General features: G+C 33.0%; 1 protein-coding gene and 1 long non-coding RNA gene across 4 annotated transcripts; both read right to left on the bottom strand.

The window, feature by feature from the left end:
- Window positions 1-18,677: 18,677 nt before the first annotated feature.
- On the bottom strand, window positions 18,678-30,453 carry LOC123535395 (uncharacterized). Of its 3 annotated transcripts, none has more exons than XR_006683210.2 (4): window positions 29,682-30,453; window positions 29,280-29,363; window positions 26,730-26,925; window positions 18,678-19,159 (listed from the first exon to the last, which is right to left on the bottom strand). It is a non-coding gene; the product is annotated as an uncharacterized LOC123535395 (long non-coding RNA). The 3 variants fall into 3 exon arrangements; XR_006683208.2 differs by having other exon boundaries at window positions 29,337-29,363; XR_006683209.2 differs by lacking the exon at window positions 29,280-29,363 and having other exon boundaries at window positions 29,682-30,452.
- A 1,370-nt stretch (window positions 30,454-31,823) lies between these two features.
- LOC123533495 (uncharacterized) lies at window positions 31,824-33,238 on the bottom strand. The gene is made up of 2 exons (XM_045315141.2): window positions 32,983-33,238; window positions 31,824-32,314 (listed from the first exon to the last, which is right to left on the bottom strand). Exons 1-2 carry the CDS (start codon window positions 33,236-33,238, stop codon window positions 31,824-31,826), a joined length of 747 nt encoding a protein of 248 aa, XP_045171076.2.
- Window positions 33,239-61,787: the final 28,549 nt, after the last annotated feature.

Below are 61,787 nucleotides of genomic sequence, written 5' to 3'. Positions count from 1 at the left end.
AGACTTGTACAAAACTTGTATTGGCATGATATCTCAATTCCTTTCGAAAACTGGCCATGTGTTCTAGAGTTATTGCCCCTTAAAGGGCCAGAATTTGCTATTTTTGTGTGTCAACAATTTCTTGTCTGCACGATAGCAGCTTCATTTATGATTTGAATTTAACCAAACTTGCACACAACTTGTATCACCATAAGATCTTGTTTCTTTCTTGAACTGGCCAGATCCCATTATGGGTTCCAGAGTTATGGCCCCTGAAGAGCCAGAATGAGCTATTTTGACCTTGTCTGCACAATAGCAGTTTTATTTATGATTTGATTTTTACCAAACTTGCACACAACTTGTATCACCATAAGATCTTAGTTCCTGATTTGAACTGGCTAGATTCCAATACGGGTTCCAGAGTTACGGTGCCTGAAAGGGCCAGAATTCGCTATTTTGACCTTGTCTGCACAATAGCGGCTTCATTTATGATTTGAATTTAACCAAACTTGCACAAAACTTGTATCACCATAAGATCTTGGTTCCTTTGTTGAACCAACCATATCCCTTAATGGGTTCCAGAGTTATGGCCCCTGAAAGGGTCAAAATTAGCTTTTTTTACCTTGTCTGCACAATAGCAGCTTCATTTATGATTTGATTTTAACCAAACTTGCACACAACTTGTATCACCACAAGATCTTGGTTTCTTTGTTAAACTGGCCAGATTCCTCTATAGGTTCCAGAGTTATGGCCCCTGATAGGACCAGAATTAGCTATTTTGACCTTGTCTGCACAATAGCAGCTTCATTTAATCAAACTTGCATAAAACTTATGTCACCATAAGGTCTTGGTTCCTTTCTTGAACCAGATTTCATTATGGGTTCCAGAGTTATGGCCCCTGAAAGGGCCAAAAATTAGCTATTTTGACCTTGTCTGCACAATAGCAGCTTCATTTATGATTTGATTTTAACCTAACTTGCACACATCTTGTATCACCATAAGATCTTGATACCTTTTTATTCACCCAAAGGGACAGTCATATTATGTTATCGCCTCGGTGTCCGTCTGTCTGTATGTCTATTGGTTAGCAATTTCCCTTCCGCTCTGTAACTCTTGAACCCCTTGAAGGATTTCAAAGAAACCTGACACAAATGTTCACCTCATTGAAACAATGTGCAGAGCGCATGTTTCCGATGGCTCACTTCAAGGTCAAGGTCACACTTAGGGGTCGAAGGTCATATGACTTTGTTTTGTGTGTATTTTGCTCTGCATTTGCGTCGGTTGCAGTACTCTTGTTTTTATTTGGCAGATCTTTTTGTTCACTTACAAATTTTTTTTTTAATTACCTCCCTTTTATGTTACTATAAGTAGCTTATTTAAGAAACTTTTTTATTATTGGCCGTAGGGAAAAACCGAGACCACTTTTCTGTGGTACAACATGGATGGTACCTCCAATTTTTAGGTGTATTTTGACATATCTATACCTGGTAAGATTTTTTTAAAATTTTTGTTAAATTCTTCCCTTTGTTGTTCCTGTCCTTTGGACTTAGATTTTTTTCTGAGGACTAAGATTTATTTTTAATTTCTTCCCTTTGTTGTTCCTGTCTTTTGGGCTTCATCAGTCAAAATTTTGCTCCTAACCTCCTCTGATGTAATCCTTCAGGCATGAAACTACTGGCCTAATTTGAAAATAATTTTATTTGAAGTAACTTTAAGAAAATTTCAACTATATTTTCTCATAATTCTTTTGATTGATCTTGATTATGATTTATGACCTTCTTGTCCTTAAGTGCAATGATAACAGGTGAGCGATATAGGGCCATCTTGGCCCTCTTGTTCTTTGTTACTATTGCTTATATCTTACTGTAACTTCACATTAACATTGTTCAGCATGTAAACAAAGTACAAAGTATGTGCAGGGGCGGGGCCCATTATACCAAAGGTCAGGGTCACCAAGGTGTTATACTTTGGTTATTTTTAAGGTTAAAGTTTTTTGGCAACCTTTGTTTTTCTGTAATATCTTTGTTACTGTTGCTTATATCTTACTGTAAGTTCACATAAACATGTCCAGCGTACAAACAAAGTATGTTCAGAGGCTTGGCTTATTATACCCAAGGTCAAGGTCACCAAGGAGTTATACTTGGAAATATTTTCATGTTAAATTTTTTCGAAAGCTTTGTTTATACTTTATGTGCATGTAGTTTCTTGAACTGTTTTTTCTGATTTAATTTAATTCCATCAAAATAAAGAATGTCAGTACCGCTTCAATACTTGATCTTTAAACCACCGGAGTAGGGTCTTTTTATATCTCAGTGTATCTTACGGACATCTCTGAAACTATTTGGTAAATCTGATGAAACTTGACATGGATGTTCCTTGGATGGTCCTCTGCCAAAGTTAGGTTTAAAGAATTTGTTCTATGCAAAATTCTAATTGCCATGGCAGCAAAAAAAGAGAAAAATATTTGAAATTTTCTTCTTTGACAGAATGTTCCATGCATGACCCTCTGTCAATATTGTGTAAAGTATTGTGATATGCCGAAAAACAAAGAGAACATGGTTACTTTTCCCTGCATGTTGTATATAGTAGGAGCTTTTAAGATCTTCTTGTCAGAAGCTACTTGTCAGAATTTCAGATAGTATCACTCAAGCATTCATTTGGTGACTCGCTACGATTTGTTCAGATAGTATCACTCAAGCATTCATTTGTTGACCCGCTACCATTTGTTCAGATAGTATCACTCAAGCATTCATTTGTTGACCATTTACCATTTTTTCAGATAGTATCACTCAAGCATTCATTTGTTGACCATCTGTTGACCATCTACCATTTTTTCAGATAGTATCACTCATGCATTCATTTGTTGACCATCTACCATTTGTTCAGATAGTATCACTCAAGCATTCATTTGTTGACCATCTACCATTTGTTCAGATAGTATCACTCAAGCATTCATTTGTTGACCCACTACCATTTTTTCAGATAGTATCACTCAAGCATTCATTTGTTGACCATCTACCATTTGTTCAGATAGTATCACTCAAGCATTCATTTGGTGACCATCTACCATTTGTTCAGATAGTATCACTCAAGCATTCATTTGGTGACCATCTACCATTTGTTCAGATAGTATCACTCAAGCATTCATTTGGTGACCATCTACCATTTGTTCAGATAGTATCACTCAAGCATTCATTTGTTGACCATCTACCATTTGTTCAGATAGTATCACTCAAGCATTCATTTGGTGACCATCTACCATTTGTTCAGATAGTATCACTCAAGCATTCATTTGGTGACCATCTACCATTTGTTCAGATAGTATCACTCAAGCATTCATTTGTTGACCATCTACCATTTGTTCAGATAGTATCACTCAAGCATTCATTTGGTGACCATCTACCATGTTTGTTCATGTTAGTCTGATTCATAAAAAAATGATGCCAAAGGGTTTGATCACTTTTCTGTTTATGTATATAGTGGGAAAATCTTCTTGTCCGATGCTGCTGGTCAGAATTTTAGATTTCACACAGTGTTGCTTGGGTGACCCTCTACCAGGATTATTCTGGTATTCTGGTTCAACAAAAAGCATTGATGCCAAAGGGTGTGATCACTTTTCCATGTGGGAAAACCTTCTTGTTAATGTGTTATCACTCAAAATGTCACAATTTTGACCCAACTTTTCGGGGTTAGTAGGTCAAAGGTCAAAGTGATCACTGGACTGAAAATGGGACAAGCTGTCATTGGGGATAGTGTGAGGGGGGGGGGGAGCAAAAGTATTTTACAAACAGCTCTTGTTATGGTAAGATAGATTATTTGATTATGTTTTTAATTGTTTAAATGCTATTATAAATTAAGACTTGCCTACATGGATAGCACAATTGGGAGAACGCAGATCTATGGATACTGTGGTTTTATGTTGGAGCGCAGGTCAGTGGAGTTCTAGTCCTTGTAGGGGTGTATGTTCTCTATAGAGATTTGATAGAAGACATTATGTTTGATATCATTCCTTCTCCACCTTGAAGTTGGCATTTAATTGCGTAGAATAGGTTATTATGTCTCCCACCACACAGTGGTGTGGGAGACATATTGATTTACTCCAGTCTGTGTGTCTGTCTGTCTGTCACAAAGCTTGTCTGAACTCTAAGTTGAAAATTTCTCATCCGATCTTCACCAAACTTCAACAAAATGTGTCTGCCAATAATTGCTGTGCCAAGTTCGATAACTAGCCAAATCGGCCTAGGCACTTTGGAATTATGGCCCTTGAATTACCAAAATCACTCCAGTTTCTTGCGCAGTTTTGCCCCCAAACCGGCACCTATACTACTAGTAGTATAGGCGTCCTTTTGGTGTCAAGAAAGCGCATGCACATGTGGATTAAGTAAACAGTATATTTAGACTGACTTACTATTTAGATAATTAGGCAGTTGTAGGAGACATGCGCTTTTCTCAAAAGCAGCTCTAGTTTCTGATACAGAATTCAAGAACATTGTTTAGATTATCTGCTCACCATACTTTAAAACTGTAGTAAAATCCCACTTAACCAAAGAACAAACTTTTTTTTAAACATTTTTATGTTTACTTAGAGGTGGTGTATAAAGTAGGTTGGTCTCACATTTAGTGTATTATCTTGATTACTTCTATCTTTTTTGTTTTCTTTATAATATAATTATGCACTTATTAGAGGAATTGTAGAGGTGTATAAAATTGTTAGATTATTTTCTGTTGTGCGTTTTATTCGACCTGGCAGGGCGAGGTTAATCTCTGACTTGTGCAAATAATGGTAATCTCAAACAAGAGGGCCATGATGGCCCTGTATCGCTCACCTGAGTACCATTGCTCAAAATGATATGATCGTTTCAAACAAATCTCATTAGAAGCTGCTAAGGTGTATTCATTTAGATATAAAATAAAGGGAGGTAATTTGTCATAAATTCAGTCAATATGTATCTTCACTGATTGTCCAAGTCCATCTGTTGACATAAATAAAAATTTCAGATCATTATCTTCATTAGTTATTGAGATATACCCATTTTAATTTGAAATAAAGGGAGGTAATTTGACATAAAATCAGTCCACAGTTATCTACCCTGATTGTCTCAGTCCAACTAATGACAGTAATGAAATTTCAAATGAGTCCTATAAGTACTTACTGATATAAATCCATTTTGATTACAATCAGGGGAGATAATCAGATATATAATAACTCTGGAACCTACGATTGGATCTGACAGATTCATCATGGAATCCAAGATTTATTGTTGTTGAAGACATTTTGGAAGTTTGTATCAAATCAAACCATAAATGAAATCTCTATATGGCTGCAACAGCCAAAATAGCAAATTTTGGACCTTTAAGGGGCCATAACTCTGGATCCCATAAGGAATCTGGCCAGTTCAAGAAAGGAACCAAGATCTTGTAGTGATACAAGTTGTGTGCAAGTTTGGTTAAAATCAAATCATAAATGAAGTTGCTATTGTGCAGACAAGGTCAAAATAGGTAATTCTGGCCCTTTCAGGGGCCATAACTCTGGACTCCATAAAGGAATCTGGCCAGTTCAAAAAAGGAACCAAGATCGTATGGTGATACAAGTTGTGTGCAATTTTGGTTAAAATAAAATCATAAATGAAGCTGCTATTGTGCAGACAAGGTCAAAATAGCTTATTCTGGCCCTTTCAGGGGCCATAACTCTGGAACCCATATTGGGATCTGGCCAGTTCAAGAAAGGAACCGAGATCTTATGGTGATTCAAGTTGTGTGCAAGTTTGGTTAAAATAAAATCATAAATGAAACCACTATGGTGCAGACAAGAAATTGTTGACGGACGGACGCACAGACGACGGACGAAGGGTGATCACAAAAGCTCACCTTGTCACTATGTGACAGGTGAGCTAAAAACGAGCAAAATACTTATTAGGTAGAGCAATATAACTGTTCAATTCCGTAATCTTTCTGTAACCAATGACTAAAATTCAACACCTCATTGGTAACAATGTGAGGTAAATGGCCACTGAATAAGAAATCAGGTTGCCCAACATATTACATTATACAGGGATGAGAATTTTCCACGGATTCACAGATTTCCAAGGTTTTTATGAAGCCCCAGACCATTTTTGAGATCAGTATAAATCTGAGGAGAAAATTTGTTGTGGGGAGTGGGGGGTGGAGGAGGGGTATTTTGCGGCAGTCGAGCACCTACTAAAAGGAAAACGACTCATTATGTTAAGAGTTGTTTCCCATGGAGCAGGTGCTTGACTGGTTTGTGTTTTAGTACCTTTGAACCCACTGATTGGTTGAAAATAACTACAATGTTGTAAACCAGTCAAATATCTTACAGAAGGGAAAATTTTAAACAAATCGAAAATATGAAGACCAAAAAGAACAAATAAACAATCCACCAAAATGTCGTACAAAATATTGACTGTGACGAAGTTCAGATTAAGGATGTGGAAAGTAGTGTAAAAAACAAATTTGTATGGGGTTAGATGGATAGAGAAATTGAGATTGTTGTGAACAATGATCGGAAAAAATTCAAAGTGTTGGACTTCGTTAGTAAAACATTGAAATACCTGGCAAAGCTCTGTGTACATTGTGTTACAGCTTAATTGCATATGGTGGAAGAGGTGTAGATGCCAGACGAAGCATTTTAATGTGTTAAAAAGGCCTTAACCCCTATAGTTTTATGGGGGCTTTGTCTCCTGGTCTCCACCGGGGTTTCACCCCCGGACCCTGATAGGGGGCCTACATGGTCCCCAAACCCCTGGCGTAAATTGTCAGAGATTTTTGATGAAAGCCATTCTCATCCCTGTACATATCCTGCACAATAATGCAGTGGACCATCTCAAAATCCGCCCTACCAGGTTGATTAAAACACAAAAAATCTACCTGAAACAGAGATGTTTTCAGACATTTATGTGTTTTACACCCCATGATCTTTACCTGTGATTTTATTTACACCAAAAAGTCAATTTTAATTGATCTCAGTTTGATTTATACATCATATGTTGTAAAATGTTGTTTGTTATTTGTGTGTTAAAATAAAAAATTATAAAGAATATTTATCTTTGCTTTGTTTCTTGCTTTATTTTGATTAATATAAAAGAACACTTCTGCCAGGATTTCAAGAAATATTTGTTTAACTCACCTGAACACAATGTGCTTTGGGTGAGCTATTGTGATCGCCTGGCATCCGGCCATCCACACTTTCAAACAATATCACCTTCTGAACCACCAGGCTGATTTTGATGAAACTTCACAGGGATGTTTCTTGGATGATCCTCTTTAAAAATTGTTCAAAGAATTGAATTCCACACAGATGTCGGATTGCCATGGAAGAGAAAACCTTTAAAATTGTCTTGTCCAAAACCGCAAGGCATAGAGCTTCTATATTTGGCATATGACATAATCTAATGGTCCTCTATAAAGATCCCTAGGGTGAAAAGAGGCCCCACCCCGGGGGTCCTAAGTTTTACGTGGAATTATATAGGAAAAAAACTTTAACACTCTTCTTGTCTGAAACCACAAGATCTAGGCCTTTGGTATATGTTATGTAACATTGCCTTGTGGTCCTGTACCAAGATTGTCCAAATTATTACTCTGGGAAGAAAAGAGGCCCCACCCCGTAGGTCCCAAGTTTTACATAGACTTGTATAGGAAAAAACTTTAAAACTCTTCTTGTGGTTTTAAACCACAAGACCTAGGCCTTTGATATTTGGTATGTAGCATTGCCTAGTGGAACTCTACCAAGATTATTCAAATTTTACCCCTGGGATAAAAAGAGGCCCCTACCCGGTGGTCCAAAGTTTTACATAATATAGGAAAAAAGTTAAAAATCTTCTTGCTTGAAACCACAAGACCTAGGTCTTTTATATTTGGTAAGTAGCATTGCCTAGTGGTCCTCTTACGAGAATGCTCAAAATATGCCCCTGGGATGAAAAGAGGCCTGCCTCGGGGGTGGGGTGGTGGGGGGTCTTTTGTTATATGAGTTATATAGGCAAAATACTTCAAAAATCTGATCATAATTCCTAGATTGTTTAACTATAATTACCCGATGACCCCAAGTAATTAGGAGTCACTTGACTTTGACTTTGACCTACTTTTTAGCTCACCTGAGCCAAAGCCCAAAGGCTCAGGGTGAGCTATTGTGATCACTCACCGTCCGGGAGTCCGTTGTCCGTCCGTAAACTTTTACTTTAAATGACATCTCCTTATAAACCGCTAGGCCAATTACATCCAAACTTCACAGGAATGTACCCTGGGTGAAGCTCTACAAAAATTGGTCAAAGAATTGAATTCTATGCAGAACTCTGGTTGCCTTGGCAACCGAAAGGAAAAACTTCAAAAATCTTCTTCTCAAAAATCAAAAGCCATAGAGCTTAGATATTTGGTGTAAAGCATTGCCTAGTGGACATCTACCTTGACCCCGCCTGAGGGGTCATGATTTTACATAGGAAAATCTTAAAAAATCTTCTTCTCAAAAACCAGAAGCCCTAGAGCTTAGATATTTTACATGTAGCATTGCATAGTGGACCTCTATTAAAGTTGTTCAAATCATGACCCCGGGGTCAAAATTGACCCCGCCCCAGGGGTCACTTGATTTTACATAGGAAAATCTTCAAAATTTTCCTAAAAATAAACCAGAAGTGCTAAAGCTTAGATATTTAACATGTAGCATTGCCTAGTAGACCTCTGCAAAATTCATTCAAATCATGACCCCCGAGATCAAAATTGACCCCACCCTGAGGTCACTTGATTGTACATAGGAAAATCTTCAAAAATTTTCTAAAAATAAACCAGAAGGCCTAGGTCTAAGATATTTGACATGTAGCATTGCCTAGTAGACTTCTACAAAAGTTGTTCAAATCATGACCCCTGGGGTCAAATTGACCCCGCCCAATGGGGTTACTTGATTGTACATAGAAAAATCTTCAGAATTTTCTAAAAATAAACCAGAAGGCCTAGAGCTTAGATATTTGACATGTAGCATTGCCTAGTGGACCTCTACAAAATTTGTTCAAATCCTGACCCCCAGGGTCAAACTGACCCCGCCCCAGGGGTTACTTGATTGTACATAGGGAAATCTTACTAAATTTGCTAAAAATAAACCAGAAGGCCTAGAGTTTAGATATTTGATACGTAACATTGCCTAGTAGACTTCTACAAATTTGTTCAAATCATGACCCCCGGGGTAAAATTGACCCTGCACCAGCGATAACTTAGTTGTACATCGGAAAATCTTCAAAAATTTTCTAAAAATAAACCAGAAGGTCTAGAGCTTAGGTATTTAACATGTAGCATTGCCTAGAGGACCTCTACAAAATTTGTTCAAATTATTACCCCCGGCGTGAAATTGGCCCCTCCCCAGGTGTTACTTGATTGTACATAGGAAAATCTTCCAAAAAATGTCTAGAAATAAACTAGAAGGCCTAGAGCTTAGATATTTGGTGTGTAGCATTGCCTAGTGGATCTCTACCAAGTTTGTTCAAATCAAGACCCCGGGGTCAAGCTTAAATGCAAATCTTCATAGCAACCATTTAACCAGGTGAGCGATGTAGGGCCATCATGGCCCTCTTGTTTGTTTTTAGGTCTCCTGAGCCAAAGGCTTATGGTGAGCTTTTATGACCGCTCAATGTCTGTCATCCGTTGTCAGTCGTCTGTTTTCTGGCAGTCAACATTTTTAGCTCACCTGTGCACAAAGTACTTGGGGTGAGGTATTTTGATCATGCTGTGTTCGTTGTCCGTTCGTCAAGTCGTCCATCAAGTCGTCCGTCGTCGACAATCATGTTTAAATGACATCTCCAAAACCATTGAATGGATTTTGATGAAACTTGGCCTGGATGTTCTTTGAGTGGTCCTCTTCCAAAATTGTTCAAACGGCTCCGTTTGCTTGGTTGCACATAGGGGCTGCTAGAGCTAAAAATAGAAAAATCTTCAAACAACATCTCCTCCTAAACCAATGGTCCAATTTTGAAATAATTTTACACAAATGGTCCTTCTGTCACCCTCTACCAAGATGGCCGCCAGGGGGCGTGGTCACTTTTTCCTATATGTATAAAGTGAAAGTTAAAAAATTCTTCTTGTGTGAAACTGCTGGCCCATTTTTAAAATAATTTCACACAAATTGTCCTTGTTTGACCCTCTTTCAAGATTGTTCAAATTATTTCAATTCGTCAAAAAAATATGGCCGCTAGAGGGCATGGCCACTTTCCACTATATGTATATAGTGGAAACTTTAAAATTCTTCTTGTGTGAAACTGCTAGCCCAATTTTAAAATAATTTTACACAAATGGTCATTATGTGACCCTCTACCAAAATTGTTCAAATTTTTCCGATTCGTCAAAAAACATGACTGCCAGGGGGCGTGGTCACTTTTCCTTATATGTATATAGTTGAAATTTAAAAAAATCTTTTTGCGTAAAACTGCTTGCCTGAGTTTAAAATAATTTTGCACAAATGGTCCTTGTGACCCTCTACCAATATTGTTCAAATTATTCTGATTCGTTAAAAAACATGGCCACCAGAGGGCATGGTCACTTTTAATCAACAAATTCTTTAAACAACATCTCCTCCAAAACCACTGAATGGATTTTGATGAAACTTTACACAAACAATCTCTGGGTACCCCTTTTTCAAAGTTGTTCAAATGGTTCTGGTTCATTAAACATATGGGTTTTTAGGTTAAAAATAGGTTTTCAGCTACCACACTTTAAAAATCTTCTTCTCTTGAGCTTTGATATTTGGCATGTGATATAAAGGTTTAGCTCTCTACCATAACTGACCAGGTCAAAAATGGCCACGCCCCTGTATGTGACATGTACTTACTATAGGATTTTATATTAGAAACTTTGATAATCTTCTTCTCTGAATCAATAATAGAATTGTACCGTCTTACTTCTGCCCTGTGTTAAAGAATGTGTGTGACGGCTAACATAGAAGAAACCTATCGATACTTGTACCATATTTATCATTATTTTATGTTATACAAACACACTTTAAACCTTATACGTACACAGGTGAGCACTTTAGGGTCAATGACCCTCTTGTCTAAAAAATCTTCTTGAAAACCACTGGACAGATTTACACCAAACCTCACAGGAATGACCCTTTGATGATCCTCATTTAAAACTGAATTCCACACAGAACCATGGCAACATTTAGGAAAATGTTTAAAAATTTTCTTGTCCAAAATCACACGGCTTAGAGTCTTGATATTTGGCATGTGCATCATCTAATGGTCTTCTATGAAAATTGTTCAAATTATGCCCCTGGGGTGAAAAGAGGCCCCACCCTGGGGTCCCCAAGTTTTACAAAAAACTTATGTAGGAAAAACTTTAAAAATCTTCTTGTCCTAGGCATTTGATATTTGGTATGTTGCATTGCCTAGTGGTTCTCTACCAAAATTATTCAAATTATTCCCCTGGAGTGAGAAGAGGCCCTGCCCTGGAGGTCCCTAGTTTACATAAACATATAGGAAATTTTTAAAAAAATCTTCTTGTCTGAAAGTTCAAGGCCTATGACTTTGATATGTTGTATGTAGCATTGCCTAGTGGATTTCTAACAAGACTGTTCAAATTATGCCCCTGGGGTGAAAAGAGGCCCCATCCTGGGGGTCACTTGTTATATGAGTTATGTAGGAAAAAATACTTCAAAAATTATCAGATCATATATCCTAGACTGTTTAATTATGGTTATCCAAGTGATAAGGGTCACCGAACTATGATCTTGACCTACTGAGTGACCTAATTTCTTGCTTTTTAAGATACAGCTTTGAAATTTAAAAGTGACTTTCAGTGACCATAAATATGACCCACTAACCTACAGACCTACTTCCTTAATATTTTAGCATCAATTTGGCTTTTGAAACATGTAGCTCATATTACTCAGGTGAGCGATCCAGGGTCATCATGACCCTCTTGTTTAAAATCAGCCTTAAAATTTGGATGACATATACAGTTTTTCACACCGATCCTAAAACTGACTTTTAGTGAACATGAATGAGACCTACTGACCTACTTTCTTAATATTTTAGCATCAGTTTGACATTTGAATCATGTAGCTCATATTACTCAGGTGAGCGATCACGGGTCATCATAGCCCTCTTGCTAATAGATTTATGTAACTGTCTATCTAATGCTGTCTTAAATTTCCGTTAATTAAACGAGTGTGTGAATTAAAAAAACAACAACTCAGAATGTTGCTTTTCTTCAATTTTTCCATCTTTTTGAAAATAAAAGTGAGAAATACTGTCTAGGGCTGTAGAACTTTATATAATACATATAAAGATATAAGTAAGTTGGAAAACAAATTAATGAGTGAAAATAAACCGATTTTTTATCGCTTTTTAACGTTGCGCCAAAACAGATGTGCATTGCAATGTTTGCGGCGTCACAGCTAAAAGGTTTACAACCAAGAAAACAGTTATACATTCATGGCGGGGATAACCTCTATTTTAAAATGATATCAAAATCCTACGCGGTATTAAAAATTACAAAGTGCTATTCCCCTTTAACTGGCTTCCTATGATTTCTGGTTTTAAATATTGCTGATGTAGTTCCAACATAAAAATGTTTACCGCATCGATGACATTGAATTATGTCAATTCCATTTTATATGACCAGAAAACGGTATGTTTTGTCGAATTTATTAAGTATATTTGTGCCATATAGGCTTACGTGAATAAAACTAAAAAATTTCTTCCGCACAACCTTTCCGCCAATGAATCCTGATCATGTGGTGGTGTCCCAATATCATGACGTCATTCTGGGCATTTGGCAGTTCTACAATATCGGCGTGCAAATGATGGTTTTAATTAGCTGAAAAAGAATCGCATTACTATGTTACTATGTAATAGGAAACAAAACAGCTGTTATCATTCTTTGACACTTCCAAAATCGGCGACGAACAGATTCTAAAAGTTATTTAGAACTGACAAGTGCCCAGAATGACGTCTTGATATCTGGAAACACCAATTAAGTTATACCTTACCTCCAGCAATTTGCTGTTACCCATTTGCAGCTGATAGGCCGACTGAAGCAATCTGTAGAGCAGAGATTTTCAAATAGATTTTGTAAAAAATAAGAACCACTAAACTTTTGCACCATACTTTTGTACATAACTCTTTTAAAAGTTATATTTTACACAGCTTGTCTGAAGTCAGAGAACTAAGAGCCTAACTTTTAAGGGCATGACTAAGCAAGCTGCAAGACAAAATTCCACTCCCTACGTCCGTTATTTTGTAAGATTTAGGAGAAAAGCATCACGGTTTATAGCACATTAATTAAATTTGTCAATAGACAAGTAAGTGTCCCCTATGTTTGCCAAACATACTGTATACCACAAATATGGGAATTTCATGTAAGTAAATAGATAACATCAGAAGAAGTTCTAAAATGTCTATTGAAATTTCTATGATTATGCCCCCCACCTCCCCTTCGAAGAAGGAGGGGTATATTGTTGCTGATGTCGGCCGGTCGGTGCATGTCGGTTGGTATGTAGACCATTAGGTTTCCGGATAATAACTCAAGAACGCTTGGGCCTAGGATCATGAAAGTTGATAGGCAGGTTGGTCATGACCAGCAGATGACCCAATTGCTTTTGAGGTCAGTAGGTCAAATGTCAAGGTCAAAGTGAACCAGAACAGTTAAACGGTTTCCGGATGATAACTAAAGAATGCTTGGGTCTAGGATCATGAAAGTTGATAAGGAGGTTGTTCATGATCATCAGTAAGCCAAAGGTCAAGGTCACAGCGACCTGGAATAGTTAAACCGTTCCGGGCGATAACTTGAGAACGCTTGGGGCTAGGATAATGAAACTTGATAGGGAGGTTGATCATAACCAGCAGATGACCCCTAATGATGTTGAAGTCAGTAGGTCAAAGGTCAAAGTCAACGTGACCCGGAACAGTCAAACCGTTTCAGGACGGTAACTTGAGAAGGCTTTGGCCTCGGATCACGAAACTTAATAGGGAGGTTGATCAAGTTAGTAGGTCAAAGGTCAAGGTCACATTGACGCAGAACAGTAGAACTAGAGAATGCTTTTTTTAAGATCACATTTGGTACAGATGTCACTAATGGCTAATAAATGTGAGTGTGTGTGTTCGGGTTTAACGTCTATTTCAACAGTTTTTCGGTTATATAAACGCCCGTGTCTGCTTGTAGCAGTGAGCACAATGCCCAACTTTACAGTTCTGCCTCACTGGAATATCACGCCGTAGACATGATACTCCACCCAGTCACATTATACTGAAACCGGGCTGACCAGTCCTAGCACTAAGATCTTAATGCTGAGCGCCAATCGAGGAAGCTACCAGTACCATTTTTTATGTCTTTGGTATGACGCAGCCGGGGATTGAACCCACGACCTCCCGCACTCGAAGCGGACGCTCTACCACTAGGCTACCGAAGCTGTTGGCTAGTAAATGACCGATTATAATTGATTTGAGGTCAGTACGTCAAATGTCTAGTGCACAGTGACCAAATAATTTCTGTTCCCTGTGAAGTTACTGAATGCATCAAGCGGTGCATTTGGTATTAGCATGCATATGGCACTTAGAGACTGAGTGAAATTTAACGTGTTCAGATGTTTTGGTATTGTATTTCCTAAGGTATAGGTGATTTAATTGGTGAAATCAATACTTATAAATTATTGCTTTAAAGTGCAGTGATTCAATAGTCCTTCTAGAGTTATCTGAATGTAATGACAAATGACCACCGGCCGCAACATTATAACTAGTATATGCGGAAGTTAAGTTTTTTTTTCTGGACACGTGATATATCACACAATTAGTATTTTTATTAGTATTAATTGTCAATATTATTCTAATCATAAGGTTTTTATTGAAATGGCTATTTATATGAATTGAGGTGGGTCTATTTAAAGTTAAAAAGGACCAACCAATTATTATAATATTCTTCTGAAAAAATATTCATAATATCCGGAATAATTAATCTTTAATTTGTGGGGTACCGAATTCTTGATTTCCGAATAGAAATTTTTCTATTTAAGCTTAAGTATTTTTTTCCTTCTTTGTTTATATAGGCAAATTTATCGATTTTCCGATAGATCGATGTTACTAAAAGTTGGTAATGATCGAAAATCAATGGGAAAAAGCCCTGTACAGGTTATTTTTGTATTAAATTTCAAACAAAAAATCAAGCTGAACAACATTTTCATAACACAAGCATGAGGATACAAGAGGGTCATGATGACCCTGGATCGCTCACCCGAGTAATATGAGCTGCATGTTTCAAATGTCAAACTGATGATTTTTAGAATTTTTTTTGGAAGATTTTCCAATGTACAATCAAGTAACCCCTGGGGCGGGGCCAATTTTACCCCGGGGGTCATGATTTGAACAAATTTTATAGAAGTCTACTAGGTAATGTTTCATATCAAATAACTAAGATCTAGGCCTTCTGGTTTATTTTTAGCAAATTTATTAAGATTTCCCTATGTACAATCAAGTAACCCCTGGGACTGGGTCAATTTGACCCTGGGGGTCAAGATTTGAACAAATTTTGTAGAGATCCACTAGGCAATGCTACATGTCAGATATCTAAGCTCTAGACCTTCTGGTTTATTTTTAGAAAAATTTGAAGATTTTTCTATGTACAATCAAGTAACCCCATGGGGCGGGGTCAATCCGACCCGGGGGTCATGATTTGAACAAATTTTGTAGAAGTCTACTAGGCAATGCTACATGTCAAATATCTAAAATCTAGGCCTTCTGATTTATTTTAAGAAATTTTTTGAAGATTTTCCTATATAAAATCAAGTGACCACTGGGGCAGGGGTCAATTTTGACCCCGGGGGTCATGATTTGAACATATTTTGTAGAGGTTTACTAGGCAATGCTATATGTCAAATAACTAAGCTCTAGGTCTTCTGATTTATTTTTTATTTTGTTTTTTTGAAGATTTTCCTCTAGAAATCTATGTAAAATCAAGTGACCCCTGGGGCGGGGTCAGTTTTGACCCTGGGGTAATGATTTGAACAAAATTGGTAGAGGTCCACTAGGCAATGCTTCACACCAAATATCTAAGCTCTAGGGCTTCTGGTTTTTGAGAAGAAGATTTTTAAAATTTTTCCTTTTGGTTGCCATGGCAACCAGAGTTCTATATGGAATTCAATTCTTTGAAAAAATTTTGTAAGGCTTCACCCAAGGAACATTGCTGTGGAGTTTGGATGAAATTGGCCTAGCGTTTTATGAGGAGATGTCGTTTAAAGTAAAAGTTTACGGACAGACAACCGACGACGGACGCCGGACGGTGAACGATCAGAATAGCTCACCCTGAGCCTTTGGCTCTGGTGAGCTGAAAATTCCAGAACCAAATTATAGGACAGAAATAATAATAAGGTACCGATATGGCCAGAAACGAATACAAATTAATGCGAGAAAAACAGAGCCAAAAAGGTCTACAAAAACATCGGAAATTTAAATGTGTCTCCCATTCTGCACAAAGGGTTTTGGGGTCGTATATTTATCCCTTTCTATAGACAAGAGCTCCAAATGTCAAAATGGTAATTTTGGTATATGGTCATTATCATCTTCCGCAGAAGTCTAAATAATGTTACGTTAAAATTCCATCCGATATGCCATCCACAAAAACATTTTCATTTCTTGCTGTAAAAAGTCGTTTTTGCACAGTGAGCTATTTCATTAAAAACATATAGTCCAACAAGAATGTGTTCACTAGACGATTGTAGAAAATCACATATGAAACTCGTTTATGACGGGCGAACAAAGGAAAATAAATGATGCTACTTAGACAGTTTAACAAACCTCGGCATTCAACCACTAGCGGGTCTATAAGTCCTGCAATGTTTTGTTATTTTCGTAGCCGAATTAATCTTTGATACCTAGGCATTGCAGCTAAAAATACAAATTTCAAGTAGGTACTATCTATTTTAGATATAATTACTGGTCAGGGGCCACCAACCGGACACTTTTAGAGGTTTTTCGCCATTTTCTCTTTCATTTCCTTCATTACAACTGTGAAATTTCACATGAACATAGTATGGTGCACCCTCAAGAAGAAGACTTAATTTGTTTACCCCTAACGAATGATTAATGCCCTTTCCAGGGCCGAATGTAGGGTCAACTAAACTACTTACTTTCACTGCTTGGCAGTACCATATATCTGGACATTTTTTTTACAACTTATGGGAACCTCTGTACTGATGACATTTTGCTATGTGATGTGAAAACGAGTCAAAGTATTCATTATTGGCCTGAAATATATAAGATTTATTCAGATTTTTTTGTGTGGAAAACTGCTATATGATAGTAAGAAATGCAGTGCGGATTTCCAAATCCCCCATGATAGTTTAATGCTTCAGTATGAATGACGAAATCAAAAAATGAAGTTTCCTCCTCAATAAGTTATTTTTGTCAGATATAATTCCACATCACTGTTAAAAAATCAAATGTGTGTTTGACTTATAAAAGATTGCTAAAATTACAGCAAAATTTAGCAGCTACGAAACTGTCCGGTTTGGTGGTCGTCCGGATTTGGTGGTCCTCAACCAGTATATGTAGCTAACTGCATCAAAGTACACAATACGAAAAAGTATTTTAGATATCATTTTCTGAAAATAAAAAGTTATTTGAGCTGAGAAAAAAGATCCTGGGTAAATATCTGGAAAAATGGAGACATCTCCGCTGAAGCACTTTTGTAAACTTGGGTGGCTATGTGCATGCAAGCACTATTCACGTGACACTCATTTAATTGGGGATGAAAGCAGATCAATGATTAGACAGGCTCCTGATTCCTTTGCAGGTTTGTTCGACGTTGTGCTGGGCTACAATACATAAAATCAAAAAGTTCAAAAAGTGTAACAATTTACAATAAATAAAATACATTCAAACAATTTAAAGCATAACAAAAGTTCCCTCTAGGGCACTTCTGTATAAATATATAATGATCATCTTGTAAAAATTTGGTTGCATTGTCTTTTTTAGATATTGGTCATCAGTGTGTGAACCCAAGGATTGGACGCAAGGACAAGACCGTTCTACCTTATTGAAGTATATTCGCTTTTTTAAAAACAAATTCTGTTGAACATGCTAAAGTTGTGATTTGATGCGCTAACAGTCTACGTCCTCGCACACAACAAACTTAGTGGTCATTGATCAAGTAATTCATGGCTATTATGTAGTAGTATCTGTTCTAAATCTCGTGAATGTTATACCCGGGAATTCGATGAATTTGTTGCGCACAATGAGAGGGTCGCACTGGGGTTTGTTTTCACAGATTGACTATGCATTTGAAGGTAACACCGTGTGTTAACACCTTTGTGAGACATAAGATGTTTGGCATGTTTCAACAACGCCACCTTTCCATCATTTGTTTGGTAATATGTAATTCGTGGTGCGCGTTCAGAGAGAGTCGCCTCAATTAGAAAAAAAGAATAACTTTAACGTCAGAGGTTATTTCTAAGGCCATGGAGTTTGATTGGTCAGCTTGTAATGACAACCGTTTTCGAGGTCAGTTGCTCAGTCAAGTGTGACTTACCAATTCTAAGTGTTTCTTCCCAATCATTTCCACAATATGCTGGTCAATTGGTATGCCAATCTTCTTGAAATGACATTGTGTATACGTTTTACAAACCGTAGCGAGTATAAAACCGTTGTGTTTTCAATACCTATAAACGTCTCCCGGGCACAACCCTTCACCGAAATATGAAAGATAAAGACCAATTTTGTTTATACTAATTTAATTTAACACGACAGTGAAGAAAGTTTGAAGCGTATTGCGTCACTTTATAGTCTGCTTCCTGGAAAAAATAAGAATGTGCTGGCCCCTAATCATTGTGTTTTGATGAGGTACGTAAATAAGAAGAGTTCATTACAACTCTTTCAAGGCCACATATTCAAGTTTTGAAATTGTCTTAAGATTTTTTTTTTTACCAGAAGCTTATGTTTCTCATCTTCAATGTTTGAAATAGTACTATTATAGTTCTTATGAAATTCTGTTACTTCTCCAGATTTTGTTTTCTCAAGGTCCAAACTGGACTCTGCTTGAATTTCAATTCCTTTGCATTCATCCACTTCATTATCTATGGGTGCTATGATATCACTGAAATCATCATCAAGGTTAGCATCGTCTGAAATCTCTGTTGTGGAATCTATTTTATCAGGCTCAAAGTTCAATTAAAGAATCCTGTTCTGTTGGTGATAATCTGAAATTGTTTAAGTATACTTGATGTAATAGTCTCAAAATTACCCAAAAGTATATGGTTTCCTTTTAAGTAAATAGTAATATGTAACATAGTAAACAACACTTTTCAAATATAAGCTTTTAAATTTAATGTGTGTTTAATTAAGTGTAAAAGAAATAATTAAAAAAACCCCTCTAAAATGACTATTTTTGCCAGTTTGAAAGTGAAATGATTGTTAAACAAAAATAATCACGCTGATTATAATTGCACATCTTTTGTCGTATATATTACTATAATTGTATGTTTGGAATCAGTTTTCAGCACAGAAGATAAATCTATAAACTGTTTATCATATAATCATTTAAAAATAATAAAGATTGTAACACAGTCCCATTTTATCTGTTAATTTACTGCCTTGAGTTCATACAGCTGGTAATGCTTTTATCGCATTGACAGATATTTGTGAACGAGAACCCTACATCTGAGGAATCTACACCCAGATGTACACTTATTACAAGCAATAACTTCCATGCAAGCTTGAGGACCACGGGTAATAAGTACTTGCTTAAGTGTTTCATTTGCCACTTGCCACCTTCCATCCCATGTTTCTAGGTGCAAGTAGGCCTGGAATGGAAAAAGTTGATTGATTCCATACCAGAGCTTATATTATCTAGACCACGTATTTTGCAAACAAAATATTCACAGTTTTTCATTACGCCATAATAAGACAGTCGACCATGTCCAAGAACTTTTATCAATTCTGCAATGGCTTTAAGTCTTTAAATCTTTAAATGCAGATTTTGTAGATATTCCACAGAAATATGATGTTGTGTCACAGCCAGTGAGTACATGAATGGCAAGTAAATTTCTACTCCTTCTTCAAAGTTATTAATGATCTTTCTAACACAGCGTTGACATGGTTGTGATTGTATTTTCGTTTATTCGCTGTTCCAGCAATCATCCATACTGTTGCATTTATTTCCTGCAGGTGCCATAGTAAAAGCAAAAACTCGTCAGGCTATCTGGCAGAAACAACAACATTGTTATAATTTGAAAGTTTACTGCAGTGAACAGAATAAAGAATGACTATTGTGTCAACGTCATCCTGTTTAGCCTCTAATACATCAGAATTAAGTACAACGGCAGTACTTTCAACGGTTTCTTCTCTTGCTGAAACCAACCAACGCCTTTTCTGTAGGGGCTTGCATGACCAGCTCTTCTGATAAATATCTAGCCAAGCCAATTTTATTTACAGGAAGTTCTAAAAAGTTACACCAGGTTTTTGGTAATGTTACATCTCTACATTCAATTACTCCTCCCATTGGTTAATATGTCCTTGTTCGTTGTTTCCTGGAGTTTGATTTTATTAAGTGATACCTATACTAGTCAAAAACTACATAGATCCTTTCATATTTTTCCTTTGTTCAAAACTGCATCAACATAATCATAAATCAGCATACTGCCCAAATCTTGTTTCTCCTTCTCCTTTCAGACCTTTTACTAATACTTCCCCATCAACAATATATGCAGCCTTTCCTTGTATGATCCCGCTGTCCTTGACAAGTTTATCTGACAGTGTGATTAAATATTTTCTTGCCCGTTTAGAGAGTTCCATTTGTTTCAGAAGTGGAAACTGAAACTAGCAACAATTAACGTTTTAGCATTTTCTCAATATTAACATCCCTGCATGTCTTATATGTAGTCACTAAACAATGCAGGGTATTTCGATATGCTTTGAATATTTTGCCATTTTCAATTGTTTACTTGGATGCTTTATCAGTGATGTATATTGAAGCAGATGTCGATGGATTGCTCTTTTCTATGCATCACATAGCTGAACCTTCGATACATTGTTACTGAATTTCTCTTTGTCAGTGGCAATGGCTCTAGTTACTACATTCAGCACACTCTCACCTTGCAAATGTGGATCAGCCACATGAAATCTTTGTAACATACTTAGAATTGATTCTTAAGCTTGTTTGTTCACAGCTTGCCTGCTTTTTAATGTTTCCTTGTGCACAAGTATGTGTGTTCCTTTGTTTGTTCGTTTTGTCCTCGTGTGTTGACTTTGTGTGTGCGCGCGTGTATGTGTGTGTGTGTGTTTGTGGTGTGCACGTCTGCGTGCTGTAGGTTTCGTTTTGGGGAGGTTGCGATTTTGGTACGTGGCATTCCCTGTTTGACATTTGTCTTTGTTTTTTTCGTCATTGACTTTGTACATACACTTAGTCAGTCAGAAGGCTTATGTGAGCCCTCATGTTGTATGATAAAGGCAATGTAGTCAAGCTGTAGGTGTTCTAATTACAATGTATACCAATTATTCCTCTAACGTTCTACCAAGTTGAATTCAACCATTCTTGGCTTTGATCGGGATCCACCTGATTGAATTTGGTGTTTGACCGCTTGTAACTTTTGCAAGACTTCTTGAGGAAGCTGTTGTGCATCGGTCAGACAGACAGTTCCCAAACGTGCATAATTTGTATCATCATATCTATGAAATAAAAGCAGCATGTACCAAAATATGTAGAGATATAGATCCCAAAAACCATCCCTTACAGCTCGCATGAACAGCAGATGCACTTAAACCATTCACAGGTATGTCCACCAAAACTACATCCTAGGATTTTGATCATTCTTAACAAAAACTGTCAAAGCGGCATCTAAAGTTGTCGTTTTGCAATTCATTCAACTTCTCTCAAAATACTGCATTTTCATTAATACCCCATGTAATTTAATGTCAATCTAACCAATGTAATTTGATAATTGTGGAAGAAATAATGTCCAGAGAGCCTTTACTGTTATCTTGTGAGCCCCCATTCCTCTGTTGTGCTTAACAGGCAATACCTGATCTGCGGTATAGGGCCCAGAAGATTGGATAAAATCCATATTTCATGTAAACCACACCCTTTCATATGGTCACCTATTATGATACATTATATATTCAAACCACCCATTCTAGGTTTAACCTTGTCCCTGTATGCAGGCACTGCTCAAGTCGAATCCGTAAGTTTGATGTAAACAGCCTGGTGTACAGTCATAACCGTATATGACTGTCCCAGTCTTTCTGTTGTATGTCATACTATTTTGAACAACAGTGTTATATATGTCGATATCATGGGATGGTGCTTGTCGTATCGACATGTAGCCAGCTTTAGTGATATTTGAGATAGTTCCACCGATAGACTTGTTGAAAGCTGATCAGATCCAAAGAATATCTGCATTACTCCGAAACAGACGAAATGCCGTATCAAAAGTTCTATCTTTTTTCGCTGATTCTATTTCAGATTCTTTTGATAAAAACAGTTTTAATTCAACACCAATAGGAAACAGTGGAGTAGCAAGATTCCTGTGTATACATAAGAGCTTTAACAATAACGTGATAAGACTGACATTGTTTGTGTAATAGAGACGCCCCTCCCCCAGCATTGTTTATACTAATTCAGTATTAAGTCCACATTAGCCTTAATCTTAATCCCTGTCATGCCTGCTTTTCACCAATTTTTATTTTGTTAAATATTACAAAAAATAATGATTCTTTAATAAAATGATCCTACCCACATAAAATTTGTTATAGATGGTATTCTGTTAAATATAGACGTGCTGATCAATTCGTTTCCCCATTGTTTTTGCTTAAATGATAATCTTAAGAGTGCAAAAAACTATTTCATAAAAAAAAACAAAAACAACAACAACAACAACAAAAAAAAAAAAAACAAAAAAAAAAAAAAAAAACAAAAAACACACACATGACAATTTCAGCAGGTCTTCAATCTAATACTTAGCCTCACTTTTCTATTTTATGAATGACTTTGGATTTTTTTTTTAAAATTCTTTTTTAAATTGTCTTCATATTTCACTTTTTGAATCCCGTAAAATACACAAGTTAACTAATAATACATTTTATTGACAAATATTTATTCAGATGTGCTAATAATATGAAATGATTTATTAAAACATTTCTAAAGATAAAGATTTTTTTAATAAAGCGGAAATAAAAAAAAATATAAAATATAGTGGTCATTTTTGTCCCAATTGTTTGCCCCTTTCAGAGGCATGTGCCAGATAACCATCATTTTTTTTTTTTAGATTCAGTATACCCATAACCTGTTTAAAAAGTATGTTGGACCAAATAGAGATTTTCAGCTTACTTCGACGCGTACTGCGGACCACGGACTACGGACTTACTATAGGGGTTTTCTCAAACTGTATATGAGGAAGTTATACATAACTATACATCCAGTTCTAATGCCGTAATACTGTTTACATTTAAAATATCTGAGAAAAGACAGCTACAATATTTATCAATATCCGTTTTATTGTATATGAATTACCAATATATTTTCTTAACAGTGTGGGGGCATTTTAAAATTTTTTCACCCTTTTACCTTTTATATCGCTTTTTGATTAATGTATATTCAAATCTTTCGGCTACCGTATTTATGACAAGAAGCTAGAAGATCTGTATCGCAAACTTCCTTTTTATTTGAAGTGCTGCAACTTATTTATATGCTTGTTTTCAACTTCGTGAGGTTCTAGCTAGTATTCGCTAGCAGTGAAAACGGCTGTTGATTCAACGCTCAACATACCCTATAAACCAGAATTTGAACCAATGACCTTCTGGTGAGGATCGAGAAAGACACTCTTCCCCTGCGCCGCAAGAGGTTCACCGACCTTTACGGTAGGGGATCACAACAACATATTTGGTATCAAAAATGTATATAGTGTATATGGAGCATGGGATTTCGTATTATAGCACGCGCGACGCTGAAATGCTATTGTACGACACACTATTTTGAATATGCACGGTACGATGCGTGACATTGTAATGCATCGTGGTAAAAATATGCCGCGCGTGATATTATTATATTCTTAACCATTTCAAACCCTACAAATTCAGTTTTATACGATACTGAATTCATTCAGTATTCCCGGTCACCCTACCATGATATGCATGATGGCCACATAATGAATTTTTAAACCAATATAGACCTTGAGTTTTCATGAGTTTAAATCTTTGTTCAAGTTCCCTGAAGACAAGTATCTACACATACCCCTTTTATGCATGTGTTCGACTAAAAAGGCTTTGTAAATAACGATAAAAGGCTAGTCTCGACTTCAAATGACCACACAGAATTGCTCAAATGGCGTCATAGGAGTTGACTAATTCAAAAATATAATCTCGTTGACAATTTATGCATTTACTGGCCATAAAACATTTTTGGAATATGATCGGAATTTTGAACTTGGACGCTTCTCAGGCCCTTTCTTCACAAAACAATTTTCGGTCTCAGCTGAGTTTTAGATTGAAAAGATGACAGCTAGTTTTGATGGTACTTAAAGATTAAATTCCAGTTAAGACTGCCAATCCATACTGAATAGCCACTTGAAAATAGTCAGGAATTTAAATCTTAAATTTTAACATGCAATATTAATATCAATGACAATGTTTCATTATCAAACTCAGCTGAGACCCAAAATGTTTTGAAAACAGAAGCCCAGGAATTCAGTCTTGGCGTGATCTCAGTAATCAAGATCGAGCATGTCTTGATCATTTTTCAAAATCTGATATCAGATTATGTTAATATGAAGTGGATATTCTTTCTTTTTAATTTTCAAACATCCTGATACATAACTAATTCAGGATGTTGTCGCTAAATTATGGTAATATATCGGATCTCGTTTCGACAGGGATGAAAGATGCATGTATGAGAACTTCCCGTATGTTTTGACAGTGTTGAACTAAATCATTTAAGATATTTCATTAAACTTCTCATGATTTTATGTAACATTCTACAGTTATCAAAATTAATGAAAAACAATGACTTTTCAGAACAGAAGTCTACGAGAACACGGTATTTATACTATGCAACAAAAATTAAACGGACGTTTGTTTTATTCAAAATGTATCATTTTTTTTCACAATAATATTTTGTACTGCTTTTTTCTTATGTTGTTACTAGGAAATACAAGTCTAGGAACCGTATGGACGGACACAAATTAAACCCAAACTGTTGTTTTTATAGGAATCGCAGTTATCTTCAAATCCATGTTTCAAGTTGACTTTTTTAATGCATGAACATATTAAGATGAAGTATTATCGTTGCACTGGGGGGTTCGAAGTCGTTAGCGTCGCGCAGAAGAAATGTCTCAATATCAAAACAAAATGTTAAAGCATACAAATATTTGAAGAACATGCTAAAGGCAAGTAAAATGCGATAGAGTACCGGTATTAAGCTGAATCTAGAGGCATCCTACATGCAGACATTTATGTAGCCGACTCGTTTAAATGTGACATGAACTAAAAATATCTGAAAATTGCGATTACGAGTGCTAAATTTAGCCCGTTTACTATCCATATATTTTCAAACGTATGTATTGTATTAGCAGATAATTATCATAATACACTAATTGAGAAGGCAAAAGTAACTACACATACGAGGGGCGTTCAATATATAATGTTACTCCGTATGTAGTTCCGTAACCGCTGGTTATTTTTAGATGCGGTTTTCGGCCTATTATAGAGCAATTTATTGGGAACACAATACTATATAAATTATAAAAATCGACAGGTTCAAAGTATAAGTATAAACATTTTAGTGAGGTGTACTCAGGTATACTGGACCATAATTATAAATTAGGTTTGTCCTAGGCATCCAGAGTCTCTGAAAAATAGAATAACTTGTAAAATCACAAAATTCTATCATTTTTCTACGAAGTACAGCAATTTGTGACGAGTTCGCGTTTGTTTTAAACTATTTATTGCATTTTTAATTTTACAACACAACTAAAAAAAATCTGAATTCGAGGTTGATTCCATCTGGAATGGGTGTTGAGAGCGATTAATCGAAGTTGTAAGAACTAGTTACGCAATCGAGAATTAAGATACTAGTATCAACTTGAAATACAAGAATTTTTAAACGATGATTATCGCGCCTGACAAAATTGCAGAGGCTCATTGTACTCACCTTATCATTTTAAGAGTAAAAATATACACACTCACTTTAAGACTGCTATAATTTTTTTTATTTTAGTTTTCATATGTTTTTGTGAAGATCATGATATGTTTTATCTGTTTAAACTGAAAATTGAACTATAGTTCTAGTTGTTGAATAGTATAATCAAGGAATTGCATATTACAATCTCAATATTTTGGACACAAAATTGTCCAGTATACCAGAGTACACCTCACTTAAATGATTATATTTTTACTTTGAATCTACCGATTTTTATAATTAATATAGCATTGTGTTGCCAATAAATTGCTCTATAATGTGCCGAAAACCGCATCTAAAAATAATAAGCGGTTACGGAACTACATACGGAGTAACATTACATATTGAACGCCCCTCGTATAGGTAAAAGAAACATATATACCATAGGTATCTTTTTTTCTTGCGAACCTTTAAATATTTTGAGAAAACCCCTACTGTAAGTACGCAGTCCGCTGTCCGCAGTCCGCGTCGAAGTAAGTTGAAATTCTCTAATACTAACAAAATGATTCTAACTTCTTAAATAAGCATATATCTGCTACATTAGACTTGACTATAAAGTGTTAGTAAAATTTTCTTACTTCACTAATATCATATATACTAACCATTGTCTTTCTCGACAACATGTATACTCTGTTAAGGGCTGTGATGCTGGTAGATCAGTCATGAACTCTTTTACTTGGTGGTGTGATATAACGTTCTTGGAAATTTAACTATTCTCAGTCCTGCTGAGGAAGTGTCCCCTGACAGTGCAGCACCATACTGACCAGCCTTCAAATGACCCGGCATTCTATCACTACACTGAAATGTTAAAAAAATACATGATTAATTCAAAAGTACTTTTTGCAAGATTATATATTATTTTGGTTCGTTACCTAAAGGTAAATGGGGTACCGGATGTTGCGAAATTGAGCCCCAACGGCGTCACGACGGTACCACCTCTTGCTACACCAGTACTGGTTTTTCCAGGAAGCAGACGACTCAAAATTAAGTCGATAAAAAGAGTTTTCTCTCAAATGAACTTAAATTAAATTAGTATAATATAAATGAGCATTAACTGTATTGTTGTAATATGTTGTAATATGTAGGTAAGAAATCACAAAATTTAAAGAAATAATGTATATTATGATTATAATATAAAAGCTGGATTATAATCGATTTAAAATGTCGTCAATAACTTTTTTCACTACATCTGAATTGTAAACTTTTTTCTCAATGTAAAGGTACATTAGATTTAAATTCCATATTTAAAACATGAACATTTACTTTTTATAATTTAAATAAACATATTATAAAATAAACAAGCAGTACTATACAATAGTTTATACTTCGGTTTTGAGGTCAGCGATGTTAGGTAGTGTTATTCAGTATAGTGGTGGCAAGGCAAATCATTCTGATTTCGGTTTTGAGGTCAGCGATGTTAGGTAGTGTTATTCAGTATAGTGGTGGCAAGGTAAATCATTCTGATTTCGGTTTTGAGGTCAGCGATGTTAGGTAGTGTTATTCAGTATAGTGGTGGCAAGGCAAATCATTCTGATTTCGGTTTTGAGGTCAGCGATGTTAGGTAGTGTTATTCAGTATAGTGGTGGCAAGGTAAATCATTCTGATTTCGGTTTTGAGGCACGATGTTATGGTAAGTTTTTATTCAGTAACTGTGGTGCAAGGTAAATCATTGATTTCGTTTTGAGGTCATGACAGATGTTAGTATTTAATATTCATATATGGTAGGCAAGGTAAATCATTCTGATTTCGGTTTGAGGTCAGCGATGTTAGGTAGTGTTATTCAGTATAGTGGTGGCAAGGAAATCATTCTGATTTCGGTTTTGAGGTCAGCGATGTTAGGTAGTGTTATTCAGTTAGTGGGCAAGGTAATCATTTGATTCGGTTGAGGTCAGCGATGTTAGGTAGTGTTATCAGTATAGGTGGCAGGAATCATTTGATTCGGTTTTGAGGTCAGCGATGTTAGGTAGTGTTATTCAGTATAGTGGTGGCAAGGTAAATCATTCTGATTTCGGTTTTGAGGTCAGCGATGTTAGGTAGTGTTATTCAGTATAGTGGTGGCAAGGTAAATCATTCTGATTTCGGTTTTGAGGTCAGCGATGTTAGGTAGTGTTATTCAGTATAGTGGTGGCAAGGTAAATCATTCTGATTTCGGTTTTGAGGTCAGCGATGTTAGGTAGTGTTATTCAGTATAGTGGTGGCAAGGTAAATCATTCTGATTTCCCTAATCAGCAGATGAGTCTATAAATTGAACTCTCAACTAGAATAAAAGTACATACTGTATACTTCAAACTTGTAACTCGAAACTATAATAAAAGTACATACTGTATACTTCAAACTTGTAACTTGAAACTTGAAAACTTGAAACCGTTTTATAAACGCCTATTTTTACATAAAACATATTCAATGGCGTTTTACAAAAATACGTCTAAAAACTAAAACATCTTTGAAAAATGTAATAAATAAATGAGCATAAATATTATCGTGAGTAATCAATTAATTAAGTGTTAAACAAAAAATCAGTTATCTTAAAACTTAAGAAAATAAGATTAATGAAATATTAAGATATAGTAAGACAGCTGTTTTGTAAGTAAGAAAGTAAGTAAGTAGTAAGGAAGTAAGTAAGTAAGTAAGTAAGTAAGTAAAAAGTTAATTATAGTGACATGTCCATAAGATAATACAAACAACTTTACTTTTGTATTAAACCGTGATAAAATTGCACATATTCGAATGTATTTACACATTAAAAATTATCCAGTTTATGATACCACAGAAGTAATCTCTAAAATAATGAGTTTTTAACATCTTTTTGAATACATCTAATGTTTCTTAGTGGTAATTCGTTCCAGAGTTTAGGTCCAACAGTACTAAAGCTTTTGTCACCGAACGTTTTGTGCTTGTTGCAAGGAACAATGAAGCGCCCAGTAACGGAATTTGAAGAACGCAAGTTCCTTGTCTGAGTTTGTTTTATGAGAAGTTCTAAAAGGTATTCCGGAGAATTTCCAACTGAACAATTAGATATGTATAGAATGTGTAATATCATTAAAATACTGCCTGTTTTTATACAATAAATTGTTAGTGCTTGCCATTTAATTATGAACGTAGCTCTGTTTGCAAACTTAATTTATACATTTAGTAAAGTTAAATACATGTACCAGGATCAGAATTTCATGCATTTCAAAGGCTAATGTTAGGGAATACTGTTCTCTTACTGCTATAACTTCATATAGACTTGAGGACTGTAAAGTATATACAGATCATAATAATCATTACAATATAATATGTCATTGCAAATCATCACATGGCTGACAGTGTTGCAGACAAATAACCTGAACAGTAGATAAGACCTATATAATTATTTACTTCTTATAGTATGTAAATAATACCGTGTTTAGAACAAACCGACCTCACCTCAAAACTCATAAATTGTTAATAAACATATTATTCGTTCATATTTGAAAATTTAAGATATTAAATGGTTTCCTGAAAACTTTAGAATATTTACGACAGCAAATAATTCTATTTTCTATAATAATCATCACAACTAAACGTCTTACCTTCATTTATTACCTATAAATTTCATCTTTTCCACCCGATGTGTAAGATTCGGCAGCGAAAATTGAAGTATGGGGCCATAATGATCTAAGTTGGTTACAATACTTGTGCTCCGTTTACAAGTATTTCGCTTTAGTTTGTCAGAAGAACTACGTGTGTCCCCTTAACCATCACTCTTTCGTGGTAATTGGAAAAAGTCACCTACAAATATAACTTGTATGCCTCCAAAAAGTTTGTCACAAATATAACTTGTATGACTCCAAATGTTTGTCACAAATATAACATGTATGCCTCCAAAACGTTTGTCAGGCAATTTCAGTCTTCTTTGTTGATAGAGTTAAATGTTTATTCATCAACAATCAAAACTTCACATATTTTAATCTTTTGAACAACATCAACATACTTCTTATTATTCATAAGCACATCGAGTATTTCTGAAGGTCCATATCTACCATCTTAAATCCCAGTGAATTTATAAATTGTACATCCATCTTTATATACTTGACATACAATACTTGTAAAGCATGTAAACTACACAATGTTCACCCTCATATTCCAGTTTTTCTTTTGAATTTCTTTTCCAAGTAGGATTTTCCAGTAACTGCTGAACCCCAAACAAAAAAATTATAGCCTTTCAATGCAATCTCATTTGTGTTCATAATTTGTTTATGATATCGACTATAATTTAAACGAAACCATTATTGTTTGATTGTTATGGTTCTCATGGATCGTTGAACTCAAAAAGGTTGCCAATGATAGAAGTAAGGTGCATACTGTATAATGTTATACAAAAATACGTGCGGGATTTATTCGCGAGGTTTTATTTACAAAACATTGCTGTATCCTACTTTAAGCAGAAGAAAACTGAGCGAAGAAGAGAACCAGTCGATACAGCTAATCAAGTAAGCCCAGCCGACTCACATGTGGACATATTGACCCGCTAATTGTACAATACTGAGGTTTGTGAGGTATATTTTGATGTAGCATCATTCATTTCCCTTGTTCGCCCGCCGTACATGTGGTTTATAGGTTTTTATAGGTGATTTTCTACGATCTTTTTGGACTAGACACTTTTGATGAAGTAGTGCGAAAAACGGTTTGTTTATAACAACAAGAAATGAAAATGATTTTTTTTTGGTGGACATTTTAACGTAACATTTGAGACTTATACGGAAGTTGATAATGACCATATACCAAATTGCCATTTTTTTGACAGCTGTGGCCCTTGTTTATAGAAAGGGGTAACTACACACCAGACCATCCCAAAACTTCATGTGATGTATATGGTGGCTGATTTCTGCCATTTCGTGTTTTCGTGTTGGCGGGGCGGAAACTCGACAACACAAAAACACGACAACACTTGGCGAAAACGCCTTGTTTTTTATATGTTATTTACACCGCCTGGTAATGGTCATTGAAAAAATGTCACGGGAGATACAAGTTTAGATTATTAATATCCCCTAATAGAAAATACTGATAAAAAGAATGTGTGTCAACCAAAATAAGTATGTAACAGTAATAGGCTCTACTGGAACATTACAATCTCGCGGACGGTTCAGAAATTTATGACCAAAATCTTAACCCTTATGAATAGAAAATGAAATTAGTGTTAGGACACTCTGAAAAATGAAATTCAATAACCGGTCCATGCATAACCTTCAACATGGCTGGGATAAAGGTGGACAAGAGAGGCAAAGCGCCCATATATAATTACCTTCGATTTCCATTAGGTGCGGAAAGTCAAATACAGGATCAAAATGTACAACCAGTCGGCGACCCAGGGATCACAAGCCGCGCATACAGAACTCAATGACTCATAGGAATCAGTCAATATATAACAACACTTTACAGCTAACACAACTCGAGACACTGAATGTCCGCTGTTGTGATTATAAAAAAGAAAGATAATGGTAGATCAAAAGTTTTTTTTTTGTCATACAACATAACTATTTGAGTTTTTCGTTCGATAATCTCTGGTCTCTTCCATTTCTGATGAATGACTTTAGCCTCATAATCATAACACAAGAATGACTGAGAACAGTCAAACCACTGGATTGACCGAGAACAAAGCATCAGATTATTTAATGTTAATTACTTCAATCTTAACAACAGTTTCCGAATAAATTGGCTTACTTCTGAAAAAATTATTTTGTGCAGACAACACAAGTAAGGGCCCTTTTTACCACATATGGTGGTGCCGGCAGCTTTCCTTTACTTGATATAAAAGCTAATTCAGCCTCAAAGTGCAGACCCCTTGAAACTTCTATATCTAGAGCTTCCGGGTCACTGTCAATGCATTTTGTATCGATGTTTATATCTCTGTTAATTGGAGCTGACATGAGATATCCAGAATACTCAAATGTCCATCCTTGAAAACATTTTGTTAGTGCGGGAAACATTGTACTTGTTCCACGCCCAACGACCTCGCATACCGCACACGGGAGGACATGTTCTTTTATGCTTGAGTCACCAAATATTGCTAGCAAGTCTTCTGTGAAAGCCGCAAATTCAACGCTATACAATTCACTGTTTATATAGCTCAGAGAATGGGCTTTTGCATACTCCGGGTTCCTTGGTAGACATAGGATACTTGATGTTCCGCTAAGCGAAGTCGTGTGAATACCAGCTGTGTAACCTGGGATAAAAGGTCAGATACACAGATGTGAAAATAATGAAATATACCGAATTGAGGTAAACGACTTAGATGAGAAAAACAAAAGGTCACTTAAATTGCTGAAATTGAATAAAACATTTTCGTTAGCCATGTTTCGTACACAGTTCTCTAAGCAGGTTTAAGAAATATGTATCGCCCTTTCAAAACTACAACTACATCGTTGCACTGCGGAAATGTTTTATAATTTTTAAAAGAATTATGTTTATCCTAACGAAACAGCATGTATCGCTTTTTTAAATAATAAAATATTACCTGAGTATAACATGTTGGAATCATTTGTGCATACAGATCTTCCCCATCGGGTGAAAACAGTTGCGCCTGCTGGAACGGCTGTATAAGATACAATTATTTTACTGCCCGGTAAATTGTTTTCTAAAAGTAGTTCGATTTTTCGACGTTCTATTATCTGCGTCAAAAATTCGTACTACATCAAAGAAAATTTCTGATCAATTATATGTAGTGCATGCAAAAACCTACACTAAAGAACCAAAGCCAAACCATAGTATGCAGTTGCAGCGTATCATTTAAGAAACCTTACAATTTCGTCCAAATAAAATATTATTAAATCTTCTTAATGCCAACTTTAATCTTCATAAAAATACTACCATTTCCTGCTAAGATAGACTAACCTTTAAGCGTATCATTTTCTTTTGCTCCTGTTTCAGGAGTTCGTTTTGTTATTGTTTCTAAAGTTGGTGATAATGTTCGTGTTGTTTTCACTGTTCCTGCAAATGTTGTCGTCTGCGATGGGGTTGAAGGTTTTGTAGGAATTTGAGAATCCATTTTGTTTTCCTGTTCATTTCCATGTCTTCCGTTGATAGCGTAATCATTTGGTAAGACCAGATTACATTCAACTGTGGCCGTTCTACTTCCAACCAGAAACATAGATATGCCACTTCATACAGTTAGAATAGCCGCAACTATAACGATAACATAGACCGTGCAATTTCGTGTATATCCGTTCCCTCCGCAACACCCACTGCAACACGTCATCTTTTTTTATAGTCGAATACCTCACAGTTTCCTCGGTAGCATTGTATCTCTGACCGTTGAAAGAGTAAGGTACATGTCAGATTCAGAAGTTGTCATATTTCTCGGTGTTAAAGAACCAGCACTAACTCTATAAGAATTCATCAGGAAAGCGTTCTTACAATAACTTATTCCGACAATGTACCTTTCATTGTTAACGTGTTAACGGGTTAGTTAAGACTTTTCAATTTGCTAACTTTTATTTCCTGTTTACTTTCTATACGACATAAACAATAAGTTCTGTGACATTGAGGTTATCGGCGCATAGGTATTGTTATTGAAAAAGTATCTCCCATTACAATAACTCCATATTCTTTGTCGGATATTTAAAAGAAAACGATTTCACAAGTAGCGCCGTGAATACCTTTATATTTAGGAATAAATTCGCTGAACAAGAGTGACATATACGTAATCATAAACTCCGTAATATTATTGGCAACGGTGTAGCGTGAACTTTGTCTGACTGTGAGATCCTTTAGCCGGTTCCGGCTGACGGGCTAGGTTGGTTCGATTCATACAGGGCCGGGCTACCCCTATCACATGATCGATACTCCGAAATGCACTGTGATGTTTCGGCGGGGCTATTTGATGTTCCGCATGTGTGTTGATACGCGGGCACTAGCCCGACTAAAATAAGTACAAATCGGGTGAAATCGTTGTACCGGGTGTAAACAGGGTACACAATTAAACCGACCTATTGATAACTATAGGCTGATCACTACCAAATCAAATGTAAGCCTACGCTTGACTAGACACAATTAGTCCAAATTTAAACAGTTCTAATCTTTCTCCCTTCTAAGTAGCATCGTCTTTTCTTTTATTTACTGTGTTTCATTATGTATATGTAGCATTCTATAGAAATCGGCATGCTAGATAAAAAAGATTGGACAGGTTGAAGGGCAAATGGTGGCCGACGTGTTTTCTTAGTGTCTTAGAAACTTTTATAGTTTTATAGTTTTAATGGTTAAATAAAGAAGCATTCCTCGTGGAAAAGTAGTGATGATGTTTCCCTTGTTTTAGGAAGAGACTATGATGAAGTTTAATTTGAATTATTGGCAAAATAAGCAGTGAACAAAGGAACCGGATGGAGCCGCCATATTGGTTTTTCTGGCATTGTGGATTTTCCAAACCCGATTTTAGTCATTAAGACTCTCAGTCACTCAGTTGTATTACAGTACTTGTTAATTTTATCAACGGTACCGTTGAGCCAGCTCATTACATCCGTTTTTATAGTAATGTTCAACCACATTTTTACTTCAAGAATTGTTACCATCATGGGTTATTTGCCCATTTTGCTGTTTTTTTACGTGGAACTTTTACACATGATGAAAATATTTTATTGAAGTATATAGCAAAACTTCATTTGTTAGTTCAACGATGTTTAACAAGAATTTATTTGGTAGTCATAGAATTAAAGAAAGCTTGTTATTAAACAGACCTTGTTATGTTGGAATGTGCATTCTAGATTTATCAAAATATTTAATGTATGATTTTCATTATAATTACATTAAGGAAAAGTACGAGGATTTAGCAAAGCATTTATTCACTGACACTGATTCATTATGTTATGAAATAAAAACCAAAGATGCATATGAGAATTTTTATAAGGACAAAGATTTATTTGATAATAGTGATTACGATAGTAATTTAAAATTTTATTTCGACAATAATAAAAAAGTAATTGGAAAATTTAAAGATGAAGCTGCCGGTATTCCAATCGTTGAATTTGTTGGATTACGTAGTAAAATGTATTCATATTTATTAGAAAATGAAATTAATGTTAAAAAACGTAAAGGAATTAAAAAACATGTTGTAAAGAAAACAATAGTTCATAAAAATTACAAAGATACTTTGTTTAATTCAACCCGAAGTAATCACACCTTTAAAGTTATTAGTTCTGATAAACACAATCTTTCCAGTTATATTATAAATAAAACATCTTTATCATGTTATGACGATAAAAGATATATTCTTGATAATGGTATTGATACATTAGCTTATTCTTAAATAATAGAACCATAAATTGTTAACTGAATATTTTTAACATTTAAAGAATCAATATAAATAACATCATTCATTTTAAATTTATTAGCATAATTAATAGAAATAGATTCATTTTTTCTGTTATTTTTTACATCGTAACTTTGAAGAATCATATTTTCTTTATTTTTTAGTTGTAATTTAGCTTCTCTTTTATCTAATTTAATTGCATCAACAAGAATAATTAAAATACAATTAAAATTAATTGTTACATTATTACCATTTTGAACTAAACCAAGACTAGCATTTACAGTTTTCCATTGAAATAATCCACTATCGGTATCTTCGGTATAACATGTTAAGAACAATAGAGGTTTTCTTATTAATTGTTTTTCTATTTTACTTACTTTTTCATTTATATTATTGAATATTCCCATTATATAAAAAACAAAATATTTAATTAATTGACTAGATAGAATCTAACATAACTTCCTGGTTCAATAAAATATTGATATCCTATAATCAATCCAAGATGAATTGTAAACGTCATTCGTTTGCTTAAATTAATTTCAAATCTTTTTCTTAAAAACCCGTGTTACACCTTCGCCCTCAGGTGATATACGCTCATATCCGTTTGTGTGATCACCTCTCCAGCTAAAAAGAAATTCAACATTATCACTAATAAATTTACCAATAATATTTACGTCAATTATATAATTCCCATTTTGTTGAATTTCAAATCTATCATCCCTTTCTTTTTTAATAAAACTTTTATAATCTGTAATCTTATTAGCTCGTATTCCAAATAATGCAAACAAATCTTCCGTTATCACTTTTTGTTGTAACAGTTCATCTTCAATTACATATGATAATTTATCAGAAGTCGTTACATATAGTTGTCTGTTATTATAATGTTCAAAAAGAAACACTTCACGTCTTACTGTTTCTAGTTCATCTTCTATTGCTTTATATTTTTTCTTAAGTTCAAGAATTACTTCAGCTAAATCATTAAGTCGTTTTGTTGTAGCAACTTCAGAAGCAGACAAATTGTCAACAACAGTCTTTGTTCTAGATAATTGTGTTTCTTGTTTTAGAAAAACATTTTTTACTTTTGTAATTTCTTCTGCATTAGTGGTAATTTTTTCTGCATTAGTAGAAATTGCTTGAGTATTAGCAGTGGTTGATTCTCCTTGTTTAGCTGATATTTCAACTACAAAGTCCAGATCATTTATTATTGTTTTAATTTTATCATTAAACTCATTAATATCTTCTTGTAATATTTTTGTAAGATTACTTAAGTCTGCGTACTTTAAATTGTGACGTGTGTCGACATTACTAATCAAGATCCGAAGTTGTTTCCTAAAGTTTTGTATTTTAGAATTAAGCTCTTTTTTAAGGTTATCTAATGCTGTGTCATGATCATCACCTCTTTGTGAAGCTGCCTTTTCCAGTTCAGATTTAATGTATCGAGTAAATCTTGATGCTTTTTTTTAAAGTCAGTGTTAAGTTTATTTACTTCTGTTCTGATTTCTAACTGATACATATTTTGTAACTTTTTCTCGGCTTCAATAATCTTGTCTTTTAGTTCTTCATGTTTAATCATACTATCTTTTAATTCTTGAATTTGAGTGAATAAAATGTTCAAATTGACTCGATATACTTCTTTTATGTTTTCATCTATCAAATCAGATTTCTCTTCAAGTTCTTTAATAGAATCAACCATAGCTTTCATTTCTTTTTCAATTTTATCTTGTAATTGAACTATTAATAATGAAGTCTTTTTCTAGTGTCCGTTTTATACTTTTGATATCTTAAAGATTATAGTCATCTATTACACCTTGAACGTTTTTATACATAAACCGTCTTGAAACTACATCGTTGGGTTTATCTGGATTTCCTAGGTTAATAAGGTTATTACCTCCCATATCCAATGCTCTGTTCATTGTGTTATCAAGTTCCTTATTTCTGTGAAGATACGATTCCGTTTCCTTTTTAATTTTTTTGAATTGTTTTTTAGTAGCATAATCACTTAAATCAATATCAAATTTAACTTTCCTTATACTGTCAGGTTCACTTATTTGTTTTACATCATTAAAATCTCCCATTATATAATTATTATATAATTCCTGTAAAGTTTTTTCTTAAAAACTTCATTGGTTTGTCAATATATAAGAAATCATATTTTTTGTTTTGTTGCATTAGCAAAAGAGTTAGGGTTAATATTTTGTTCATTACAAATCATATCATTTTCTCGTTTACTTGGACTTTCAAATAAAATATAATGTGAACAGTTAATCCGAATATCTTTTGGTGCTTTATAGTAAGACTGACTTAAATAAATAACACAACAGTTTTTGTGACGTCCTTGAATAAAGCATTTTGTTATTTCATTCCGAACCTTTTTATCTTCACATACAAAATCATCAAATATTACTACTTTTTGTTTTTCTGGTTCAAGATTCTCGCAGGGTTCAATTTGGTTGGGAGAAGCCGAATATTCGAGTATTTCATTTGGATCTACTTTAATTTTTCTTTTTGCAATTTGACTTAAGTCATTTATTAAATCCTGATATTTAGATTGTTCCAAGTTTTTAGCATTTAGGTATAATTTATCATAATATATAAGAGGTTTTCGTATCATATGCATTAATGCATTTGTTTTTCCAGATCCAGAAGATCCACATATTAACATTCTAAAACATGAATCCGGCATAAAAGGATATTGTTTAATTTCTTTAAAGTTATTGTGCTTGGCATTACTTTTTATATCATAATTTGGAATTTCCATTATATAATAATATTACATTATCTTACATTATCTTCCATTATTATATAAATGCATTCAAAACTTAATGAAATAAGAATAAGAAAAAATTTAGTCGGACAAAAGATGAGAAATTTAAAAGAAGAAATAATAAGAGAAAAAATTAAAAAAGCTACAAATCGGGATATCTACACTGAAATTTATAAACCATTTACTGAAGGAATAGAAAGTCAAAAAGAACAATTATCAAGTCAGTTAAAAGCATTACCTGGAATTAAGGAGCAATTAGCATTACTAGGTGATGAAATGAAAGACATAAAAACATATCAGGGTTTACCACAGCTATTCCAAGAACCACTACCAATTACAGGGTCTCCTGAAGATCATGTAGGTTTGGATATAGGGATGATGGTGATGGGTTTAAAGCCACTGAAGAATTTCCTGAAGAATTGAGGGCAAATTTAGATAAAAATATCAATAAAAATATATGATCAGAATGGGGATTACCCACATTAACAGAGTTAGCAATAAACAAAGATAAAGATGATTGGGTGCAAACAAGAAAAGAGGTTACCGAAAGTTTAAAGAACTGTACTCGTAAAATAAATAAACACAGGAAAAAAAATCAAGATGAATCCAGATGAAATAATTGAAAATACAAATGCAGAACCTATGGCTGCAGGTGAGTATGTTTCGGAGTTAGAATTAGACAAAGAAAATCTTAAAAGATACGGTAAACGCTTATCAAAAATGATTAATGACTCAGGGGTATTTGGAAAGGGAATAAGATATCATAATTCATATCAAGTTTCACCAAATGGTCAATATGGAAATTTAATTATTGATCTTAATAAACTTTATAGCCAAAACAAATTAATTGCTAAAGATAGAATAACTGGAAAAGAAGTAATTAAAACTAAAGTAGATAATGATTTGACTGATTTGATTAATAAAAGATATTACAACAATAAAAAACATTCAATCCATTCTAGAAAAATATTTAAAGAATTAACAGAAAAGTCAGGATTACCTATCAATAAATGATCTATGAAATTTAAAAATGTAATTAGAGGACAGGGTTATGGTGTTTGTCTATGTGATCCAGAAGAATTGGTTAATGACTTGGAGTTAATTTGTGGTTCAATTGATGCTGGAAATAATAATGAAGAACTAAAAAATGAAGGTATTAGGGTAGTAGATCAATTATTAAAAATGGATAAATTGTTACCAAAACAACATGAAATGTTATATAAAAAATATTTTTCTTGAATATATAAATGGAACAAAAAATAGTATTAAGTTCTGAAACAGTTAAAGATGATAATAAAAATACTCCGGGTGATTTTACAATCAGATTTAGTCGTTCTTTAATATTAGATAAAAATAAAACTTATGTTGTTGGTTTGGATAGTATTAACACTATGACTTATTCTTGGCATAATATTAGTGATGAATATGACAATAAAAGAATTCGTTATAATAATGGTAAAGAATGGAAAGGTATTATATTTACAAATGGTTCTTACAGTTACACTGATACTATTAATTACATAAGGGAAACATTAATAAGTAAAGATGATTATGAATTTGATAAATGAGACATTGCTCCAATAAGTTTGAAATTTGATTTAAGTAGTTTTAAGGTTTTGATTTCAATTCATGATAATTTTATGTTGGATTTAAGAATGTCAAATTTTCATACCTTGCTTGGATTTGAGAAAAAAGCTTTGAGAAATACTGAATGGGGAACTACAACACCAAATATAACTAACTGTGTAGATACAATTTACATTCATTGTGATCTTATTGATAATTCGCTTGTTGATGGTAATTTTAGTGATATTATCTATGCTTTAAGTATTGCAGATTTAACAAGAGCTTATCCATTTACAAAAGAAACAAACAGGGTTGGATATTCTGAAATTAATAAATATATTATAAATTCAATCAGAATATATATTACAGATGTGTTTGGTAGAATAATTAATTTTAATGAGGTTGAAACAAGTTTTACAATAATATTAAAAGAAATTAATTAAAATTTAGTTTTATATAATGTACAAGAAAGTTTATGACAAAAATAAAGGAATATTTATTTATGTTGCTCACACAGGAGAAGAAAATATACACGGCACAGGTATCTTTGACACTTTAACGACATTGTTTTCAGGTGGAGTTGCATCTGCTGGAAAAAAAGCATTAGAAACAGCAGGAAAAGTCGCGCTAGAAAGTGGAACAAAAAGGGTTGGAACGGAAGTTGGAAAGCTGCTAATAAAATTGGTGAAAAATTTAAAAAGAAACCTGCTCCGGTAGTTGGTGATTTGATTGTTAAGGAATTACAAGAAAAGAATAACAGCAAAAATAATGAGGAGGGGGATATTAATATGAGAATAAATAGAATATTGTCAGGATCGGGGACGCGTTAACGTATTAACAGATTAATTTATAAAAAATAAAATAATATATAATATATACATGTTTAGAAAAAAACAATATTGTGAAAGATACGAACTAACTCCTATTCAACTAGATACAGCTTTAATATCTGTCTTGATAAATAATGTTAAACAACAAAAAAAAACGGATATCACCTTACAATTAATGATAGAAGCTCATATTTTGATTGGTTTAATGGCTATTTTGAAGTAAGTTTTAAAGTTAATAAGCTTGCTGATGGTGCTAATTATGGTGGTGGAGATCAGGTTGCTTTAATTAACAATGCAGCTTCAATAATTGATCAGTTAGTGGTTAAACAAAATGGAAAAATTGTATATGATTGTAATAATTTATATAAGGTAGTAAATGTTAAGAGTTTGGTTGAATTGTCTAAGGATTATGCAGAAACAACTGGAACAAATGAATTTATCTTTTTAGATACTACTGCTGTTGCTGAAAGTAGAGCAGATAATGCCGATTATAATCTGGGGTTTACTATTAGAAAGAAATTAACCAAAGATGGTAAAGAGGTAAATGTTAAAATTCCGTTAAATAATTATTCATTTTTTCAGTGTTTAGAAACTAATATTTTACCTCCAAGTCAAATTCAAATAACACTGCAGCTGGCGGATGATGATGAATTAATTTTTAGAACTGCTGGTGTTGATCCAGGTAGAGTAATTGTAACAAAAGTAATTCTATGGGTTCCACGTTTAATTTTCAACGAATTTGGACGTAATCTAATTGCTAAAAGATTTACAAAGCAAGATGGTCATACCTTCGGGAAATGGTGACACAATCGACAGATACACGACAAAATAATATAACCTTTAGAATAACAGCTGATATAACAAAACCGCAACATGTATTTGTTTATTTACAACGACCTAACAAAAGTAATTCACAACAACATAACCCGCATTTATTAGATACATTTAAGGTAAATGCTAATAATAGTGATTTCACTTTAAGCTCCTGTCTTCTTGAAGTTGGTAATGGTGTTTTTTATCCAGAAACAGAATACACAAGTATATCAAGAATATATGACGATGTAATTAATTATTATTATAAACAAAACAATAAGACTACTGGAAGTTTGCTAAATAGATCAAACTTTTATAGTTTATTTGGATTTGTTCATTTTAACTTGGAATATAAAAAGGAAGTAATAACAGAAGATCCTAAGCATATTACATTAACAGCTAAGTTAAATGTTGCACCAGCAGCTAATATTCGTGTTTATGCAGTTGTATTGTATGAAGAAACAGTTGAAATAAATACTATAGGAAATGAACTTGTTATTGTTTAAATAAAATAAAATTGAAATAAAGTAAAAATTCAAATAAATATAAAGTATATAATGTCATCAAATTATATTGAATATAAAGTTTATCTTACAGATGGACAGAAATTTTTTTTAGCACAGGCTTATAATAATAAAATTCCATATACTTTTAGATTAAAACATGAACAATTACGTGGAAACTTCCCTTTACTTTTAACAAAAACACAAATTAATCAAATTGAAAAGTCTATTAGAAATAATAAGGAATTAGAAATTACAATTTCAAAACAACAAATGTCCAGTCAAGGTCAAAATGGTGGATTTTTAGGAGCTTTGGCTGGTTTGTTAGGAAAAACAATTCTTCCAATGGCAGCAAAAATAGCTCCAAAACATATTAGCTCCTCTAGTCATCGGAGCCCTGTCTGGGCTGGCCAGTACCGGTGTTAGTAAGTTACTTGGGAATGGTATGATTTCGGTAGCTAATGATAAGAGAAATATAATATCACCATATCTTACACCTAATCAAAGAAAGCAACTAGTAGGGTCTGGAGTGATTAAATTAACACAAAAACAAAAACAAAATGGTGGGTTCCTGGGTATGTTGGCTGCTAGTCTAGGGATACCTTTGATTACATCTTTGTTAAGTGGGAAAGGACTACAGATTGATTCTCAACGGAGGCCGTACAGACGAATTCCTATAGTAAAAAAAAAATAAAATTTATAAACAAACCAATTTCTAACTTTGAAATTGAACAATGGGTAAAACAATTAAAAATTAAAAATTTAAGGGGTGTATTTAGTAGAAATAATTTTACCAAGAGTGAAATTCCCGGAGACCACAGGTTTACCAAAAACAAAAGCAAAGGACGAGTGTGGAATTATAAATTTGGACGACTCTGTTGGGTCTGGAACACATTGGGTTTGTTACTTTAATACTTTATACTTTGATCAAACCAGAGGTTTTCGGAAAAGTACTTTGTACTTTGACCCATTTGGACTTCCACCACCGAAGGAGGTAATTGAATATATACCCGGAGTCAAGTATAACAACATACAATATCAAGACAAAACAAGTACACTTTGTTGTTATTATTGTTTATTTTTCATTAAAATGTTACAAGATGGTATAAACATTTATGATTTATTGTATAGAATACTAAAAGTTAACAATCAAGGAGTAAATGAACAAACAATTATAAATTATTATAATAAAATGAGTTAAAATGTATTAAAAACACTATATTCTCATATATGGAAGTGACATGCGTTTACATTGTAAACGTTACTATAAATAGAAGTATAGACATAAAGAAATTCCACTAATGTTAAAAATAAATTTATACGGAAGTGACGTGCGTTTACATTGTAAACGTTACTATAAATAGAAGTATAGACATAAAGAAATTCCACTAATGTTAAAAATAAACTTATACGGAAGTGACGTGCGTTTACATTGTAAACGTTACTATAAATAGAAGTATAGATATATAAAAATAAAATTGAACATGGTATACGGAAGTGACGTGCGTTTACATTGTAAACGTTACTATAAATAAATGTGAACATTGTATATGAAATCCTAACATAGATTCCTGCTGTTAAAAGTTGATTTTGTTACCAATCCAACTCTGTACATATTTCTTCGATTATTTTCCTGTTTTTGATTAAAGTTCCAATGTTTAAAGCACACTTCAATAAATTCTTATGTTTCTCAATTAATTCATAAACTAAAACTTGGTTTCGACAGTAGGAATCTGTGTAAGGTACGCCTTTGCTATGAAGATAAAGTCCTATGGCACAATCCTTTGGCCAACTTGATTTTAAATTTTTAATAATAAATCCAATCTGATGCGTACAATAAACAATATTCCTTTTGTTTCTGTATATTTGTTGTTGTAAATTTTGAATAGTTTCGACACATTTATCAATATTTAAAGTATCCACATTAAAATTTTCTGGAATTTCTCCTTGTCCAAAGGATTTTGTAATTTCTTCTTTTATTTTTTTCGTCAAATCGCTTCTTGTATGTCGCTTTGGTTTGGGTATAATTGCGTCTGTTAGTTTGGGATAATATTTTGTATGAAATAGTTCAATCCATTTTGTACACGCTTCGTCTTGTTTGTAGTTCTCCCCAAGATGGGCAGACAAATTTATTAAATCTCCCAAAAGTTCGGTTGTAGTGGTATTATCCCTGAAAAAAAAACCGTATTAGCTTAAGCAGGTAAAAGTTAAATTCATCTCTAAAAAACACAAAATTTTCTCTGTTCTATCGTTGTACGTATTATATATAGTTCGTTTTAGTAAACATCATGTTTGTTATTCATAATCTTAACTCAGGGTTTCATATTTTAACGTGTCTTGTAAAAGAAAAACGTGAACTCAAGCTAAAACAAAACATAATCAAAAAGTAGAAAACACGCATGACCTAGTAAACGGACAGTATTGTGCAATGTATAAATAAACTGTTTACATCAATATTAAAATATTCAAGTGGTGGGTAAATAGTTAGACACATCTAAAACAAGTTAAACTTACATTTTAGATGTTTAATTCCGCTTGTTTCTGTTGTATATCCAACGATACAAACTTATTTGTTTATTTACGTCCAGACATTTGTAAAGAATAATCTAGCATATCGATGTCACTTCGTGTGGTAAACTCTCTCGATTGGATAAATTTGTTCAGCGCCATGGCAACCTGACCGATATTTACTACGCTTTATGAATAAATAAACGTAGTAAAAATCTAATGCGTTTTGTTTTATCAATAAGGGCACTACTATTGAAAATTGTTTCTTAGTGTTTTAAATGAAATATATTTTATATAAAATATATGTTTTTTCAATGGATTTAAACTTGCGGGGTTTTTTAATTGTGTGGGTAGACGGTGTTTCAACCCACTTACGTTCACAAACCAGATGTTTTTTGAATTGTCTGGTGTTGGGTTTTTAGAAGAGGGTGAGGGTCGGGGGAGGTCAGATTGACCCTTCAACCTTACGTCCATCAAAGATTTTCAGGGTACAAATGCACTGAGTTAGTATTTTAAGACTGGTTGGCTTTGGATTTTTTAAATTTGAATTGGCCGGCTTTGGATTTTTTAGAAGAGGGTGAGGGGTCAAGTGAGGTCAAACTGGCTTAATAGCCTTATTTTTAATACTACTACAATTTGTGTGAATTTATTTTAAAATCAGTTTTATATAAGAAGATTTTCTAAGTTTCTACAATATACATATAGGAAAAAGTGACCAGGCCTCATGGCAGCCATGTTTTTTGACAAATCTGAATAATTTGAATAATCTTGGTTGAGGGTCATACAATGAGCATTTGTGTAAAATTATTTTAAAATTGTGCCAGCAGTTTCACACAAGAAGATTTTTGAAGTTTCCACTATATACATACAGGGAAAAGTGACCACGCCCCCTGGCAGCCATGTTTTTTGATGAATCAAAATAATTTGAACAACCTTGATAGAGGGTCACACAAGGATCATTTGTGTAAAATTATTTTAAAATCAGGCCAGCAGTTTCACAAGAAGATTTTTTTAATTTCTACTATATACATATAGGAAAAAGTGACCCGCCATGTTTTTTGACAAATCAATATAATTTGAACAATCTTGGTAGAGGGTGACATAAGGACTATTTGTGTGAAATTATTTCTAAATCGGACCATCAGTTTAGGAGGAGATGTCATTTGAAGATTTTTCTATTTTTAGCTCTGGCAGCCCCTATGTGCAACCAAGCGGAACGGTTTGAACAACTTTGATAGAGGACCACCCAAGAAATATCCAGGCCAAGTTTCATCAAAATCCGTTCTGTGGTTTTGGAGAAGATGTCGTTTAAACATAATTGTTGACGACGGACGAATTGACGCACACACGCACGGACGACGGACACAGCGTGATCACAATACCTCACCATGAGCACTTTGTGCTCAGGTGCGCTAAAAATAAACATTCTTTGAAATGTAAATTTAAAATATGAGAATGATGTATGTGCTGACAGAAGCGTCTCTTTTTTTATAGTAATCAAGGTAAACAAAATACTGGAAACAAGGCAACATATAAATATTCTTTATAATTTTTTATTTTAACACACATATAATGAACAACATTTTACAAGATTGCCGGCGTGATTGCATAGGTGACAATTTTTAACTGTTAACGACGGATTACGTGGTTTTTGAAGTAACTTCGATTGTTTTCTCACGTACTAATTATCAGGCAGTTTTCAAGATGTTTTTAGAAAAAGTGATAATTAGGCTTAATTATGAATGTCCGAGTAATTTTAAGATGCTGTCGATGTCAGTCTTAGTAACTTGATTATTTTTCTGCAAAATCGCTGATGTTTATTTTTATTGTTACTGAAGAAGCATTTATTAATATGTTGATCATAGACATACTGTGCATTCTTAAAATATTTTAGACCGAATGTTTTAACGTTATGCTCTTAATAAGTATTAAAATTAAAGTATAATTGTTCATATATTTTAATTTTTCAATGTATGTTTATATACGTTCCCATTCTGAAATGAAAAGGTAAAGAAAAAAAAATTATCACGAGGGATTTTGTCCAACATGGTATTTTCACAAGGGGGATTTTGTCCACCTTGATAATTTCACAGGATATCGTTCAGAAAGACCAGAAACAGCAGGGGGAAGGGGTGGGTGTGGGTGGGGTGGGGGGGGGGGGGGGGGGGAAAGGGGGATAGTGTCCAGGGGTGATTTTGTCATACATTAATTTTTGACTACATTTTACCTATTTAACATTTACCTTTTTATCTCACCTTAACAATATTTGGATGAAGAATTGTGATTATCAAATGTCTGTCGGTCTACACTTAATTTGACAGTACAGTAGAGGCCTGTGTTTTTACGAAAGTTTAAGCCTGTCTGTCAGGTCTAGTCAGTAGTTGGGACTGCAACCTTTTCAGCTTTGGGAGTCCCAGGACTGCAACTTGAAATTGCTAGTGAGAACCACTACTATATGTTCTAAGCTTGTTTCTTCCTCTACCACTTGCACTGTCAGTTCTACAAATTGAATTTTTCCAATCTGTTACATATTTATCCATAACATTGTTAGTAACCTTTTTCATAACAAAATGTTTTGATGCACGATTTTCAATGGAAACACCATTCACTAAATTACATTGAATTAACTTTCGCTTAACTACAAAATACCAATATTTACAAGAATTTCCAACTTTACCGTCCGCCCAAAGTGCTACTCTCTTTTTGACTCTAGACGGTGCAGTGTTACACAAACATATCCATAGACTAGAAACTGTCTTCCACTGGCGGACAATAGGTTCCAAAGCAATTTCTCCCGCCAAAGCCGCACTGGGAGTATATTTTTCCACGCCCAAAAATGTCTCATGGCGCGATTTTGCACGGCATTGATACAAGAAAATGACCTGTGGCCCCAGACTGAGGAACTGTAACTCATAATCGGCCAAACTGTAGAATCATATAGCTTCGTAAACACATTATATGGAACTCCGACTGCTTGTTTACATTTGGCAATAAGTAAACCGAGAGCTCGACTAGCACTTTGAGCAGCTGCTTTTGCTGAGATATTATAATCAAGATGATCCTCAACTAACATACCAAGATAAATATATTTTTTACAATAGCCAAGTTCTCACTGCCACAGGGGAATACTTTATCAGAACACTGCACAGATGGTGGACGAAAATGCACAACATTGCTCTTCTGACAGTTTATAAATATATCGTGACAGTTACACCATTCGGATAAAGCAGTCAGTAATGTTTGCAGATCATCGGCATTTTCCGTTAAAAATAACAATGTCATCTGCATATAAAAGAATACATTTTTTTTTCATCTTCGATAGGTATACCAACATCAAAGCTTTTAAGGTATAAAATCAGATCATTAATGTAGAGGTTAAAGAGCAAAGGAGACCGAATACAGCCCTGTCTTAAACCAGAGTGCACATCGAACCAGTCTGTATTAAGAGAATTGACTCTAACACAAGAAGAGACAGATGAGTAGAGGTACATTACCGCCTTTAAAATTTTACCAGAAATGCCCGAATTGCCAAGCCTATTCCAAAGTTAACCCCTATTAATGAAATCGTAGGCCTTTCGGAAATCGATAAATGCTGCGTAGGTTGACTTTTTAAACTTTTTCCTAGTCTCAATAATACTTGTGAGTGTTCTTCCAGTGTGAAATTGGAACGAAACAAGGTTGTGTCAGTTCTACTATTATTTTTTCTTTGTTCATAATCGATTTGATTGAGTATATGAAACTAAAATGTGGAAGTGGTATTTTTATTACAAGTGACATTGCAGAATTGTATGCGCTGATGTTCGCGGATGACATGTCGACAGTAGCAGAGACCGTTATTAAATTACAGAACCAATTAAATATTGTTAGTGACTTCTGTGATGAGACTGGAATGAAACTGAACCTAGATAAGTCTAAAATTATGGTATTCCGTCGAGGTGGACCTCTTAGGCATTGTGAAAAGTGGACTTTTAAGGGACAAGCCATTGAAGTTGTTAGTATATACAAATATCTGGGAACGTTTTTTACACCAAAGTTATCGTGGTCTAAAACACAGGAAATCCTTTCACTACAAGCTAACAAGGCTATGAATACAATTTTTCAATACCAAAAGCATTTTTGGTACTTTGATAATGCGGATGCTTTTAAATTATTTGACTCCGTGGTGAAGCCCATCTTAACGTATGCAGCGGAAGTATGGGGTTATCGACAGTGTTTAAAAGTGGAGCAGATCCATATTCGTTTCTGTAAAAGGATAGCTTGTTTAAACCAAAGTGTGGTTAGTTTTTTTGCGCTAAGTGAGTGTGGTAGACTTCCTTTACATGTCACCTACATGTCACGATGTATTAAATACTGGACGAAATTAACTAGAATGCATGAAGGAAGATACCCTAAGCAATGTTACATCATGTTACGACGCCTGGATGACGCTGGTCGTACAACATGGGCGACACACGTTAAAAATCTTCTGTTCCAGTATGGATTTGGCTTTGCCTGGATCGCGAATGAAATTGGTGACATTAACTTATTCATGAGTCTATTCACACTCCGTCTTAAGGACTGTGCAACACAATCTATATCGGCGGACATTAACACGTCACCGAAATCATTACAGTACAAATTATATAAAAGTGCTTTAAATCCAGAAACGTATTTATCGCTCCCACTAACTTATAGACAGAAGCGTGTGTTATCAAACTTTCGATGTTCGAGTCATAGCCTAATGATCGAAAAGGGGAGACATATGAAAATTGACAGAGACTATAGATTTTGTCAGTATTGTCTTAAGCGGAATATATATACAATCGAAAATGAATTACATTTCCTACTTATTTGTCCGCTGTATAACGAATTGAGAGCTAGATACTTTAGAAATGAATGGATTACAGCAGTTGTGTGTGAACATTTGTTTGTAACTATAATGTCTGACGTTAGAATTGATAGTGTTTTCTCTTTGGCAAGATTTTTGGTCAGTGCGTTTGAACTTAGAGACAGTAACTTGTAACTTGCACAATCATCAAATGTTACTATGTTTTGTATAAAAATGTTTTGCCATATATTTTGTATTACAAAGGTTAGCAAAATTGCGCCTAATGTAATAACATGTATTTACATTTACCTAGAAGTATTGTTTTAATGTATGTTTGTTTATAATGTTACCTTAAATCTGAAGTAATGTTATTTGTATTTTGGGCCGGAGGCCTTGTATTGCAATAAAACCATATCGTATCGTATCGTATCGTAGAAATTTGATCTAGAGTACTACCTTTTTCCTAAATCCCCCCTGCTCATCTTCCAATTTACCATTATCATCAGCCCATTTTTGAAGACGCTCATTAAGTACACTACAATAAATTTTGTATACAGCAGAAGCCAATGAAATGCTCCTATAAGAAAGGGGATCTCTAGGGTCTAGTGTCGTATCTTTAGGGATGGGATTGATAACACGCTTTCCCCAAATTGTTGGCACGATTCCTTTATCAAAACAAATATTAAACAAGGTATGTAGAAAAAATATTGCTATATCATTTTAGGTATCGATTCCTCTTTCATTATGAAAACACATGTGCATCTGTTCACGGTTACTTAACGATCTAATTAAGAGATACACATCCTTTTGGTGTAAAACGGCACGCACTAGAAAACTATTATCAAATATATTCTTTAAACGACATTTAAGTTTAGTACTAAATAATAATATAATATCCGCCATTTAGATTTCAGAAAATGTAAGAACATTTCAGGCAATTTCGAAATAATGATTTTGCTGCTGATTTCACAGAGCATCAAAATCATAGCCAATATCTTCTAAATTTTCTTTATGTCATTTTAAATTCTAATTCACTGATACAATCCGCTACTTTGACGTACATCACGCGTTTAAATTGAAAAGCTTATATTAAAACATCGGCACGTGTTACGATGTTATCCCTTTCTTTCATACATGTCGTGATTAGGACGGCAACATACGTGTCACTTTAAAATTTAATTAACACAATTTAAATTCTGCGTACATTGATTTAAGGCACATGACCATAAAATTTATAATGCTAATATCTTGTCAATACCATATGCTGTTATAATGTAATTTCAAAAAAAGGGGCTAGGCTATTGTTTTAAAAGACTGATTATTCAATGTCTTGGATAGTATATATTCATTCAAAATTAGTTAAAGGCTTTCACCGGAAACTTTGACCTTTTAAAATTGTTGAAATATAAAACTGACAAGTTAGCGTAGCTCTGGGCAGGTTAACACATAACACCAGGAAAACTACATCTTAATTTGGTAATCAACAGTCTGGCCGGTGCATATTAAAGGTCTATGTACTAGTCATTCAAAAAGGCGAGGCGGCAGAGCCATCAGTCGTGGTTCTGCCAACGTAAGTCAAACATACCATTATGCCTCATTAGGTTAATTTCCAAATATGTTATGTAGATTTCATGAAAGACAACTTCAGAATATACATAATTAGTTCTTAACATTTTATAGTAGCTAAATATTATTTGAAAGATGGACACTGAGACAATAAAACTACTTGTACTAAAAGACTTTCTTTAAATACCTGAAATTAAATAAACATCAGAAACGAACTATTGTGTCTTCAATCTTATATATGTGTGTGAAAGTTCTACCACAGGTAACACTGGTGCCATGTGGCTTTTAGAGGCCATTACGCTACACTGTCCCGAGCCACGAAGATATACATGTATACAAAAAACAGGATGCTACTTGACCAAAATGACACTTTTAAAAATTTCAAATTCAAATTCAACTAATTTACTGAAACACCCAATCATTATGTCAAAATAAGTCATAATAAATATTTTGTGTTATTATTTTGATTATTACTATAATGCAACAACAGAACTGCATACACTTTAATTTTCGAATTTTTAAAAACATATCTCAGTATTTTCAAAGGAAAATGCCATAAAAAATAGAAACAAAAGAAAATTTGTCAGACGGAACGCACCCAAAAATCATTCTAAGCTCTGTTATATAATTATACAAGTATTCCTATTCCAGCTCTATCTTATCGTTAAACTTAGCAAGTTTTGTCAATATACAGAAAGCGTTGAAACTCTGTTTTTAAAGGAATTTTGAAGCAAGAAAGAAATAACTTATTTTATAATAAAATATATATCTAGAATGTGCACGACGAGGACTTTCCAAATATATCCGGGATGGTATTTTAACTTTAACTTTTCCTTCAAAAATACTTACTAAAAACAGGGTTATCGTGTAATTCTGCTAAATATGTATATAGAGAGTATAATGAACTTAAGAGACGTTTTTTTATAAATTAATCTGTTAATACGTTTATGCTGAGCTGAAGCTGCCACAGGCGTCAGGGGACCAAGGTCCACTCCAGATCCCGACAATAATTTATTTAATTTTATATTAATATCCTCCTCCTCATTATTCGAATTTGTTTTTTTGTAATTCCTTAGCAATTAAATTACCAACAGCAGGTTTTGTAACGCCAGTACGAGCGTCCACAGCGGGATTTTTGGAACTTTTATTTTTTTCTGTAATTTTATCAGCAGCTAAATTCCCGACTTCCGTTCCAATCCTGCGGGTTCCACTTTCAAGCGCAGCTTTTCCCATAGTTTCTAAAGCTTTTTTTCCAGCAGATGCAACAGAAGATGAAAACAATTTTGTTAAAGTCTCAAAGATACCTGTACCAGAGATGGGGTCTCCGGGGACTGCAGGTCTACCATGTATAATTTCTTCTCCAGTTTGAGCATCAACATAAATAAATATTCCTTTGTTTTTATCATAAACTTTTTTGTACATTATATAAAACTAAATTTTATAATTTCATAATTTATATTTCTTTTAAAATTAGTGTAAAACTTGTTTCAACTTCATTAAAATTAATTATTCTACCAAACACATCTGTAATATATATTCTTATTGAAGTTATAAAATTTTTATTAATTTCAGAATATCAAACTCTTTGTGGTTCTTTTGTAAATGGATAAGCTCTTGTTAAATCGGCAATACTTAAAGCATAGATAATATCACTAAAATTACCATCAACGAGTGAATTATCAATAAGATCACAATGAATGTAAATTGTATCCTTAGAGTTAGTTATATTTGGTGTTGTAGTTCCCCATTCAGTATTTCTCAAAGTTTTTTTTCTCAAATCCAAGCAATGTATGAAAATTTGATATTCTTAAATCCAACATAAAATTATCATGAATTGAAATTAATATCTTAAAACTACTTAAATCAAATTCCAAACTTATTGGAGCAATGTCTGATTTATCAAATTCAAAATCACAATTACTTATTAATGTTTCTCTGATATAATTATTAATGTCTGTATAACTGTAAGAACCATTTGTAAATATGATATCTTTCCAGTCTTTACCATTATTATAACGAATTCTTTTATTATCGTATTCATCACTAATATTATGCCAAGAGTAAGTCATAGTGTTAATACTATCCAAACCAACAACATAAGTTTTATTTTTATCTAAAATTAAAGAACGACTGAATCTGAGTGTAAAATCGTGTAAAATAGTGTTGTTTTTAACTGCTTCAGAACTTAATACTATTTTTTGTTCCATTTATATATAATTTATTAAAAATATTTTAATAAAAGTGTAAATTCAAGAAAAATATTTTTTTATATAACATTTCACGTTGTTCTGGTAACAATTTATCCATTTTAAATAATTCATCAATTATGCTTATACCTTCATTTTTTAGTTCTTCATTATTATTTCCAGCATCAATTGAACCACAAATAAGTTCTAAGTTACTAATCAGTTCTTTTGGATTACATGGACAAACGCTATAACCTTGGCCTCTAATTACATTTTTAAATTTCATGGATCTTTTATTGATAGGTGATCCTGATTTTTCTGTTAATTCTTTAAATATTTTCCTAGAAAGTATTGAATGTTTTTTTATTATTGTTATATCTTTTATTAATTAAATGAATTAAATCATTATCTACTTTAGTGTTAATTACTTCTTTTCCAGTTCTTTGATCCTTAGCAATCAATTTATTTTGACCATAGAGTTTATTTAAGTTAATAATTAAATTACCATATTGTCCATTTGGTGAAACTTTATACTTTGTCTTTGGTCCTTTAAGAAAACTTTGTTTTCAATTATGATGTTTTATTCCTTTTCCCACATGTTTTTCTTTTTCTACATATTTTTCTGGCCCAAGAATATCATGGAGCGCTTCTCTATATGCTTTTAATTTTTTTGACTTAGCTTTAATTGCTTCCTTTTGCTTCAGATCGAGATCTGTGGGTTTTTTATATTAGTTATTCCACCAGATTTTTTACCCAAACTTATAATATCCCCTGTTACTTCTTTTATGATATCCTCTACTTTTTCTCTAGTCATTTTTTCATCTGGATTTTCAGATTTGCTGTATAAAAAGTTGACAACTTCTTGTGGTGTGTTATACTTTTCTGTATCTAGAAGTTCTAAATCAACATCTTTGTTATAATTAATTCTAAATGCTTTTGGTTTTGCTCCCAATTCTTTTTCATAATATTCCAGTGTTTTTTCAACTTCTTCTCCAGCAGGTTCTTTGCTTATTTCTGTAATTTTTCCTTCTCTGACTTTTTATATTCCCTTAACAGTTCTTCAAGTTCTTCAGGAGATCCTGTAATTGGTAGTGGTTCTTGGAAGAGCTGTGGTAAACCCTGATATGTTTGTATGTCTTTTATTTCATCACCGAGCAACTCTAATTGTTCTTTAATCCCAGGTAATGCTTTTAACTGACTTGACAATTGTTCTGTTTGACTTTCTATACCTTCTGTAATTAGTTTATAAATTTCAGTATACAATTATCGACCAGTAGCTTTTCTGATTTTTTCTCTCATTATTTCATCTCTCTTAGCTCTTATCTTTTGCCCGACTAAGTTTTTTTCTTATTCTTATTTCATTAAGTTTTTATTGCATTTATATAATAATGTAAGATAATGTGAGATAATGTGATATTATTATATTATATAATATACAATGGAAATTCCTAATTATGATACAAAAAGTAATGGCAAGCGCAATAACTTTAAGCAATTTTATCCTTTTATGCCAGATTCATGTTTTAGAATGTTAATATGCGGATCTTCCGGATCAGGAAAAACAAATACATTAATGCATATGCTTCGAAAACCTCTTATATATTATAATAAATTATACATGTATGCTAAAAACCTAGAACAATCTAAATATCAGGATTTAATTAATTTTTTAAATAAAATTGCAAAAAAATTAAAGTAGATTCAAATGAAATACTTGAATATTCTAATAATGAATTAATTGACGTTAATGACCTTGAATCAGATAAACAAAAGATAGTAATATTTGATGATTTTATATGTGAAGAGAAAAAGGTTCAGAATGAAATAACAAAATACTTTATTCAAGAACGTCATAAAAACTGTTCTGTTATTTATTTAAGTCAGTCTTACTATAAAACACCAAAAGATATTCGAATTAACTGTTTACATTACATTTTGTTTGAAAGTCCAGGTAAAAGAGAAAATGATATGATTTGTAATGAACAAAATATAGATTACAACTCTTTTGCTAATGCAACAAAACAAAAATATGATTTCTTATATGTTGACAAAACCAAGGAAGTTTCTAAGAAAAAACTTTACTGGTATTATATAATGGGAGTTTTTAATGATTTAAAACAAATAAGTGAACCCGACAGTATAAGTAAAGTTAAATTTGATATAGATTTAAGTGATTATGCCACAAGAAAACAATTTAAAAAGCTTAAAAAGGAAACGGAATCGTATCTCCACAGGAATAAGGAACTTGATAACACAATGAACAGAGCATTAGATATGGGAGGTAATGGAATAATCAACCTAGGAAATCCAGATAAACCCAATGATGCAGTTTCAAAACGGTTTGTGTTTAAAAAAGTTCAAAGTGTAACAGAAAACTATAATCTTGAATAAAATAGAGAAAAGCGGAAACTTCACAGATCGCCCAATACGACAAAAACGAAAATGTTGCAGGCTCGGTTTGATTGAACCTGTTCATGGACGGTAGTGGAAATGCATGCTACCGACCACGCCCTCTAGCCCCGGGTTGAGCAGAACTCAACATTTACACATGTTAAAAGTACAAAAAGCAATTTAGAGACATCCGCAGATGTATTCAAACGGCGGTGAACATGGAACCTTCAATGATACACGTGTTGAGGCGTGTAATTCCATGAAAAGCGTCGTTTGGTCCCCAGATAAAGTAAAGGGTTTGCCCGAAACGAGAAAACAATGGGCAGAAGACATCAAAAGTATAAAACAGACATTAGAAGAAGAAGTAAAGAATATTGAAGAATTAACAAAAGATTTTAAAAACAATTCATTATTAATAGTTGAATTACAAGGTAAAATTGAAAAAGAAATGAAAGCTATGGTTGATTCTATTAAAGAACTTGAAGAAAAATCTGATTTGACAGATGACAACATAAAAAAGTATTTAGAACCAATTTTGAAATATTATACAATCAAGTTCAGGAATTAAAAGATAGTATGATTAAACATGAAGAACTAAAAGACAAGATTATTGAAGCTGAAAAATGTTACAAAATATGTATCAGTTGGAAATCAGAACAGAAATAAATAAACTAAATACTGAAATGGCAAAATAGAATGTACAAATGTTCAACACATTTTCAAATAAACTTGCAGAATATAAATCTGAACTTGAAAAGGCAGCTTCACAAAGAGGTGATGAACATGACACAGCATTAGGTAACCTTAAAAAAGTGTTTAATTCTAACATAGAAAAAATTAAGAAACAACTTCGGATCTTGATTAGTACTGTTGACACACGTCACCATTTAAAGTACGCAGACTTAAATACACTTACAGGTTTATTACAAAAAGATACAACGCAGCTTAATGCTAAAATTAAAGAAATTGAAAATAATCTGGACTTTGTAGTTGAAAAATCAGTTAAACAAGGAGAATCAATTAGTGCTAATACTCAAGCAATTTCCACTAATGCTGAAGCAATTACCACTAATACAGAAGAAATTACAAAAGTAAAAAATGTTTTCTTAAAACAAGAAACACGATTAGCCAGAACAAAGAGTGTTGTTGACAATTTGTCTGCTTCTGAAGTTTCTACAACAAAACGAGTTGATGATTTAGCGGAAGTAATTCTTAAACTTAATGAAAATTATAAAGCAATAGAAGAAGAACTAGAAACAGTTAGACGTGAAGTGTTTCTCTTTGAATATTATAATAGCAGACAACTACATGTAAAAAGTTATACTGGAGGAAATTTTGATATTGAAGATAAACAGTTATCACAAAAAGTGACAAAAACCAGGGATTTTTATGTATTATTTGGAATACGAGCTAATAAGATTACAGATTATAAAATTTTATTAAAACAAATCAAAAACATGTCATTTTCCGAGGAATAGAAGAGAGTGTATTTCAAGTCCAACAAGATGGGGATTATATAATCGAAGTTAATATTATCGTCGGTAATAGTAAAAAATTTGGTTCGTTTTTCTTTTCCTGGCAGAGTGGTCACATAAACGGATCTGTGCGATCTGAGGTTAAAAACACAACACTGGTTTTTAAGAAAAAAAAAATGAAATTAATTTAAACAAAGAAACAACATTTACCATTTTACCACACTCAGGTCCACCTGATAAATTTACTATAGAACCAGGAAATTATGTCAGATTCTATTTGGTTAATTAAAGTTTTAAAACTTAAGTTTTTATATAATGGGAATATTCAATAATATAAATGAAAAAGTAGGTAAAATAGAAAAACAAATAATAAGAAAACCTCCTTTGTTCTTAACATCTGCAACAGAAGATACCGATAGTGGCTTATTTCAATGGAAAGTTAGTAATACTAGAATTAAAAAACAAAGAAAATAAAATTCTTCAAAGTTACAATGCCAAAAATAACAGAAAAAAATGAATCTATTTCTCTTAATTATGCTAATCAGTTTCAAACAAATGATGTAATTTATATTTATTCTTTAAACGTTAAAAATATTCAATTAACAATTTATGGTTCTAGAACATAACCTAACAATTTATGGTTCTAGCTAACAATTTATGGTTCTGTAATTTAACTAATATAACCATAAGCTAATGTATCAATACCATTATCAAGAATATATCTTTTATCGTCATAACATGATAAAGATGTTTTATTAATAACATAACTAGAAATATTGTGCTTATCAGAACGAATAGTTTTAAAGGCATGGTTAGTTTAAGTTTAATTAAACAAAGTATCTTTGTAATTTTTATGAACTATTGTTTTCTTTACAACATGTTTTTAATTCTTTTACATTTTTTAGTATTCATTTCGTTTTCTAATAGATATGAATACATTTTACTTCTTACTCCAACGAATTCAACAATAGGAATTCCGGCAGTTTCATCTTTAAATTTTCCAATTACTTTTTTATTATTGTTGAAATAAAATTTTGAATTATTATCATAATCGCTATAATCAAATAAATCTTTGTCCTTATAAAAATCTTTATATGCATCTTTGGTTTTTATTTCATAACATAATGAATCAGTGTCAGTAAATAAAAGCTTTGCTGAGTTTTTATACTTTTCCTTAATATAATTATAATGGAAATCATACATCAAAAACTTTGATAAATCTAGAATACACATTCCAACGTAACTGGGTCTGTTTAATAGTAAACTTTCTTTTATTCTATGAATACCAAACAAGTTCTTATTAAACATCGTTGAACTAACAAATGAAGGTTTGACAATATATTTTAATAAAAGGTTTTCATCATGCGTCAGCTTAATATTAACTCTTTTACGTAAATTCTCCATCGTTTTACCGAATACAGAGTTGTTCATTAACTTAAAAAGTCTTTTTCAAATGATTTTTTTGCTTCAGATCTTTTTTGGGTATTAAAGTCAATATATTCTTTTAACCAGGGACTTTCGTTAAAAGTTAATACCTATGAATTTTTGTTACTTTTAAACCTAATTGAACATTAAGTTCTAGGTTTTTATAATGGACTACATATTTTCCTTTTTTCCTTAAAGTCGGAACCAACTTTTTTACATTGCTTTTTCCTATTTTACATTCTTCTTTTATATTTTTACTATAATTTGAAAGCCATTGATCTTGAATGAGTATCTTTTCAGGAGCTAAAGGATAATCATTATGTTCAGCATGTAATTCTGTTGGGTATTCAAGATTACATTCAATTATAAAATTTGTATTACCTTTTGCAACTAATTTCTTATATTGTTTTCCAGTAATAAATTTAAAGTTCCCAGAGGGTAAAGGTCGTGACATGGCCAAACCGTAAAGATTATTAGCATCTAAATACATAATATATTTTGATTCTTCTTTAGAGTTATAATCTTTTATATATTTATTATTCGCTTTGCTGTAGCGGTTAGCTATATAGCTTATTCCTCCTCTCAGTCCCTTTTCAATAAAAAGATACATGACAATATCAGATATTAAATCTAAATTAACCGTGGTCGTTTTTAACATTGCGTCCCAAGCTAAACCGGGACTGCTAAAATAATGACAGGGGTCTAATTTATAATATTCCAAACATAGTTTTCTAAAGTTCTCGAATGTATCGGCTAAAAGTAAGACATCAGTTTTTAAATATAGGTCGTGGTATTCTCCCATTGTTTTTACTTTAAACTTATTCCAAATATTTTTAGCATGCTCATATTCTTCATTAGATATATGCGTTTCATTTAAAATTGAATAGAACTCTTTTTTAGGAGGCAACATCTCTTCTTTGAATTTTTAAAATGAATCCATGTAATCATAAATAAATACCTTCTGTTTTTAATAATTCTGTATTTTTAGGAAATTCTTCGAGTAGATAGTTAAATTCTGGGATATTTTTTGATAAATTATCTAATGATTGGGACATAAATTAAAAACTATCTATAAAAACTAAATCCCCAATCATAAATGCCATGTATCTTTCCATATTATTAGGAATAACATTAATTTCCCTTTTGAACTTACAAATTTCTTGCATAATAAAATGCCCGTCGTAACCTTTTAAATTATGAAAAATGACGGGAATTTTATAACTTAGTTTAAATTTGAGATTACACTCTGAATGAGCGCTTCCTTTGAATTTTCCTGTTATATGACAATGGTCTCTTACTCTAGTTTCATTTTCCTTGTATTCTTTTCCACAAATGTGGCAAGGTTTCTGTTTTCTTAAATAAAGCTTCATCTTTTTTAGTCATTCTTAAATCTTTATTAAAATGTTTTTAAATATTTCTTTACAATATTTCTCTTCCTCAAGCATTTTTTTCTATAAATTTATAAACCGCATTGGGTCCTCTGTAAATTTTAACTTGTTTAGTAAATATTGTCGTCAAAACAACAAACAACTTTATAACCGTAACCAAAATCTATATGTTTTTGATATTCTTCAGTAAATGAAGATTTAGACGAAGGTAAAACAGTTGAAACGTTCTTTGTTATTGCCTCAAAATCGGCATAAATCACAAAAGGCACTGCTAAACCTTTATGATAATTTTTAAAATAAATCTTACTTCCCTCTTTTGGCATTTTTAAACTTGGGTACCATTAATAACTAAACAATTTGGTATATGTTCATTTAAGATTCTTTCTTGAGAAAAATTTTGTAAACATGATTTACAAAAATGTTTTTTATGTTGATCTTTGGTTTTGTTACACATTAATCTATTAAAATCTTTTATCCAGACATAATGGTTTATCTTATCTTTACTGATTAATAACATGTCACACCTTTCGGAATAATGATATTCTGAAATGTACAGTGGATAAATGCCTGTAGGTTCTTCATAACCAAATATATTAAATGAAATATCATTTTGAGTTTCTATTTTAGGTATTTGATATATTGTAACAGGAAACTTTATTTCTTTATAATTAAGTTTTTCTATATGTGTTTTATATTTTGAAACTTCTTGAGGGTTTTTTTTTTTAACAGGAAATTTATAAGCCAAATGACACCATCTAAAACATTCATTATCATCATTCTTTATATTTATTAATCCTTTCATTGAATTTTGTAATGGTTTTGGTAATTCTAAATAACTAGAAGCAGCTAATGGATTATGTTTATATCTGTTTATATAATGGGCATCAACCGACTCTATTCTCCAACCACTTTCTTTCTGAAATCCAACTGTCGATCCTATTTATTATTTCATCAAAAACTTGACGTAAAGTGTTTTTATTTCGTTTGTGTTAATAATTTCTAAAGCCTTTGATTTAAAATAAGCTAGTTTATATATTATATCTGTTTGAGTGCTTGCACTCATTTTCGTAAAAGTTATTCCTAAAATAATATTTATTTTTATACCTTTTAAAGCGTTAAGTTCAGATTTAAGTATTTTATAAGAGTCGTTTATAGTTATATATAATTGATTCTTTGGGTCTTGTCTATATTCAATTTTAATTTCAGATTTCTTAAAATATTGTTTTATAGATTTCTCAATTTCCATCTATATATTAGTTAGAGAAAAAAAAATCGTTAAGGAAAAAACAACACTCAAAAATATTTAAATTTATATCTTTTTCCATTAAGTTTTGATATTCCGCTTTTTACTCCGTTTTATTCCTTCACAACACATTTTTAATAAACCAGAATTAATATCAAGATCTTTAGATGTTGATTTAATGCTTTTATATGTTTTTTTCTTTATTGATATCATAATCGGTTGTAATAACTTTTCGGGGTTTGTTTCGGTTGTTGTTTGAAATTGGACAATCACAGTTTTCGTTGTTTTCTTTTTTTGTTAACATCAAACAACCACATTCTCGTTTATATCTCGTTTTTTTCTGAAAAAGATATGGATCTATAACATTTTTTAATTTATCAATCACATGTTTTTTATGTTCTTCACTAACTATTTTATCAAGTTTAGAGTTAATAACATTTCTTCTTTTAAGAACTTTTTTATATGATATTTTATCTGGGTTTGTTATTTCTCCTAAAGTGCTAGATAATTTCGGCATAATTAGTTTACTACTTTTCTATTAACCATTATATAATATACTAAAAGAAAAAAATATCTTTAGAAGCGCACCTAAAAAACGTTTAAAAAATGGTTAATATTATCTATATCTTTTGAATAAGATTTTAAAGTTTCTTTTTCTAAATTGTTATCAACTGTTAAAATTTTAATACCTTCTTGAGACATTCTGTTTAACCATTCTTCGTGTAATTTGTGTAGTTTTTCTAAATACTCTAAACCAGCTCTGTTTTCTTCAGTTCTGTTTCTTTTTTGAAGTCTTTGAAAACATATTTTAGGATCGGTTTTAACATAAATAAAAGCATCAATTAGGGTTTTCCCATGTATTTTAATAATATGATAAGTTAAGAAAAGATTGTATACTGCCCATTCGTGATAATTTATAACTCTGTTGTC

This window comes from Mercenaria mercenaria, unplaced genomic scaffold, assembly GCF_021730395.1.
Source record: "Mercenaria mercenaria strain notata unplaced genomic scaffold, MADL_Memer_1 contig_5025, whole genome shotgun sequence".
NCBI classification, from domain to species: Eukaryota; Metazoa; Mollusca; class Bivalvia; order Venerida; family Veneridae; genus Mercenaria; species Mercenaria mercenaria.
This window is presented reverse-complemented; position numbering and strand designations above follow the sequence as displayed.

Excerpts from the sequence above, each read along its gene's own strand:
- LOC123533495 (XM_045315141.2), bottom strand. The coding sequence starts at position 33,238 with ATGTTTCTGGTTGGAAGTAGAACGGCCACAGTTGAATGTAATCTGGTC. Across the intron at positions 32,315-32,982 it reads AGAAAATGATACGCTTAAAG|GTTACACAGCTGGTATTCAC; the intron begins GTTAGTCTATCT and ends CTTTTATCCCAG.